At 38.2% G+C, this 72089-nt stretch overlaps 2 protein-coding genes across 4 annotated transcripts in view; both read right to left on the reverse strand.

Moving 5' to 3' along the window:
* Nucleotides 1-11333: 11333 nt before the first annotated feature.
* LOC128874136 (putative mediator of RNA polymerase II transcription subunit 26) lies at nucleotides 11334-19194 on the reverse strand. Its single transcript, XM_054118502.1, has 4 exons — nucleotides 19149-19194; nucleotides 19010-19083; nucleotides 15694-17442; nucleotides 11334-14194 (listed from the first exon to the last, which is right to left on the reverse strand). The coding sequence occupies exons 1-4, from the start codon at nucleotides 19192-19194 to the stop codon at nucleotides 11993-11995; spliced, it is 4071 nt and encodes a 1356-aa protein (XP_053974477.1). The 3' UTR covers nucleotides 11334-11992.
* A 37662-nt stretch (nucleotides 19195-56856) lies between these two features.
* LOC128874133 (multiple PDZ domain protein-like) overlaps nucleotides 56857-72089 on the reverse strand; it is a 107577-nt gene continuing 92344 nt past the window's right edge. For 2 of the 3 annotated variants that reach the window (XM_054118495.1, XM_054118496.1), the window contains 16 exons: nucleotides 69803-69970; nucleotides 68035-68132; nucleotides 67198-67405; nucleotides 66710-66800; nucleotides 66421-66617; nucleotides 65841-65935; nucleotides 65688-65754; nucleotides 64565-64615; nucleotides 64395-64496; nucleotides 64205-64276; nucleotides 63955-64078; nucleotides 63707-63864; nucleotides 63374-63529; nucleotides 63051-63185; nucleotides 62223-62396; nucleotides 56857-61998 (listed from right to left, as the gene is read on the reverse strand). In XM_054118495.1, the coding sequence (XP_053974470.1) occupies nucleotides 62226-62396; nucleotides 63051-63185; nucleotides 63374-63529; nucleotides 63707-63864; nucleotides 63955-64078; nucleotides 64205-64276; nucleotides 64395-64496; nucleotides 64565-64615; nucleotides 65688-65754; nucleotides 65841-65935; nucleotides 66421-66617; nucleotides 66710-66800; nucleotides 67198-67405; nucleotides 68035-68132; nucleotides 69803-69970 (1893 nt within the window). In that variant the 3' untranslated portion in view covers nucleotides 56857-61998; nucleotides 62223-62225. The remainder of the gene's footprint in view (nucleotides 61999-62222; nucleotides 62397-63050; nucleotides 63186-63373; nucleotides 63530-63706; nucleotides 63865-63954; nucleotides 64079-64204; nucleotides 64277-64394; nucleotides 64497-64564; nucleotides 64616-65687; nucleotides 65755-65840; nucleotides 65936-66420; nucleotides 66618-66709; nucleotides 66801-67197; nucleotides 67406-68034; nucleotides 68133-69802; nucleotides 69971-72089) is intronic. The other variant, XR_008456581.1, reaches the window with a different exon arrangement.

A 72089-nucleotide genomic window follows, 5' to 3' on the forward strand; every position in this document is an offset into this window, starting at 1 on the left:
TTCTTTCCCTGTGCCTTTATTTTATTCAATCAGATACCCGCAGAATATTCAAGAAGGGTTTATGAAGGTTTTCGCAGTCCAGACACGTGTCTAGTTTTGACGGTTTTCCGAACCCCTTCGAAATTCGCTTGCAAAGCGCAGTTTAACTTGGCATGGCTGGTTTGAAATGGTTAGTCCAAAGTCATGCAAAAATATTAACTTTTTTCGCTCCGAGGTTTCATGGGAGAACATCGATATCACTTAGATAACAGAGAAAGCCCTCTTTATTATTATTTTTGCTTCTTTCAAACATCCCTGGCTTCGATCAAACCATTTATTATAAATAGACTGCGTATGTTTATGCAAATTCATATCTTTTCTTATGTTATTAATACTTGAGATATAAACGAAAGTATGTCTTATTTTCCAAACAATGTAACATGTATTTTATTATTGATGCTTTATATATTTTTGCATGTATGCACATCCTCAATTTTTTACATTTTCACTTGCCATAAATGCACAAATGCAGTCTAATTATAATTAAATGATCCATTCAAGTAGCCAGTAAATATTTCATACTATTTTCACTTCATAATTAATATTATGTTCCCTTAGCAAAATTCTCCTTCAACCATTCTGAACAGAAAATTCCATACACGTGTACGGGTTTGTACAATTCAGTATCAATCGACTGCTTTAATTTCGAATTAATCGTCGCGTCTGCAGGGGGAAGAAACACTCCATGAAAAAGCTCCCTCAAGCTTCTTACATTTTTAGGGCTTAGATTTATCTGCCGACACACGAAGAAAAACGGGAATGACGAGGACGATTTAATCGACCATCGCAAGTTTAATTATTCCCTGATTTTTACAAAAAGATCCCTAAAAAAATTCCGAGTAAAAATCCACCATTCGAATCGCAATCGTTTCCATAAATTCAGAGAACAATCTATCGGACAATCTCTCCAGAAATTTATTTTCCTTGAGCACCAAACGTTGCAAGCTTTCTCCACATCTAGAGAAAGCATCTGCTGGAAATATTAATTCAATCCCCTTCGGAGTAAAATCGTGGAATGGCTTCCCCTAATAAATCAAGATTTTTGCCTTGGCTGCCTATTATTCATAACGGACGTGTAAAATTTTTTCCTGCATCCTTTACGGATGGTATTATCGGTTTTATTGCCGGCAGCGTTTCCTTCCCATAATCGTGATTGAAACTTAGAGTTACGGCCGTGAGTGCACAACGAATTTCGCTGTACCGCGAGGAGCTTTTTTCCGCGTCGAATCGCGGGTGGGCGTTTTTCGTTTACGCCGATTAAATTGTAGGCGGACTCGTACGTTTCCGATAAAAATAATTCATCTTCCCTCGGGTCTCGAGAGTGAAATTTTTGCAAATGCATTTTCTAGAATGGCTGAGGCGAGAAACGTTGAAACTTAAATTGTATCATCGTGGGCACAGTCTGGTGTGCAAACCATGAATTCCTTGTACGCGAACGAAGACATCGAACTTTGCACAAACACGATCAATCCGTTGTATTGTGACGTGTAATGGTAAAAGTACGAAGGTTGGGAAAGTGTTCGAATTCTAGTTAATAAAATACTGTGCATCACATTGCAGTAGATTAGATCTTGCAGTATCGCGTCACAATATATCATAATGTATTGCATCACAACGTAGCATATTAATTTCCTTTACATATCATCGCATCGCATGACGCTATACTAAATTATATCGCATTATGCCACATCACAATACATCACAATATAATACATCACAACGTAGAATATTAATTTGTCTAACACCGCATCACATCACAGCATATTACTTTTCCCAATATCACACCACACCACATTATGCTATTTTACATCACAATATATCACAATTTGTCACATCACAAAGTGGTACGAATACTACAAGTGTTCGAATACTTTCCCGACTCACTGTATATAAACTCGACTAACAACTTGAAAATATGTAGAGTAAACGTCAAACTCTGTCTTTTTGATAACTATACGTAAAAATGATAGTAGAATAACTAAATGAATTTCTTGTTGCTTTTCACTATTTCAACATTTTGATAGAACTCTTTAATGAAGCTTCTGTATATCTAAAATTGATAATCATTCAAAAAACAAATTTTTGTTTTTTCCATTTTCCATTAGATAAGATAATTAGAGTTACGGTACCACATTCTTTCTATTGTATTTTTGTGAGCCTCCTACTTTTCACAGGTCCCTAACTCACCCATAGGGTATCGTAATTTTCCACTTAATTCAGACTCGTAACCACAGTCATTTTCCAAGTACGTTATCGCGAGGTTGCATTGCCACGTCAACAATCGTGACGTTAATTTTAGAAACCGCTGTAATAATAGGATCCACTGTCACCATCCTCCGCGTCTCGACGTTCCTAGATTCCCACAATTAGTGTAACCATGCGAAACCCGGGTGACATTTCCGTGTTTCCGCAATAATGCTCCTAATAAGTAAAATGACCTAGTGGGTTCCTTCTACTTCGATGAAGCTAATGGAACTGATTGCGTAGAGTAACTTTTATTTTAGGTACGATATTCAATTGATCAATTGTTTCACTTTTCTTCCGATAGTTTCTCATACTCAGGTACAAACTTATGGGTTCATAAATAATTTTTTTAAATATAGCTAGACTTGTACAGATTTAAGATTCATGGCTTCAATTGAACCACTCACTTACTTCTCTCATTCATCATCCACTGCTCACATAAAATTCTGAGAAAGATGATAGAAAATTCAGTTAGTTTAGAATTAGTGACATAATCAATGCTTCCATGTTAGTTGATTTTAGTCGGCAGGAACCACAGTTTCGAAATAGCCATTGCCATGAGATTCAAATAAATGGTTCCCAGGGTAAGAAATGATTGGTTACCGTGGTCTTGGGCGGAAATTCCGAGGTTTTGGGCGGGGTTTCCACATAACTCATTGCTTTGTCCCGAAGTTCCCTTCCACTAGTGGTTGGCAGAAGATGCTTTTCACCGAGTTCGTTCTACTGTCGCCGTGAAATCCGATCGCAATTTTGGAAGGGAGCTTGGTCATCTTCTCGAGCAGATAATGTTGACTAAGCAGGCCACTCCAGTGGGATTCTTCTGACGTTTCATGGCGACGTTCAGCTATGACTCTGGGCACAGTCTGTCGTGAGTCATACTCGTTCAACAAAGTCCAGGTTGATTTAGAAAAAAAATAGAAATGAGTCAATATTGTTGATAAATATTCTTTTTAAGGGGCAAATTGAATATTGAAAAGGAATGATTAAATAACAAAAGACTGTTACAAGTACAGAAGATGTAACAAATAAAAGTTGTACTTTTTGGAGGACATGTGTATGTAAATTAATGGGAAGAATGTTTAAAAGAAAATCTAATTTTTGCTTCTTCCTTTCTCGAGAGATTTTCATTTTTCATTACGAAATAATAAATTAAGTTACTTCACACTAGCTCCAATAAATGAATCGTCAGAGTGCTTATCTGTAATTTTAATCAGAACAAATGACAGATCATAATTTCAGTGCCAATTTTGTAATCAAGCTGTAGAATTGTAAGAGCGAAAATAATTTCAAGAGAGAATGTTTGAAGTCTGCGCATAAACAATATCGACGTGCACGTTTCATTTCGCTCGCAGGATGAAAGGAACAATATTTGTAACGCGGCTGCCTGTATAGACAGTTTAATTGCGAACACTCCGAGTCTAATGCGTTGAATATGCAAATAGACGTTGTTCTAGAATTCTTGTTCCAATAATGCAGCGAAACTGCTCCCTTTCGTTCGATATCGTGCACCGTGGAGATCACCCTGCCCTAAATAGTTGTTCATCTTCGAATTCCTGCGGATCACAGAGCAGACCTAATTGGCAATTGCTTTGGGGATTAGTAGAATTCTATTGGTCGATTTTGTTGGATACATGAAACGTATGAGCGAGGATAGTTTAAAGGGATGTAGCTTTGAGCCTCGATCTTCAAGGCAGTTCATTTTTTTAAATATTATGTGTGGGATCGTAGTGCTACCAATCAAATTAACTAGCCAACTTCTCAGTTCTGTATAGTACTGAATCAGTATTAATGTTGGGAGAGAAACAGATTAGTTTTCGAAGGAATATGAGACGTACTAGGTCAGACATTTCAATGAGCCTTCCTGAGGCCTGTGCGTAACAAGGAATAATATTTAATTGACAATATTCGATTTTGATGAAATTTGACATAAAAGAAGAGCAATGAAAAATATTATTCATTCCTTATCTTTCTGACTAAATATTTATTTTAGTTTTTATTTAACGACTTCATTTTTCATATTACACAGAAATAAAATACAAACACGAGCAGGGTGAAAGAACAAAGTTTAATACTTTATTACAACTTCGTTTAAATATTCATGCTCTAGGAGCTCATAAGAGATTTACATTAACATGTCTAAAAGTAATGGAAATAGGAAAAGATTTTGTTGAATATGAACGAATTCTAGTAAGGTCATTCCATGCATTTTTAACGTTTCAACCATTTTGTCTTAGTCCTCCTCAGAAAGAATATAACAAATTAACGTGGGTATAATATACCACATCTATAAAGAAATAAATATTTTTTTTTTCGCATTCCAAGTTTCATCAAAATCGAAGATGGTTAATTAAAGAAGAAATTGCTCAGCAATGTCCACACTTGGCGCACTGGCGGCACATTCCCCTTAAGCCAGGATTGATCTCTTTTTCTTCCTGCACCGCAGTCTCCTTTCCTCTCATACGAGAACCAGAGGACGTTAGCCCTGAGGGAGACGTAGTAAATAGAAAAGAGCGGAAACTCAACGTCAGGGTACTTCGGTCTCTGCGAGAAGTACAGCACGTAACTTCTAATTCCTGCAGGGAATCTTTCTGGTTGGGCATTAGGAGTTCGCGTTAAGTTTTCATAGGACAAAGTGGAGCTGATTTGAGACACGACGGAAGAAAACGGAAACGAAGTTTATCCTGGTTTCGTGGGAGCACCGTTGTACTGGACATAAAAAAATCTGATCAGGGCATATAATGCAGCTCAACGCAAGCATAAATTTAAGTACATATTATTACATTTGGTGAAATATGAAACTGTGAATATATTTATGAAAATTAATTAAAATTAATTAAAAATTAATTAAAATTAATTAAAAATTAATGGGAACGTGTGGTTCAATATTTTACATTTCTTGGTCTTATTCTTCAAAATTGTAATCAACAAAACTTCAGAATAGAAGAAAGAGAGGAGAGGAGATGAAATGTCGTTTTCGTGAAGAAGATTAATGAGAATGAAGGAAAATGTGAGATTGTATTAGAGATTAAATATTTAGTTGAAGGAACAAGCTCTTCCTTACTCTGTCCAAAAGATTAGAAGCAAGAAACATTGAAGTAGAGACATTCTTTGACTCTTCTTATCCACTGGCGATTTTTTTTTCGTTCTTTGTATATTTCCAATTAATATTTTATCGATCAGTCAAACCTCGCTTTATCTTTGTAGAATGAAGTTCAAGCAAAAGACTTGACACACTTTCAATCTTTTGTATTTACCATCACTTTTAAAATATTATTTTCACGCAGACATAGGTCGGAAATTTTAAAATGCAAATACATATTTAAATTTATGCCCCGAATATTAATCAATATAATTATTAGAATCGTAAATTCTCATTAATGGCAGAGCAAACAAGCCCAATTAATCATCACGAAATTAACCAAAGCTTAATGTCACCCAACAATGTAATTACTACCCATCAATCTACCATTTATACCAACTTTATCGAGTTTCACAAGCATGAAACTATTTCGTCATTCGATACCACATACTCGCATCCTCCCCCGCCACTTTTATTGCAGATCTTTATTACTTTCGCTTTTAATGCCCGTTTTATATTCAATCGTAGAGCGCATCCGTGCGCGTAATTTTCACCAATTTATGGGGAGGCGGCAGTCGAGGGAGAATCGTTTGGGTATAAATTAATTCGATTCAACGATGGACGCTCACGATCATTCCTACGCGTCTCCTAAATAAATTCGCGAAACCTGAATAAAGTATCGCACGTTAACGAGGCAGACTACCCGCAGACAGCAGGAAACCCGGCGAGCATATAGCTAGGAATAATTAATGTACTTTGGACATATGACGGCGCTGGGAGGCACGACGACGATCCGGGAAAGCGAAACTAACGAGCGAAATCAACGAAATTTACTGCGATTTCCGATTTTTCCTTGTGTTATCGCGCGCAACTCGCGAACTCGACGATACTATGCTTCGATTCGATCAGGGGCTGCTCACTCGATGCTTTTTGGTAGGACAGCAAATTTTGTCAGCCTGCGGGACTGTTCAGTACCAATGTAAAAATATGAAATTAACAGTTTCTAGAGTTTTGTAGTCGTCGCTTTTTCTTACAACCAATGTATCACGTGGAATTGCAGTGAAAATGGTTACAAGATTGGCTGAATTCATATTTCAGTCAGTAGGACTCAGTTATTATTATTATTATTTACAGTCCTATCACATAATTCTTGAGAATCTTATTTTTTATTTTCAAGTTCTGCAGCCTTTGACAAAATTCGACATGATAGAAGGCCTAAGTGAACTGCCTCTGGATTCGATACCTCTCCTACAGAACCAGAGATGGGCAGTCTATACGCGAATTTTGAATAAGAAATAAAGTAGAATAAATATTAGGGTTTGTATCGTAGAACGAGACACTTCATTTGTCGATGCGTCTATTACAACTAGACTGCAGATTTTATGCATTTATGATATAAACTAATGTAATAGACGCATGCTAAACGTTAACCTAAAGGTATGCGCACTTATGCAAAATAAAATAAAACGATATCATTATAATAATTGTAGAATATATTCAGCATACATTATGTATATTTTACGTATGTTTCCCATATTATTGCATCAAATCCGCAGTCTAATTACGACGAATACAGATTCAATTGTTGAGTCGAATAAACATCGCGAATTACTGTGGGGTGCTTTTACTCGTCGTCGATTATTGGGAATAAAGTTTTGCCCATCTTTGGGTCCTGAGATCTTTCCGACCGTGTTTTGTCTGCGCCTAAGATTTCTGTATGCAGGTTCGTATAATGGAGAGCAGAGATCGGCAAAATAAAAATTAAATCGTCTTACTTACTAATAGATTGAATTATTTAATCCAAATAAAAACTATACTACTTTATCTAATTGAAAATTGTACTGAGTTCGTTAAAACTAAAATATTCAACTTGGTTAAAATTTCAAATAACAAATAAAACATGATTAACAATTATTCATCCCTTAATCTTCGAAAAAACAGCAAAATTTGAACCGTGGCATGAAGTACTCCAAACAAAAAAATAATTTTGCGAATAAATTGCACCCGTTGGTTTTATTGATGTATTCGATTAAAGTTTTGCCCATCTCTGCCTGAGAGAAGAGCACCCCCGGGTGGAATTTAGATTTGGCCATCAGAATTTTCGCGAAAGGTTATTTCCTCTATCCGTCAGGATTCAGTGTCAACACGAGCATGACTAATAGCGTCCCTGTCGTCGAAACACAATTTATGACAGAGCGGACACTTTTCTCGCATCGAGGATGTAGCTCTCGGGGGCACTCTTGGCAGCTTCTTGCTGTACATACGAACGAACAAAAAAAAAAATTAAACAAACAACGTGATAATAACGCACTAAAGTGGACCAACGTCGAAGCCACACATGGAAATTCTAAAAAGGGTCGTAGAGTAGAAGGACTCGCTTGAAAGTGTTAGTGGTACATCGCGTTAATCTTTCGGCCTGACGATCTTCTCATAGCTCGTTTATGATTGGATATTGAGCTACCAGTGCCATGTTCCACGCACGAAGCAAGTTTTTGGTTCCTATAGTCATAACGTTTGCTTAGCGTGTACTTGGTGTTAGCTGAGTGTTGAGTTATTGCGGTGGGGCAGTGAGTTCGTTTTTATTTCTCAATTTTATTTATAATTTAGTACATTATTAAGATATATACCTTTTATTATTTTTCAACTTCTACATTCAATTTAATTTGGAAACATCCACATCCACTACAACCAGAATTGAATTTTTCTTAATATCCCAAAACCTTCTGTGTCGAATCTCTTCTACATTTCAAATTTATTTTACCACATCAGTTCAATCACCCAGAAAAATCAATCATCCCTCCAATTTATTTCTCCAGCATCTCCTACATCCCACCTTCTAAATTCGATTTAATTTAAAAACATCCACACCAGAATCTAATTTTATCAAATACCCCAAAGCCCTTATAAATATCCAAGTGGAGTACTTTGTCACAACTTTCCTCGAAATGAAAGGGAATTTACTCCTTGACCCAGTACCATATTTTGTTCGAATAATAAAATAGCTAAAATTGTTCCGTGTCCATCGACGCTTTTCGTGTCAGCTGCCCGAATGGCGAAGCCCACGGGTGACAACCATGCGAAACGTGGGCGTTCCAGTGAGAATGAAACGAACGTTCGAGCCGAAGGACTAACCATAGTTAAGCGTAGTTACCAGAACTTTTATCGGCTTTAGTTACGTTAACGTACAACGCTGTCTAAAAGGTTTATATAGGGGACAAGTATTTCCGTGAATTATATGTATACATACGTCGTATTTATATACACACACGGTATACCCGCAAAACTTCCTTTTCTAGTACGTTTTGGAATAAACAAAAAAAAAAAATAAACTAAATAAACTAAACGGTCTTGATTGTTACAACGCTACAATTTTTGTATTCTTGTTGTACATAAGTCGTGAGATTTGTAATAGCGTAACCGAGAATCATAGGATTAGGTGTTACAGGTGTATATATTTTTTTATATAATTTCAATTTCAGTTGGAAATGTTGCCAAAAACGTAACCATCAAGAGGAAAACGAAACAAAAGCTTTGTCAATGCTAACGCGATTAGGATTTCGCAGCTTTAACCTCTTTAACACTTGGTCACCAAGCTACCACTGTTTAAAAATAATACTAATAATAATAATAGTTTTACTTTTTATTTTTAATAGTTCCCTTCATTTTTCGCCTAGTTTCCTTGCAACGTTGCTGAAATAAGCACGGTGAATTCCCGATTGTTTACAGCGCGGGGAGAAACACCTGAAACAGTGAGCTTCGAAAATTCTAATAGTCTAACTTTTGCTATTGTATAAGTAATGAGCTTTTACGTCCGCGTTGCTCGCGACTGCATATATTTTTTATCGAAAACGGCTCTCGAGCAGATTGTATCGCGCGTCGATAAGTGTATGCACACAATTCACCCTTAGGCGAACATCGAATTTCGAGCTCTTCGTTGTCTAAACTAAAACTACCCCCGCGTAGTTTCGTGCAAGGACCAATACGTTCATAGACCAAGGTGTATAATTAGTGATCGTTGCTAATTAGTTCCGAACGATTCCTAGGAGGATCGAAGATAAGGAAACGGGTCACGTTCCGCACGACAACTCAGGTCTCTTCGTTCTAGGGAATTGTTTTCTCATTTTTATGGCTGACGTTTATGGTAATGCGCGGTAGAAACGTTGATTATGCTAGTTGAGTTTCCTTGTTCTCTCATATAGTTGGGAGAAGGAAAGAATCTTCTTGGGGGAGACTCCTATTATTTATTTTTGAGGGTGGGCAACTTCTTAAAGCTTTGTTGGGCGAGTGATGGGTTCGAACGTGCAACGAGTAGGGGAGAAATCTGATCAAATGAAATTGAATTAATTTCTGGGCATACGTATGTGGATGCTATGATAAAATCAATTTTTAATTCGATAGCATTCGATTCGAGTAGTGAAACCAAAGTAATCTATTTATTCGTTGACTCCGTCACAGTCTTGAACCTCTCACTACCCCCAATCCACGTTAACCCCAAATTAAAAATTTGTAAATTATCACTGAACAACCTCCTCTATTGATCAAAAGGAAGAAAATTCAAACAATATTTGTAATAAATTTATAGAACTTCCCCTCCTTTACCACAAGGTCGATTCTTTCCTTAACTCGACTATAACAAATTAATTCTTATCGATGTGCATACACAGAGTTTAGCTGCAACGTCCACTTCTTGCTCACTCCGATTCCAGTGGGCAATGTAAATACTTTCGGTATGCGTGTGCCTACTTCGTCTGATAGATTAACAATTGTTACTGTATATATACATATAAATATATATATATATATAAATATAGCGTATACTGTACAACTGTACCTTGAATGACTGACAACAAAAAAACACGTTAAACTAATTGTCAATTACATGGAATTTTACACGATGTACACGATGGGAAACGGTTTACGAGTACTTGTTAACGAGTATATTAAATGTGTAATGTATGGCCTGTGCATAATTCTAAATTAGGTACAATCAAAGTAATTCCGTAGGCCTATACACGTATATACATATACACGCGCGTGTATTTGTGCGAGAGAGCGAGAAAGTGAGAGAGTAAGTGAGAAAGAGAGACGATGGAAGTCATTCGACCCTAGAAACGTACGTAGTCTCGGGTAAAGTACTATTTTGCCAGTTTTAGAGTATATTAATTGCGTTTTACGACATTTGTAATTGAGAAACGGTGGGTCTACTTTATAAAAGGAAACGTTACTTTTCAAATTAGTATTTTACTCGCCTGCGGCTACACGCATGTAAACAATTATCGTAACGATATTAAATGGATTGTAAATCAACTTGGAATATTAATTACCGTGTTTTAATCTGCATTACCCGACATACTGCATTCCCTTGTCCGATATATCGAAGTAGTAATTAAAAGCGAGGAATTAGTTTAACTAGTCTATTTATTTAATGCATATACATTATATATATTTACAGTGTTCATATAAATTAACACGATGTACCGACCTTAGCGATTGTTTCGCTATTTACGTAAGGATGCATAAACATATTAGGAGGTCATGAAGGTTATGGAGACGATTTTTATTTAACTTAGCTTCTTTCAGGTAAACATACGTGCTACCTGATAATAGGAAAGACTATTTTTTCCTGTGTTCCGTGAACGATTATCCCAAGTAAGTATACAATTATATCTCGAAATAGGAATTTTACAAAGTTCACAGGAAAATTAACAAATCCACTTTGTTACATTAGGAAGAATGTAGATAAGAGTGATCCTTATGTCAATGCATCAATTACATCATTAAATAACACTCATCGTCGAGCACCCATTGGCTCGAATCGAATAAGATAAACGTTCTAAATATTTACATTTACAAAACATCTCGAAGGGTCCATTATTTTTCGATATAATTAAGAAAATAAGGGACGCTTCGTTTCGAATTTCAATCATGCGGCTAATTGTGCGTGTTTTAAATAAATTAATGGCATAATTTATTTCGTTACGTCTAGAATAGAATTGAGAATAATTTTATACATTCATTTTGCGAGAATATTTAAGCGAACATTGCACGTATCTTATTATTTTCCAAAGTGTGCTATAAGACGACCCGTTGCCATTAATTAAGCAACTTTATTTCATGAAATATACTCTGTATTCGTTTTATAAATATAAAATCCACAGCCACAAGGGATAGCTCTCTCGAAAATTAAATCAAATTCTCGAGCATAAGAGACCCCCTGCCAATTTTCCAGATTCCATTCCAACGCTTCGATATCTCCCGATTAAAAATTTGAAGAAGAAATTCATCAACACTAAAACAAACTATAGCTCACTTCAATTAACACTAGGTTTACGGAGATTTTTACCAGATTTTTTATTAATGAAGCGACGCATTACTAAGTGAAACCAATTTACTAAAACTAATTAAATGGTTTACACGAAAATTAATTTAGACATACGATAATCTCTTTATACTAAAATACTACTTTATAATAAAAGTCACCATAAATGGTTGACAAAAAGCCCAAACGGTTTCTGTAAAACCTTCTAAAATTTTGGATAGGTTGAAATGATCTGTAAACCTAGTGTTAACAATCCCAAACAGTCAAATTGCAGGTGGATCTATCAAACAGAACTTTAAATCGCCTGCGCTTTAGCTTTTCTTGGAAATTTCCTGAAAGAATGCCTCGATCGGTAAGGTAGGCTCCTCGGTGGGTAACTTGAAATGCGAGGCGACGACTCTGCTCTCGGGGGAGACCGCTTTGAACAATCCAGGCTTGTCGTAGAGCGCAGAAGCGGAGCTGGTCAGATCGGCCACGCTTTGCGACGCCTTAGCGAATAATTCCTCCTCGTCTGATTGGACGTCGAAGGCGGTCGTTGTCTCATGTTTGCCTTCGTTTGTCGTTTTCTCCGTCGTGGCAGCGACTTGTCGGTCAGCAGTACTAGTTTCCACCACCGCGGACTCTTCCACGCTTTTGGCAGTACTAGTGACAACCTGTTCCGCAGGTGGATTTTCATTTTCCACGTGGAAACCAGCTCCACTTTCGCTTTCATCCGCATTCTTCTCCTCTTCCGTAGGATTGAGCTTCGTTGGAACATTCGTAGAAACCGCTTCCTCCTTTTCGACTGGGATCTCGTTAGCTGCTACTCTGGTAGTCCCCATTGTGGTGGCGGCTGAGTAAAAACTGGTTTCCTCGGCGGCCATTTCCGTGGCCTCAGCCTCTTTTCTATCGTTGTACGGGGCCGTCGAGGTTTCCTTTTGCGCTGCTAGCCTGCTTTTCATCACTGGTCGACGTCTCACCGAGGATGAGAAGACATTTTCGGGTCTGGCAGTGCTTGGTTTCGACTGGTTATCGTTCTCGTATTGTTGAGACCTGCTGGGACTGCTAGTGGTCCCAGAAATCCTGCTTCTGTAAACGTTGCCGTTGACGGGCCTTCGCTTGGGGACGAAACGATGGGACCTCTCCGTGGTGGAGGATGTAGTATCTTCCCCTGTGTACTCCTGATCTTTAGAAGTCAGTGGAGCAGGCGACGTTGTCCTGTAGCTAGCTCTGGACATGTACTTGTACCTGCCAGTGGTCTCTCTAACACCATCAGCACCTTGTTGAGCCTGTTGGCTCTTGTAACTGGATCCTCTCTGCTTCGTGTGGGGGACTGGTGCTGCTGAAGCTTCTGTGGTGGATATTTGAGCTAGTCTGCTCTTGTAATCCAACCGACTCTTATAGTCCTTGATGCTGAAGCGGGGCCTGGTGGTGTTCCCGTACCTCATGGGTCGCATCTTGATGGACCTGATCGTCGACGTGCTCAGGACAGGGGCCTGAGTCGTCGAGGAGGTGGTAGTCGTCGTTGGAGCTGATGTAGAGAGACTGGTGCTTGGGCTAGAGCTAGAGCTAGAGCCTGTGCTAAAGCTCGTCGAAGACACAGCTGTTGTTCTATCGAAGTAGTTGCCTTCCGTCTTGCTGAAGAGGTCCTCTAGAGGAATATTAGTAACCACTCCGCTATTCTGTTGGAGATTGTAGCTGTCGTTATTCACGTCCTCGGTTTTGGATTTCGTTACTTCTGTATAGTAGTTCCCTGGGACCACCTGCGTAGTGTCCTCGCGCTGCTCATCCCCAGAGCCAAGCTTCTGCGACGTGTAGTCGTAGTTCTGACTGTTTGGTTGATTTGTTGCGAACTGGTTGTACTCGTTGTACCCTGGAACCGATTCTGTAGGTGTCCTGTACGTGTTTAGCGGAGTGTGGACGATTTCAGTGACGATCTCTGCCTCGAATGGCTCCCCAGGGTTGACCCTGTTCCTGTGGCCAGGTCGTTTCCTAATGTTGGCCTTCTTCTCGGTGACAGACTCGTCGTAGGTGGTTTGGGTTGGCTTGATACGCCTTCTTCGTGAGGTGTCCAACTGCTGGTTCACCTCCTCGGGTCGCTCGTATTTCAGGTAATCGTCACCACCGACCGAAATGGTGATTGGCTCGGGCGTGGTGGTCGTTGGACGCTTTCGTCGCAACGGAGATCCTGGTCGTCGCGTTCTGGCCTTCTGAGTGGTCACTGGTGGCTGAGTAGGTGTTTCCGGGGTTGGGGTCGTCTGGATGGGAACTTCCTCGTAGTGGAGCGTCACGGGCAACGATGTTTCTGGAAGTTCGACCGGCGCTTCCGTTGGCGTTGGCTCGTATGCCAACGTAGTTGTTGGCTTCCTTCGTCTATATTGATCGCGGTGTAACTTGTGCGGTCTGTGCGGTCGTGGCTCTGTCTGAGGTTCACGGTAATTCGATTGTTCCGGTTGATTTTTCACGTGGTAGTCCTCGTACTGCTGGTTCAGGTTAATGGGACTCTCCGAGTTTACGTAGTCGGGCTGGGATACCTGCGGAAACGTTTACACATTCCGTTAAATGGTTATTTTCCGTGGTTTGGATCCTTCATTCATAAGTTTATAAGTGTATATTTTTGTGTACGTTTATAAATCTATAAATTTGTAAGTGCATAATGTTAATACATGTTTATAAATCTATACATTTTATAAGTTTATATGTTTATATACGCTTATAAATTCATAAGTTTAAAAGTTTCGCATACCAATACGTTCATAAAGAGTGTAGTTTATAATAAAACGGTATACATAACGCGGAATTAAAATTTCTTCGCAATAAATATTGTTTACGATACGATCAGCTCAGTATCGTAGCTTTACCCTTCGTCAAGGGGACGTGTTGTTGGAATCTTTGCTCGCTTGCTACCTAAGTACCGCGGGCCATTTCTTATATCATTTCGCGAACGTAATCAGCCATACCAAGGGTGGGGGTTTCTCGATCTCTAGACTTCCGCGTGTCAGTATTACAATTACAGCCGAACCGTGAGCACGTGTCGATTTCCGCCGTAAAAGTAGTGTGATTATAGTGATACTAAACTCTACGAGTGTTGCAAAAGTGCTGTTCATCTCATGGGTACATTACAGACTAGTGTAAACCTTGAGGTGGGTGTACATGTTTTCATCATTTTATGGTATTGGCGACGAAAAGACGAAATTTTTTATAACTTCTTGACATCTGTATCACTTATTTATTTGATAATAAGAGTTATTTATTATTTGCATTTTAATCGCGAAATATAAATGGAAAATATCGATAGTTTTATCATTGTTAGAATGTTGTGCGTTTATCACGGTTGACTGTAAACGTGTAATCGTTTGCTTAAAACCTCCTGAGTTTCGAACAAACTCGTAGAAGAGCAAATTAACGTCGCAACGTCTGTTGTTTATACCGGTTCTGAAACTTCTGGCAGTACTTTCGCGCTTTTAGTAGTTTCGGATAATGATGTCGGATGAAAGGGCAATATAGACTGCGATACCTTCTGTTTCGTACCAATCATCGATAAATTAAATATATTTCAAGTCCATATAACGATTAGCAAAGCAAAAAAGTCAGATAAATATTTTTAGTTCCAAGAGAGTTCTTAAACGTACAAATTTTTTTAATACAAACACGATTCTATTATAATAGATGAAATTATTTACTCATTCTCATATCAATACTTGATTAGATTCGGAACAAAACTGATTAACTATTGTTTCCCCTTACAATGTTTCAGTTTTCCTCGACCACTATAATTTAAAAAAATGCAGCGACCGGATCTCGTCGGTAATAAAATCGACGAACTCTTTCTCTATCTTTACCCTACCTGTAATAATGTGTCTGAAAACATTCCTCTCCCTTATCTGCATCCCTCAGCCGAATATTCGTCACCGAAACAACAAACTAAACGCCCACTTAACCTGAAATCCGCCTCGCGGTCGACACTCGTTGCCATCGTTTCTCCCGATTCCCCACGCGTCCCTAAATCGTCCATTCTTTCATGCGAACAAACCTGCGACTGTTGAATCCTTGGCTGCTCGCCAACATCGTAGTACTCCGTAATCACCGGGGCAGCGTCCGTGGTAACCTTCGGGATTTCGTATTCGAACTGGAAGGGTGATTGTCCCTCGACTTTCGCCAGCTGCTGCGATTGATTCCTGGCCGCCTCGACCTCAAACCTGGCCTCGTCCTCCTCCTTCTGTTGTTGGATCAACTCCCTTAGCTCCTGCTGGCGTTTCTTCAGCTCCTCTTGCTGCTGCTTCTCGATCTCCAGCTGCTGTTGACGCTCCTGCTCGGCCAGTCGCTGCCTGTCCCTCTGCAGCAACTGTTGCTGGAGCAGGTATTGTTGCTCGTTGAAGTGTTTGAGCGATATGCTCTCCGGCGTCTCGTACTCGGGCTGAGAGGTCTCAGGACGTATATCGATCGGTAGGACAGAACTTTGGTACTGCGGTGGCTGCGCCTGGGGGCCTATGAAGAGGACCTTGGGCACTTGGGGATCCTGGTTCGAGCCTGTCACCTCCTCGTTGAACTTGGATGGCGGATTGACGCGAGGTAGCACCTCGTTGATATCGGAAGTGTATTTGCTCTTTGGTACCGGCCAGGATGACGGGGGAGGCGTGAGATCTTGATGCTCGGAGACGTAATAAGTATTCGCAACTCCAGAAGTGGGTACAACGGTGTCCTCCACTTGCTTAGGACCGTTACCTTGACCTGGTCGCTTGTAATCCCTCAAATCACCGTTCTGATAGTTAGATGCTTGGCCTTGCGGTGTGGTAGGCGCAGGTGTGGACGAGGCGTACACGTCAGGAGGTAAAAGAGTCTCGTAAGGCAAGGATGGTCTCAGATCGTATCCGTTGTAGACCGTTGGAGGGCTGACGTAGCTAATTTCGTGACTCTCGTGCACCAGGAACGCTGGATCCCTCTCGTAGGACGTCTTGTAGGGGTGAGAGGGATGATTTACATGACTGTAGTAGTTCCCTGGATGGTCGACAATCTGCTCGTTATGCGACTGCGATTGAGACTGGTATTTGTCGTAATTACGATGGTCGTGGTCGCTCAGGCGTTTGTCTTTGCCAAAGTCGGATGCCACCGCCGTGTTAGGAGGTTGGAAGTAGGGCTTGGCGTTGTTGTTGACTTTTAGAGATTCGAAGGGCTGGTTTAGCTTGCCTTGGTAGCGCGGGGGCTGCAGAAGCTGAGGCACGTAGGAGTCGGAGTAGTGTCTGTTCTTGGGATTCATCGGCGATGATGGGGTGTTTGTGGTGGAGGTGTAACCCTTGATGAAGTACGTGGCCGCTTTTATTGGATCTGGCGGTTGGTGCATGCCCTGAGGAACGTAGGGTTGCCGCAAGTACGCAGCGTTGTCTCGTAGCATAGGCTTTCTATGGTGGTCCAGGTCGAAACGGTAGGCGTCCTTGGGCGGAGGGATCAGAAAGGTGTATTCGCGAGTCTCTGAGGGCGCGTATTTGCCCACGTGGTTGTGAGTGGGGGGTTCGATGCGTCCTTTGGCGGCTGCGTGGCTGAAGACTGTGAAGCTACCAAGTATGCTAGGTGGACTGTAGTCGTGATGAGGGATCGGTTTATTCTTCCTTGATTTGTGCTTCTCCGAAGCCGCCATGTGCTCCTGGAGCTTGCCAATAACAGGATGGACGAGGGGATTCCTCTCGAGGTTGGTCGACGGCGAGACGTTGGTGCCGAGCGTTTCCTCGTAGCCATTCGTCAGCGGCCTCCATCCGTTTGCGATCATGGACGATCGCGTCGGTGGCTGCAAGAGAGGGTCGTCGAGAATTCGTACGATGGTTAAACGTTTGCTCCACTTCGGAAGCGGGCAGTTACGGTTATTACTTGTGAATTCAACTTTCTCCGACGAATAGCGAACTTCCCGTTTTGTTTTTCTTTTTTTTTCTTCATGGACGGGAATTTAGGATGAGTAGAAAGTTTTACTGGGTGAATCGAGCGCGGAATCGTTGCGTGTTTGGGTTACCGGAAACGATGGTTTAGGAGGAAGTGGAGGAGCGCGTGCAAGGTGATTTTCTATATGATATTCTGACGAGTAAAATTTATATAGAAAATTACCTATTAGTCATAAGTGTTGATACGTTCGTATTTACATGTAAATGAGAGGTTTAGTTTCATTTATCATTGAATTTTTATATGGTATGATATGAAGCTCTTTATTTTGTGATCATTATTGTCGAAGATAATGAATACGTATATGATAACGATCCATTAATATCTTAAAACAGCAATCTTTTAACAAACTCTTCAAATGTATCAAACCTAATGCATACGCGACATTAAAGTCTTCGTAAATCACTTTTTAATGAATTCACATTATCCACTACCAACTATAATTATTTAAAGTGCAATGAAAGAATAATATACATATTCCCACTACTTTTGAATGAATCAAAATTCATAATATTGATAAATGCACATTTCGGGATTAGAATTATGCATACACGATGTTAACCAGGAACTCGATGGAAGAGCATATTTACGTTGATCTTTACGCGAGTATTAAAACTAACGAAGCTCAACCGAGGAATAAATAAATAAATAAATGAATAAATAAATATGATTGGAGAGTAGGAGTGGCGCCATTGAATTTCCGCAGGTGGCACTGCGGAGGTGGTGAAAAATTCACAGGCTCAAGAAGTGACTGTTGGAATGGTTAGGGATGACTAAAGTAGATTCGTTCTGATTTCTACTCTGTATTCTTTTCGAGAGTCATGCAGTGTCTTCTGGAAATTACAGTCACGCTCTCGTGTTGCGTTTGGACGTTAATTTAATTTTTCTTCCCACGGAAAGAACCCAACGTTTATTTCGTATGAGCTCAAAGTAACTCAAAGAGAAAACTATATGGGAATTTGGAAACTACGGGATATGTAAGAATAACTGAAAAATAATTTAACCGGAACAATATTTAACCACTTTTACATGAATTTAAATTCCATGTTACGCGATGGAAATTTACATTTCATCAGCTTTTTCATAACAAATTGCGCAATCTGTAACAAGGGCTGAATACAAATATAGTTTTGTTTATAATTTAAACTTCAAGCTCGATGAATATTTACCTGGCTACGGTGTTTTGGCTGGTATAGGTAGAAAAATCGATAGCCTTTTAATGGAAAATTAATAAAACATAAAGGCTCTCTGGTATATTCAATTTTAAATTTTAGTAAAAATTTTTAAACAATCTCAAGTTGCATAATTTCTCCGCTTGCTGTTTAATTATTTCTAAGTCGTGTTTATTATTGTTTCATTATTACTAGAGACAAAATTAAATAATTAGCATACTTACACGGAAGAATCGGTAAATTACTTACGGGATTGTTATCAGAACGGTCTATCGATACGGTGATCGCACCCGTGGAGGTGAGAAGCCCCATCGCGAGGACACCTGATTTGCGTAACACGTGAATGTTAATTGGCTCGATCAGGAGCATCCACGCAAGATATACTTACAATTCAGTATAAGTGTCGGCTGCATTGCGACAGACCATGGGACCATTTACGCAAGTGTTCTGCAACAGGAAAAAAAATTGTTCGATCGTTAGAAGGAGGCATCGTTGAAATTACGAAAGGGAAAGAACGGTATTAGCAATTCCGTGAGTCACCCCCTAGCGAGATGCCACTCGATTGGCCAAGATACGAGGACAGGAAAAGTGTAACGCGTGATGCAGAGAAAGCTTCGTATCTATCACTCCATTCTATACCGTTTCCGGTGATATTTTGTCATTTGCGAATTGCAGTGAAACTTGGGAAACCACCGTGGAATTTCACATTTTTACGACTCCGTAATTCCATCACACTTTTACAGCGTACACTTTGAGCTCTCTGAATCGAAAGAAGGAAGAATGGAATAAGTAGCATTGTGTGATCGATTCCTGACGATTGGACGAAGGCATTTTCACTTATTCGAGTCTACTGAGAAATCTTCCGTCGAGCCGAAAATTGCCAGCAAAGGAAGTTGGGAATTTTGAGAAATAATGAAATGGCGATTCCTTTGTTGGAAATTTAATGATAAATTTAATAATAATATATTTATGCATGGTCTTATACAATGTTTTAAATATAAAATAATTTCTCATTTTCCACAATTGAATAAACAAAAATCTTGTACCCTTTTACAAAGACTTTAACGAGAATTAATTTTCTTACAAAAATATATATACATGTCGAATTGAGTAACCTCCTCCTTTTCGAAGTCGGTTAATAAAAGGACATATAAAGATCTTTATTATGAAAACAGAATCAACAAAAATTAAGTTACGTCCCTATAAAATCAGACTTTCTTCAACTATCAGAAAGAACTCGATAAAACTAAACATTTGTTTGGATTTCCCCCTTTAGTTTACTTGCAAATTCACTTTCCAATCAACGAGCCTTGCCACTAATTGACATCAATATTTGCGTATTTTCTACGAACTCAAATGATACAATATTCAAAAAAGCAAATTCGTGTCAGAGAATTCGCGTCTGCGCAGTGACCGCGGGATTTCCTGTGCTGCCCCTGCGCGGTCAAAATCGTCGGTGAATCAGAAAATCAATAGAGCAGGTGCATTTAAATTTCACGCAGATTCCAGTTGAATTAATTACAAGCATCAGCTTTGTTCCACAGAGGGGAGCATTTCTCATTCGACTTTTAGAATGGTTTCCGGTACAAACCCGCGCGAAATTTGAATTACAGACCGAATCGTGTTGGATCGTGTTCGTCGACGATTTCAGAAACAATACCCGTTATCAGAGGCGATAAAAACACCATGCGATTGGTACGATATTATTTTCTCTCGATTTTGGTTGGAAAGTCCAGCAATTATTGCTCTCGGCAATGTTATCAATAGTGCACCAAACAGAGCAAGGCAAAATTGACTTTTTATTGTAATTACTGACAAAGAAAGTTCCTTTACCGAGATTGCTTTACTGAGTGAATTATAAGGAACTGAATGCTTTCAAGAACGAATCGCTGGGTAACGAAATTCACTCTGGAACGAATTGAGCACTATTGGAAAACAAAATCAATCTATGCAGCCATTACGGACACGATTTGTAATAATAAATAGAGTCAGTATCTCGGTGAATTCAAGTGGCTTATACTTTTCAAAGTAGAACTGAACGAAATTTGAAAAATACTAGATTTTATAGGGAGATATAACTGTTAATTTCATTCCAATGGTAGCCGTTATAACATAATTAATTAGGTGTAGAAATTAATTCTGTTCCTTTAGATTCAATCATTTATAACTCTAGTTTGAAAAGATATATTATATTTACTTGTCTTTTTGGTAGATTAATTATAACAATGTATCTATAGACATAACCTAAGTCTCAATCTGATGGTCATTGGAATGCATCTGTACGAAATTTAACACTTTATTTACCGGGAGCCTATTTTTAGGCTTTCTAATTGCAGTATTTAGCTATTCGAATTTATTTACTGTGTTGATGGTTGTCTACGAACAATGTTCAGTGTTTGGAAACAGACTTGGCTTTCGATGTACCCAGTAACAGTATGGAGAAATTATTGTCAGCCTAGATTGGCATATGATACTGTAGAAAATTCCTTCTTGAATTAAAGTCTGTTTCTAAATAAGCCGGTAGATAAAGTGTTAATAGCCATCAAATTTTGCTTAACAATATGCTCCTAAAAGTATTATAATTATCAAGTACACTTGTAATATGCCAGAATAAGAATAATAATAAGCAAAAATTTATATCAATCTTCATATATAAACATATATGCATTGCAATGGAGACCAGATCGATAACCCAGAAGGTTGCCAATTGACCATATAATAACAAACTGATGATTAATTTCACATAATTAATTTCCACGCCTAATAATAATAATAAACAATCGTGTCCAAGAATCCTGACCACTGTACATCAAAATTCCATCCAATCTCCCACGGTCCTCCCCTGCCCAGTTCGTTTGCATAATGAAAACGCTACTGTAACAATAATAATTAGTATCGCCCCTGTCCGCGGATAACGGGGGAATTTAATTATCATTCGTCGTTGGCGTGACGCAAGTTGCTTGATACGCTCGAGCGAAAATTCCAGCGAGAGTTGTTCGTGATTTTTTCTCTAGACTCCTTCGTCACAGTTATCCACGAACTGCGAGCTCGACAACGTCCACGTGTCCAGCGTTCCGTTTCCTTCCAGTCCCCGGTGTACTTCCACGCCGTTGTTGTCCCTTGGCTATTTATTCAACGTCTCCCATTTCCACCATTTTTAACTCGTCCCGTCGTCGACGTTTATTAATCAGATGGGAGAACCGTGGCGCTAAGTGGCGATTAACTGGGCGGACTCGAATCATGGGGATTAGCGAGAGCATGTCGAACGAAAATTCAGCGCGTGTAATTGAAGGTAACGAGTGGTGTTTAAATCCATTTCCTTTCTTGGGCGACTGTCGAGGTCGAAACTTTCATGCGCCACGAACAGGGGCAATTACGTCGGGGAAAAAGGAGAGTGTTGTTATTGTTATTATGGCTGTTTTTAAGGTCTCAGTCGGGCGGGTTGTCGGTGGAAACCGTGAAGATTTATGGCCGGCGGATATGGAGTTATGGTTAAATTAGGCGCGAGGAGTTGTTGTGTGGTCGAAGAGGTGTTTGGTTTGTTAATTGGAGGTTCGTTTCGGGAGTTGGAATAGTTTCGTTGGATTCTTTTGAGGTAGAGAAAGGTGGATACTCTATTTTATGTAGATTTGTCTTCGAAGAGGACAATTATTTTTAATGTTGAAATTTTATATGAGGTATGCACGATTTTTAGGCGTATTATCTCTTGAAATAAAGGAAGGTAGATGATACCTTTTTAAATAGATTGTTCTTCAAGGAATACAATTATAAATTGTACGAAACACAAGCTTCACACTTATTTGGTTCACATACTTCTTACACATATTACTTCTTAAAATTTTTGTTAATTGTCACTGTCATAACAGCAATGTTTCGAGTCCTTTTCCAATATACTATTAATATGTAGCGTTGTCTTCAATTACGTGTAGTAACACAGGATTTTAAAAGAATTAGGGCTACATAGTTCTTCCTTATCCGCTTTACTCGCTGAACCTCTTTCCTCCAGATTACCATCTGTTTAGAAGTCCAGACAACTTTCTCAAAGAAAAGCGACTGGTTAACCAAGAAAGTGTGGAAAATACATTCAAAGAGTTAATGGAGTAAGGCACCAGGCGGTTCCTTTAAGTACTGACTAAACAAAAAAAAACAGCTACTCTAGCTGTTTTACTTTAAATAGAACTATGAGCCTCGAATGTATCAGATTTCAGAACTAACAACAATATTTGATACCCTATTTTTAATGTAGGAAATAACATTCACGGTTATTTCACTTTTGATGTATCATTACATCAATTTTATTTCAAGTCATAAATCCACATGTACATTAAAAGGTACTATTATTATTCTTTTCTAGAGCAGCTACTCTTTCCTCGAATCGTGTAGTAAATTTAATTAATTGATTCGTTTCCCTTCAATTACTCGAACTACTTAACAGTACTTTTCATTGGAAATAAAATTCTCCCGTATGTGTTATGCACACACGTACCATCTGGTCAAGACATTCTCGTTTAGAATTCACGTAATTTAACCGAATTACGCAGTGACCTTTGGTACACTCTCCAACGGATTCCATTTCCTCGTATTAATTCTCGTAGCTCGTTTTCCCTTATTTTTTGTCCGTCCGTGTTCCCTCGCTGCATTTCCCAGTGTTCGTCTTCGGTTCCACGCACTTTAATAATTTTAATTAACTTCAACGACTTATTTTCATCCACGGACACAATGCCCTTTCATTTCATTCGCCTTTCGACGTGAACTTAATATCTTGATCTCGTCGCGGCGTATATCGGGTGTCATTGTTCGCCTCGTGAGAGATTGACGCGCGAATTATTGGGAATTACGACGCTCGTCATCCGAGGGGATGGACGGTATTCTTGGCTTGGTTAAAAATTGATAATAATGAAATAAGGACGAACTCTATTATTATAGGTTATTATAAGTTACTCTTTAAATGAAGTTTCGGAAATTGTGGTATATTTATAGTTATACTTTGTGTTCGTATTTTATTTTCATAACTTTTATATAGGCATTGGCATTTATCATGTTTCATATCATATTTTAAATTCGATTCTTATATTTATGTTTTACATTCATATTTTATGTTCATATTTTACGTTCATATTTCATATTCATTTTTTATATTAATATTTTACATTCAATTTTATATTCGTGTTTTACGTTCATTCTTTTTGTTCGCCTTTTACATTCGTATTTATATTCACAAAAAAGGGACTTCAATGGCGAATAATAGTGAAACGGAGAGAAAAAAACAGGAAGGTAGACAGAGGGGAAGGAGGAGGTTATGGCACTCGAGGGTATCTCGATCTCTCGAGGTGGAATCACGCGAGTTCCCCTGTAATAAACTGATAACCACAGCCAAAGAAACAGGATACCCTTAATTATCTCTTCGTACACATTACCTCCACCAACTTTCTACGCTGTGCGTTCGCGGATTAACTAACCTTTCAAATGCTTTCGTGCCTCCTCCCGTTTATTAGAAAGGGAGATGGAGGTGTTCGATAAAAATTGCAAGTGCGGTTCATTCGTGTCGATAACGAGAAGTTTTCTTCTTGCTCACGTTTTTTTTTAAATTCTCAGAGGAAGACTATCGCGGCGATTCGGAAGTTTCGACGCGATAACGAATCGGAGGAGTGTAACGTTTAATATTTATAACGACTTCCTGCTGAAATTAACGGCGGAGAAAGGGTGCTCGGATAGAAAATGCAATTATCGAATTTATTCTAGTCTCTTACCGTTGCATGACGAGCAAAGTGTTCCTGGACACTACGTGCTGCAGCTATTGATTTCTTTCGACGTGGTTATTGTTGTTCGGTACATGTGCATGTGTATTGTTGTTTAGGGGAAGTGATCTGTTGTGTCTTCTTTGTATCGTGATATTCAAACTTTTATTTGTAGTTAAACTAAAGTATTAAAGAAGACATAGGAAAAGTCTACCTTTTCAGGATGAAATAAAATTCTCTGTTACATTCATTTAAACATTAAGAAACGTTCTGAAAACAATGAATATTTCATACAAACTGTCTGGCCATCAAGCATGCCTAACACAATAAATAATAAAAATAGTTCGAGTTATAGAGAAATCACAAACACACAAATTAGTTTCATTTTACGTAATTATTCCTCTTGAATTTTTATTAATAGATTGCTCGTATCAAATGTTCTTCTCCTCGCGCGAATGAAACAGAAAATTAGCAAAGGGTTTTTTCTATGATTGTTGTCTGCAATAGAATTTTGCCCATTGGCTGCCATCCCTCGACCCAAGAAACGTAATTCGCATGCGACTCGTTCCCGCGTTACTCGCGTGGGTGCTTTCACTTTTCCGCAACGGTCCGCCCCGGTTTATATTATTTCACCGACGGGATTCCGTTTTATATCGCACATTACAGTGAAAGTCTCTAATTTCAGGAGACAAATTCCGGCACACGTTGTTCCGTCCCCGTTTCGAGCAGTTGCAGTCGATTCTAGCGGGTCTCGTTCTGATAATGTCAACCGCCCATTGGGTTAACCCCTTGGCGACCATTTCCGTATCACCTACAGGTTAGAACCGGGATTTCTGGTTGAATTTTTTCGTATTCAAACTTGTTATATACTCTGGAGGAATGTTGATTAATAGCAAGGAGCTTGGCTGCATTTTCCATGAATTTAGTCAGGTATAATCTTGAAGGTTTTGCTCAAAAAGGGGTAATAATAATTTTAATAATAATCACAGCCAGTACCTTCACTAATTAAATAACTTATTCTTTTCAAAGGAGGATAAAGAGTTCCTAAATAGAGTTTCATTTGAATTGGAGTTATATGGAATTCACAAACACACTTTGAAATGTGTGTTGGTGATTTCAACGTCAAGAATGGAAATCATTCATAGGTAGATTTTCAAAAAATTTGATGATTAGTCAGGAGGATGAGAGGCTGGTCTATTTGTTTTCAAAAAGTGACGCGATTGCAATAATTAAAATGTTTCCGTACAGGCCATACCACACAATTTTAATTTGCAATTATTTTCGTTAACACTAACCTATTCAATGTTTACCTAATAATACCCTACAAGTGAAAGAAAGGTATTTCAACATTTAAATAAAGAAAAATTCGACAAATCCCAACCCTAATCTCGAAGACACCCCACTTTGAATTACATCGATGCAAAAAGATAAAGATTTGCATTCTGCACTGTTAACTAGTGCATTTTTCTAATTCCAACGTCTCTTGATGCTAGTCTCGTACCTCAACATCACGCTTGGTAACCGACACGCATTTAGTGTTAATGAGTGTGTCATTGGGCTGGGTGCCGTATATAGTTACGTTCGTTTGGTTGTCGAAGGAATTCCGTTCAAAGGGAGAGGCGAATCGTTCCTTTTACGACTCTGACCGATCGTGGAAACTTTCTATCTCTAACGAGACATCGATGTTTGTCATTGTTGCGACGAGGATCCCCAGGTTAACCCGCGTAATGTCCTGGGAAACACAGTTTTCAGCCAGGATTGCGTCACACGATACTCGCGTCATTATTAGATCTCTACTTTGTTCTCAGGGGTGTATTCATCGTTGGTCGTGTATTTTAAAAGTGAGCGAGTACTTTAAATCGTGTGCTGTAAAAGATTAATGAGTTCTAGCGTAGGAGTTCTGTGAAGCCTACACAGAACTGGGTTAAATACGTATTTTAGATAGTAAATAGTAAATAAATATTTTCTTTCGAATCGTGCATATATTTTTAAAAATAGAATATTTTATTTCGGATCATGCAAGTATTTTTTGAAATAAAATATTTTATTTGTCATAAGAAATTTTCAAGATAATATTTCAAATAATATTTTATTTGAAAAACACTGAAAATATTTGTACCATAGTTCGGAATATTTTATTTTACTAAATTATAGTGTAAACAAAATATATATATCGAATTGAGTAACTCCTCCTTTTTCGAAGTTGGATAAAAAACATATTTATTTTGCTAATCTGAAACAAACGAGGTACTTTTCCTCTGCATTATAAACATACATTCAATGCAGTTCTTCAATGAATACTTCTATTAAGAATCTTCAATAAGAATCTTCATAAAATGAATGATGGAAAGAGATATTCTTCAATCGCAGGAAATCATAATATTTGCAAGAAATAGTTTCTCCATATGTGTATCACACATACATAGTTTATTTTCAAATTAAAAACTATGGAAAGTATTCTATTTTATGCTTTATGTTATTAAAATGAAACATATTTTATTTTATGTGTTAGATTATCAAAATAAAATATTTTATTTGCTGAAATTTTATATCCCATTTGAAATACTATTTTATTTGAATTATGAAGAATCTATTATTTGAAATACTATTTAAAATATTTATTCTACAAATATTACCCACCACCTCTGAGCCTATATTCGTTATCAAATATAAAAAGTTGAACATTAATATCTAAAAACAATTTATACCAAGATTCTTCTAAATAGTAACAGATTTTTCTAGAAATATATAGTTTATTATATTCCTTGAATATTTTTTGTGTAAATACATGACGTTTTGTTTGGAATTGCAAAGCATTCCCTATTCTATCTAAAAATTTGTACAATACGTACAATACATTTAAAATAGATTATTTGTTATATCCCAATTTGAGATTTTACCTAGCTCAGTCCCAAAGTAATTGGCCTTAGGTCCCTATTACTCCAGACACGCCACTGTTTGCTCTGCATGTTCGTAAGTGCGTACGAACAAGAAAGCCTACGAACTCGGTACCTTTCCCAAGGTAACCGAGGAAACCGCGTAAGACGTATGTAAAGCATGGAGAAGGAATTTCCAGTGGAAGTATCGCGATGCATTTGTGGAGTACAGTGACTCCTTGGATTTATGGAATTTCCTTATAATCCACAATCTTTGCAAAAATTCAAATGCCTCTTAACAAGTCCTCCTCCTAAGTACTACAAAATCAAACATTTTTTTAATAATAGTTACAGCCAACGTCTCCACAAATTAAGTGGCCTATTTTTTCCATTGGAGTATAAGGAGTTCCTACAAAATATTTCATTTTGATTGGCCAATTACAGTAGGTGTTGTAGGGAAATTACAATCGTACAAATTTGAAATCTGTGTCTGTGATTTCAGAGTCAACAATAGAAACCATTTCCTTGTAGGAAGCCTTATAGGAAGCATTGTATTCAACTATGATCATCCATACTCCATACTCCAAGTATTAGTTGCTTCTTAAAATTGCATAACAATAATTACGAGCATCGAGTTGGCCCAAATACATTTTATTTCCTCCTATTACGATCACGTAAGAACTGTTACGATCAAAAGAATATTACAATTCGACCCGCAAAGATTTCGACGTTTTATTTGCCAGCAACAAGTTGTCGCGTTAAGTAACTCGATATTGCAAAGGTTTGTAGCTAGTAATTGACGATTAATGCGTAGGCCTATCTAGCCCGTTGCACGCAAGTGGAAAGCGAAAGGCCGAGGGAAACAGAGCGTGACTCTTTCGCGAGATCGTGAACGCGATTCGTTGAAAAACGGGCTCCGCACGTTATCGTGCATTGGCTTTTCGAAACAGCTTGCTTGGATACCTTTCGAACGGGACTGGACGCGAAACATTTTCTTGTCTCGTTTAATTTGCCACTTTTTGCACGGACGAGAGTTATTACGTCTACAAAAATCTACAACTCTAACTATCTTGCTCCACTTCCACCTTAAATACTGTTCGATTAATCGGTATCTGCTACCAATCGTAGCTAAGAAAATACAAAAAATGGTCTTTAGGAAAAATTTCTTTTTATCTTCACACGTGGCCCTTAAAATAGAGCAACTTTGTCCTAAAAAATTTTGTGTACGATCATAAATAACAGAGATGTTTAGATATTCCCCTCGAAGTGCCCTAAAAGCATACAAACACCATAAGGAAACAACTAGGGGTGTGCGGGATCCCGGTCGGGACGGGAATTCTTCCCAGAATCGGGATGGAATCCCGAGAATTTCGAAATCCCGAATACATCCGGGATTCCCGTGAATTTCGAGATCCCGTAAATGTTTGGGATTCCCGGGAATTTCGAAATCCCGTACATTCGGATTGCTGAAATTTTCAAAAATAACAACATTTTCGGAAATCCCAGATATTATTTTATATCCCGTACATTCTCGGGAATCTCGGATATTTTCGGGAATCCCGGATATTTTCGGGAATCCCGGACATTTTACGTGAATCCCGCACACCTCTAGAAACAACTATACCTCGCGAACAAGACCACATAGGACATAAGTTTATATGAACTTTCTTCGCCCTTTTTGTGTCCCAAATCCAACATCAAAATAGGTTTCCCATTTTGGGTTGCACGTGGATGGGTATATTGTAGATCCGATATACAGCAAGCTTGGGACCGATATCGTATCAATACGTAACCGATACAGACCGATATAGAACGGATACAAGCATAACGGGTACCTTTCCCATCCGCGATTATTTCGGTTTTTCATCAATGTTTCAGCACGAACCTTCGTGCGTCAGTTTGTAACAAGTTATATCAAGTTATAACGAGTTTCAATCCCCGCGATAGGGTGTCCGACAATTTGGAAATTCTTGGCGGTGGTGATAAGCAACGACCGTTATAATACAGGCAATTAACAGCTATTAGTCATGCTCAACGTTCAGTGAAATGGGAGACGACGAAATTAATGCGACGCGGTGCATGTACAGTGGTAGGCATTGTACCGATCGAATAACTGACATGTATGTATTTAGGGGAGCTGTGAATCGACTCTAATTAACACGTCGCAGCGTGTATCGATAACAAATTACCAAGTATATAGTAAAGATACAAATTAGGGGTGAGAAATACTTTAGAGGGTGATTCTACAAGTAAAAGTATGACGAAAATCAAGAATTATGAAATTGCGTTCGAGGCTTCGTGGAGTAGTTATTAAGTATTAAAAGTGTGCACCAAGTGGTGCCCCAAAAATTAATTTCATTTAATTCTTGCTTTACTAAAGAAGATAGAGAAGTAATCTTTTAGAGTATCTAGAGTATCTTTTAGAAGTAATTAAAAGGTTTCAGAAATTGTTTATAAATATAGAATATTTATCAGAAAAACGAATAAAGTGCAAGAGATAATCGGTGTGAATCATGGTCCGAATTTTTTCAAAATTTATAGAGACCTTGAGATTAAGGCATTGAATTTAAATATAAAATTCCATTGAAGTCTATTCACCCATTTTAAAGCAATCATGTTATCAACAATAAAAATGCATCATATCTTCAACAAATATAACATTTTATCAGTCACAACCTGAGCAGTTGGTTCTAAAACCCATTTCTCCAAAGAAAAAGATTTTAAATAGAGTGTTCATTAGCTAAGCAATCTATTTTTTGTCAGAATCTAAAATTCTATCCCTCGATTCCCACGAAAGCGTTGAATGGATAATATGCAAGAATAAATCGATTGTAACGTACAAATGCCTCTAAAAAAGTGGCTGATCATATTTGATGTGCTTTAATGGCTGAGTAACCCGATCAGATATTATTGGAAACGTGACGCGAGCGGGGGAAATTGTACGAAAGGGAAAATGAGCGTGCCAAATTAAGTCTGTTGCATTCAGCGAGCGTAACAAGATAATGGAAACGATCGAAAATGAACAGTCGCAATTAATCTCGAGTCAACGAACGTATGATTTAACTTTCTGCAGTCCCCGATACGTGACGAATTTTGTACATTCGTTTTACACACCGCGAGTCATTGAAGTGGAAAGCAGTATGTTAACGAAACGAAATTAGAGAATCGAGAATTTTATGCTGATTGGATCCATTGCGGTTTAACCGATGCGTGGAGATTCGCGGCTTTGGTTTCTTCCATTTCGTGAAATTACTTTATGGAAAATGTATTCATGACGAACGAGCTTCTGAATTTAATTTGTAATCAAATTTGTTTCATACGATTTTCCTGTCAAAATGGCGCCAAACGAGACATTGCTTTCGATCGTCAGTGAAGAATAAAAATTAATTAAAGGAATTAACACACTTATTTCAAATTTAAAAAGATAATTTGCCTCTGAGGTATAGATACCAATTTTATTCAATAAAAATAAGCATGACATCATACAATTTTCATAGGTAATGCACCTTTTACCACCTCTTTGATGCACGTTATGCAAGTCTGGTTTTGAGTAAATAAATCAACAAACTGCATCCTCGCTTATCCCAAATTTAAAAACATAATTTGCTTCCGACGTACAGACACAAATTGTATTCACTCAAACTAAGATGACGCCATGCAATTTTCACAGATTATGTTCATTTCACCATCTCTTTGATGCACCTTATGTAAATCTGGTTTAGAGTAACTAAATCAGGCAAATTGCATCCGCAGTGTCATCAGGGTGATTACTCATTCGATTCAACTTTCTTCATTGAGTAAATTACGTGGCTCTCCGTCTGTATCCGCAAACCTAACCCAGTCTGTGCGGTGATCCACCGTTTCGACGATGCGAATGACTTTCTTCCATTCATGGCACGCGGTGCGCGAAACAAAGGATTATCGCCGATTGCGTGGGATCGTACCGATTACGTGGGAGCGTCTTATCATCCTTTTTAGTCTTCCCTGTTACGTGTTTCGCGCGTTACCGTTTCGACACACACGTGTTTCTTTTCGCGTATCATTGAATAGCGTTTCTTCTTCCACACTTCCTCGTTACGAATTCCATTGCCTAACAGGCTTGCTTCGTTGCCTCCAGTTTGCTAATTCGTTTGTTCTGATCAAAGAGATAGCCATTGTTCGCGAATCGTCACTCTTTGGATTATGTCATCATTTGCATTGTGCGTCTTCTTTAAGTAGACACGTGCAATTATTTCTCAGGCGAAAATGTCTTGAAAGATTGAAATTGTTAAAGTGGTTTGTCTTTGTATTTTAACATGTAGAATTTTGATAATTGCTCGATTAGGCTTCAGTCAGTTAAAAGTGGAGGAAATTTGTTAATTCGTTGCCCTCAGGGGCTATAGTTATGTTTGATTGTGGCTGCAGTACGGGTGTAGCAATCTCGAGGTACCCGAACTATAAAGGGGCCAGCAAACGACAAAAGAATCTAATGCGTACGCAATCGCGATGTAATGTAAAGCAAGAATTAAACAAAAGTAAAGAAGGAACAAATGTAAGACTGTTTAACTTGAAGGAAGAAAGTGTAGCAATCGCATGGAATATTTTACGAGGCTATTACTTCTGGAGACTTCAATGCTCGTCATCTTTTCGGGCGGTGTGCGCCACTATAACTCTGTTACAAGTCATTCGTTTTATAATATTCTCATAAAGTAGATCAATGTAGTCACGAAGATACATTCAACTATCTTAAAGTATTTATTTACTAATAACTCTACTTCTATAATAAATACAGTTACTCTAAAAAAAGAGTAGAGCACCATATTACAAAATGAGAAAGAGGCCAACAAATTAGTAACTAACTCTCAAAATTTGGTTAGCATTCTGTGGCACAGCCCATCGAAAGCACCTGCGAGTTTAATAAAACCGAAGCATAGATTCACGCGGAATTCGTAAAAAGGGAAACGTTGCACGAAAACGTTTTCGAAAACAGCCGTGGCCGTTGGAGCATGATTTTCTTCATGGTCGACTATTCCCCAGTGGGAATTAACACGAAGTTAGCACCACCCTTGCAGCTGCTAATGCTCGATAAAAACATATTGCACAGTCCATTGATCGCAAACGACGCGTGCATGATGGCGTGTACCTAGCGCTATCGCGAATTGTCATCGAGCGAAACGGAGGATCGAATCGCGTTTCTCTCGTCTGGTCGATTGCAGAGGCGAGAATTAATGGTCGATGGGTATCGGGCTACACCTATGGGACGAACGTAAACGAAAGTTTTATACGTATATCACGAGGATAAATCCAAATGAAGACATTCAGAGGTATAATGAAAAGTTAGATTGTTCTAAGCTATTGGATTATAATAGAGAAGTTGAAAACTATAATGTATGATACATAAAATGAATAATTGAGGCTACTTGTACTTTCCTGGGTATAGTATACGATACATAAAATGAATGACGATCGCTACTTCTATAATAATCGTTAATATATATATCTTCTTCTGGAAGGATGAAGGCATTGAAGTCTCCAAAAACTATTATATATTCTTGTCCAGATCAAACACTTTCTGCATTCTCGATACTCTAATACACGGTTAAATAATTACAAAAAGCAGATTACTCATTTTCTTAACACATTTACCTATACTTCAGAATTTATTTTTACATTCACATGCCAACTTAGGATTTCCATGATTTTTCTGATTATATTTAAATAACATATTGTTTCCTGACCTCCTGTTTAGTAACTCCTACGATATTCAAATGTTGAAAAAAAAAAAATATATATATATAACACCAAAATGGCCTTACTAAAATTAACAACTTACTAAAACAGTGACTCAGAGACATCAATCACGAATAATGTCAATTATATAATGTCATAATGATATTTATATGAATAAACGAATAATTATTTTGTATAATTGAAATTATTGGAACGACTCCATAAGTGAACTTAGACGGTTTGACGAAACAGGATGCGATCGTTTCGCTCGCACTTTCGTGAGTGAAAGATATCGTTTGAGATCCCCTTGGCGTGCATAGAGAAATTTAACGAGCGTGATCGAAGGCGATTAATTGCGTCGAGCTGAGTAGCATGACACGTCGAGGTGAAACGTGAACTGCCTATCATCGCCGAAGGAACGAGCGCGGGAATACAAAGGAGCGGTCTATGAATACCGAGCATGAAATTCTATTTACACTTTCTTGAATATGAACGATACGGAACAACAGCCTTGCCCAGTGGGTCAACATTAAAATCGAAACTGTTTTAGGTGAAAATTATTAGGTGAAAAATATCAAGTAGAATTACTCCAAAATGAATGCTAATTCGGACTTTTACTTTTAAAGAATATTTATTTGAAGCTTTATGATTGAGAACAACATTTTTTCATTATATGTTTGGGTGTTACAGATGGCCCATTATTAAAGGGTCCATTTTAGGGAAGTTTTGTTAGTGTTACAGTAATTTGAATTTTTAAAATGGATCTATAAAAATTTTCTTAGGGCACGATTATATTCTAGAATCCTATAATTTTCTATCGAATCTGTAAAAAAATAAATAGGAACAGATTCATTAGAATGGTGGCTAGGTTCCACCTTCGATTCACAAAAAGCTACTTTATTTTTCTCTCTCCTGCCCGAAAATACCCTTGAAAAGATATATCGCGTTATAATGCACAATTTGTAATTGATAGTTTTGCAAAAAAAAAAGTACACCACCCATTTAGCGATGGGAGTAGGAATAATTCCATACGGGAGGCCGTGAAGTTTCGTTTAATTGGAGTATCCATTGGACGGCTGAAAGCCAGCACTCAAAAGTTTCGCGAGACGAATAAATATGTATCTGCACGCGTGTGTACGTATTCGTTAATTAGTGCATAATTACAAGAACCCTTTTGGTACTTTTAATTAACGGGTTTCTCGACATGCAGCATGATTCACGCAGGGTCGATGCGATATTTATTTCGCAATTGCGTGGCATAGCGATTCGTTGGAATCGTTGGAATCCATGAAAATCTTGGAAACTGTTAAACATAATTCATCGAGCATTTGAAGACCTATTAACGCTGGCGCGAAAAATGGTAACTCATAAATTCAATATCATGCAAGAGTATAAATTGCAAAGAATGCCGTATTAATTGCTAAAGGATTATTAAAATTTTTTGAATTCCTTTCAACTGAAGAAAATGTAAGGGAAGCACTACAATTGCATCATGAATAATTTTGTTATCAGTTGCTACGAGGTTCAGAGTGAATACGAATGTTTGTATTATTTATTACTACGAGCAAATTAAAGGAATTTTTATCTCAACTTTTCTGTTACACTCTAATTGGCCTTCAGAATTGAATAGCCAGAAAGCTTGAAATTAAAAATTGTATAACAATGTAAAAACCACGAAATATGCATGGGGAGATTGAATGTCCAACAGAAAAAAATGAAACGATTTAATTTAACAAAGTTATATCGTATAAAAGAGTTCATGAAATCCCTAATGAGCTAACACAACAGTTGAATAATAATAATTATTATTATTCACTTCTGTGTATTCTACAGACAGGCGAAGAACTGACGTGAAAAAGTGAATAAATAAATGATACAAAGAATAATTAACGTCCCTCCGACCTTTGAATAGGTAAATTTATTTTTAAATTTTCGAATCGCGTCTTGGATTGGCTTCTCTCGGTATTCCCAGCTCAGGGATCGGTCGTTTAATTGAAAACCCCATAATCCCTGGATACTGAAAGTTTTCGATGACGCTCGCGTCGCGATGCACACGGGGAATAAATCCGGAAGACGTTTCCAAGACTGTCGTGCACAGGTGATACACAGGACCACGGCGATCGCTTTGAAACGCGTTTAATGGAAATACTAAACGAAAAGGGCGAGCAGAAGTTTCATATACGAGTGTCTCGGGGTAAATCGTATTTAAAGTTTCAAACTGGATCTGCATAGAATAAAATATTCACTTCAGGGGGGGTTTATCAATTGTAGGACGATGATTTCTATTTTTAAGGATGCTGGACATAATTAGATAGTGTGTTCGAAGGACTTCTGTGGCACTTAAATTATTAATAATTAAATACATTGAAATATCACTGAGTTTGAGTAGGTATACGATAAGCAAGCATAATATGATAATTATATGGTAAACAACCACTAGTATGAAAGCTGTACAACATATTCTCATTAATATTACATAATATAATAGACACATATATGATAATATTTCCATGATAAATAATCAGTATTATAATAATTGCCACCAGTACTCGATATAATATTCGTATAATAAAACTAACCATACGTGGTCAATGCATCGATATCGTTTAATAAATATTCTAACAGGTATCGAACTGACCCCAGTAATTACCATATGATCGCTTTGGCAATAATTAGACACGAGGTAGATTAAATGCCTTCGCAATCGACAATCATATACGAGTAATTAGTAACTTTAAGAGCAAATTGCGCATGATTATTCATTAGTCATTAACCTGTATCCGATCATTCACCGTGGATTACACTTTACCCAACATTTGTAACAGCCGAGGTGCGCGTTACAATTTCTGAGGTTTCGATCGTATCGACCGCTGTCGAGTTATTCTAATCGATTTGAAGCGGTGTGCCTATTTTCACTTGCGCCAGGATCTAGGTCGATATGTAATTCGCTCTTTACAGCCGCGTGAGCACGATGGCGCGTGAATCTTAATATGCATACCTTAATGCGCCGGACCCAACGACTGGTCTATCGCCTTTAGGTCGCGTTTTGAATGAAAAGCAATGCGCGCCGCTAACGAAGGGAAAGTTATGACGATTTTAGGTTGCCCGTGAGACCATTCCTCTTTCCATGTGCCATTTTTCGGCTAGCCTTCGCGCACGTACCGACTTTCAGTGAATTCCATTCGAGCATCAAAAATTTGACAATTTATTGCGGCTATCGGGACTTTAGGATTTTATTTTTTCAATGAAACAAAAGTAAATCAGAATATGTTCGATTTTTGTTATTTTAAATTGAATGTAGGCATGGTCACAGTTACAGTTAATATGTTTGTTATTAAAGAAAAAACGAAATTTTAAATGCGTGTGTATGAAATAGATAAATGGATCAGAATTATTATATACATTGGATAATTCAATGATAAAATAAAAATCGAGAAAGTAATAGTGACACGATGAATATGTGATAGATAAATGCTATATGATATTGTGTGATAGATAATCAGTAACATGTATGTGTTATAAATGTCATAATGAATTGTACTGGTGTGATAGCTACGCGATAAACAATATAAATAATATTAAAGTGTACATACTTTAACTTCGTTAAATTAATGTGTGTATTTTACAATAATGTAGTTGGCGATACATAATACATTGCTACAATTCCTAATTAAGACACGTGGATGCCCTACAGAAATTCTCCGAAGGTTCCTGAAATTTCATATGTAATTTAACTCTCAAGATTTTTCACGTAATTCGAGTCCTCCTGGAAGCGAGTGAAACTTTCAAGCCGTTCCCTTAATTAACTGAAAATCGAACGAAAAGGAACCTCCATTGGATTCCTCCAATTTCATTTCGATGGCCTGCTCGCGGTTTTATTTTTCATATTCATCCTTACAATTTTATACTTTTTAAATTCATTGGAAAAAGCTTCAGATGGAGTACCATATAGTTATTGCCAAACTCTGAAAGTGTGATAAATTCTAAATAAAAATGTGACCGTTAGTATTACAATAGTCGAGTGTTTAGCTATTGGAATATTATCCAATCATTTACCTAGTTGAATATTAATTCTATATTTGACAATAACAATATTATATTACATCATTCAACTACATGTTAACTCAAACATTCCTCGGATATAAGTCCACGAATAATTAACAAATACCGAAGGAGCCTCAGTCCTGTTCCCAGCGGGCTCTTCGACCCGACGCGCACCGGAAGTAACTCCAAGCGTCGGCGGCGCAGCGTTACGCCACCGGAAGCGTTTCGTTTGGAGGACGCTCGTTCCTAATTAACGATTAATCACATTACCCATTCGTACACACGTGAAACGTGTTCGATGCACGCGAAACAAAATAAAAAAGAACAAGACTTTCCCCGTTTTAAGGAGAAGAAGCAATTTCTCGGGACGACGCCCCGCGCCCGCACGCCGCTTTCGCGGTTGCAGTTTCTAAGCACGGTTCGCGAGGCTGAATTTTCACGAGGCGAGGATGGCAAAAAAAAAAAAGAAATAAAGGAAAACCACACAAGCAAGCGCACGTAACGGCGTTAACGAGCACGCGACGAACGGGGTTTCAGACCTGGTCTGTCTGAGAACTGCGCCGACGTTTTCAAAGCCTTTCGGAGAAGCTTTATTTACGAACACGGCAGCCGCGCAACTTTTTAATTATTTCGAGAGCACGAAACAAACGTATTTTCGTAACGCGTCTAAGTAGAATGAATGGAGGGGCTCTCCTCCTCCCCTCTGGCTTCAGCAAATTCGCTGCGAACGGGGGAGGCAGGGATCATTAAATGAAACGAAACTGCCGCCTTTTGGGCGGAGAACGCCGGGAACTTAATGAAGAATCGTACAATGCTTTCGTCTGCGGTGTTGGGGTTGCACTCACACTTGTTAAGCGGTGCTAGGTAAGCGTCGTTCGTCGATGCTTTGACGTTTCGGAACGCGTAAACGGGAGGGTTTGCGAGGGTAAAGCCACGAAACCACCGAGTGTGCGTAAGATTTCAGTGTAACCCCACGAGTTCACCAATTACGAAGAAACCTTGGAAATTGAAAGCTCCGAGTCTACTGATTGGAAACAAAATTTAGAAATTTATAAAGACCTGATTCCACCGATTGGGAACAAAGCTTGGAAATTTAAAGCTCAGAGTCTACTGATTGAGATCATTATTTGGAAATTTAAAGCTCTGAATCTACCAACTGGAAATTTAAAACACCGAATCGACCATCTGAAAACTTACAATCCCGAGTCTACTGGTTGAAATCAAGGTTTGGAAATTGAAAGCTCCGAGTCTACTGATTGGAAACAAAATTTGGAAATTTATAAAGCCCTCATTCCACTGATTGGGAACAAGGCTTGGAAATTTAAAACTCCGAGTCTACTGATTGAGATCATGATTTGGAAGTTTAAAGTCCTGAATCTACCAACTGGAAATTTAAAACACCAAATCGACAATCTGGAAACTTAAAGCCTCGAGTCTACTGGTTGTGATCAAGGCTTGGAAACTTAAAGCCCCGAGTCTACTTATTGGGAACACAGCTTGGAAGTTTAAAGCCCCGAATCCACCAACTGGAAATTTAAAGCCCCTAGACTACTTATTAGGAACAAGGCTTGGAAACTTAAAGCCACAAATCCACAGATTCCATACAATTGGGTAGAACCTAAAGCCACAATTCCACCACCAGTTCGGTTCCACCAATCACTCGAAATCTTGTTCTTTCGCAAAAAACTTGTTATCCAGCTTTTCCAAAGGAAATTTAAGTTCAGAATCAACATATCGCACGGTTGTTAGATACGCTGTCCCAACGTGTAAACAAGCAACAGAACTGAAATTACACCTTCGTCACAGTTTGCTGCACGCGCAGTGGAAACATCCCAGTTAGTGTTTCGACATGAACGTTCGTTAGAACCTAACGTTTGTCGGATACGTAGCTTTAATCGGTTCGTTAAGCCGCAGTCCTACTTAAGTAACACGGTGGAGAGTACAATTAACGCGTTCACTGTCTCCATAAACAGGAATGAGCGTTGCGAGTCCTGGGAAGCGATAAGTCTTCGGTGTCGTAGCGCCTTGACCTTGATTTTACTATGGCCATTCTCGAGTTATTACGGGCCGAGTGCAATATTAAATCGTGGCGCCTAAGAAAGTGCAGTTTTACGTAGCACCTAACGCCTTTGGAAGGTGAGAACATGCATGGCTTCCGATATGTACTCTCCAGAATGCTATTAAAGGCTAGCCTACACAAAACAGGTAAACAAAACTAATGTTTTAGCAGCCTGGGATTTTTTAAGCAATGGGAATTTTAAGAAATTCTTTTGTTAGAGCCCTGTAACACAAAGACCTATAGTCCAACATTTTGTGACCAAGCACCAAGATTCCATAGGAAATTGAGACGAAAGCAATTTCAGATTAGATGGACATAGAAATCGACCATCGAGTGTGCGCGAGATTTGGAAGTGTAACGCCACGAGTTCACCAATTAGGAACAAACCTTGGAAGTATAAAACTCCGAGTCTACTGATTGGAAACAAAATTTGGAAATTTATAAAGCCCTGGATCAACCTCGCCATGTCAATGTGACTCGGTCCTAAATTTTAAGGCTACAAGTACCAACAACAAAACAGACCATCATCCTTATTATTATCCAACAAACACACGTACAAAGTATCATAGAAAACAACAGCGACCTATCCAGGAACTATGCTTGTCAAACTCCTGCTGAACGAAGATCTCTAACCTGAAACTTTGCGACACTAATAGAGGCATTACTCACCAAGACCCAGACAAGAATCACTGGCAAAGGAAACACAGTAGTAATTGCGAATTGGTTGGTGATCGAAACGAGTCCGGCTATGTCAATATTCCCCATCGTTCCGTCATAGCTCGATTCCGATCCCCCCCAGCGTTCGTAGGCGATGATTTCAATTGCTTAATTAGACCCAGGCACGGCATCGGTCGAGTGGGCATTCATCGAAAACTCGCGGCTCGTTCTTCGGTACAATCGAATTTCACCTAGCAGCTCGTCAGCAAGTAGGTCGACGCACGTTCGAATTTTCGCCTCTCTCGCCGTCCGATAAGCGAATCGTGTCTGTTTCTGTCAGAATTCATCGTGAGTTATCGGTTCCCGTCGTCCGAGACGCGAATTTTCGCGAAATATCGCCGTTATCGTTCGCTTGTCACGCCTCATTGCGCTTCTTTCTATCTGCGTAGAGCGATCCTGCCGTGCGCTCGTTGATAACAGGACGCCACGTCGTCTGAGAAGCGTGCAGCAGGTTTCTTTGCATGTTTAACAGCAAGGTTTCTCGGCGAGTACTTCGGAATGGGATAGAGAAGTTGCACTTGTTAGTTAGAAAGGTATTTGACTTTAGTACAGGAGGAAATGTTTGTAGACGTAGTCTTATATTCTTTGTTTAGTGATTTCCTTTAAAGCAAGGTTTTCCAAGCACACTGTCTATTTCATACTCTAATTTCTGATACACATCTGTTCTGATGAATGTAACATTCCTGAAAGTAAAGCCCCGATTCCACCGATTGGAGATAGAGTATGTGGTCATACTGACATGAATCATCCACTACTGCAAACAGAAAGCCTCATATTAACCCACTAACCGCGAGTATATCGATGGATATAATATTCCCGAGTCTAAAGCCCCGTTTACACCGATTGGAAATAGAGTATGCAAACCTACAGACATGAATTCTCCATTATAGCGAATATAAAGCCTCATATTAATCTACTACCCGCGAGTATATCGATGGATATAATATTCCCGAATCTAAAGCCCCGATTCCACCGATTGGGAATAAAATCTGACGAATCTACAGTCATGAATCCTCCATTATAGCGAACATAAAGCCTCATATTAACCTACTACCTGCGAATATATCGATGGATGTAATATTTCCGAGTCTAAAGCCCCGATTCCACCGATGAAAAGTAAAATTTGACAAGTCTATAGCAATGGATCCTCCGAATTGGGAGTATAAATTCCTATATCCAGCAACTCTGTACATGGTGAACGAATCCAAAGCCACAAATCTACTATCCTTAACCTCTGCTTACCTCTAGCCTCCACTCGCCCATCAAATACGCCAAGAGTAATATCCGTCCTCTTTGCTCGTAAAAGCGTCATTTTACTCGGATCCCTGACAGAAAAACTTGTCATAAACAGCAGGAAATGGTATAGTAAAGCGCAAACTCGTAGCCGATACGAGCCCACCTATCGATTCCGGCCGTTCGTGTATTCCGAATGAATGACCCGCATCGATGCGTTAATAATAACGCGCGGTACGAATGGGTCCGATGTATTCGCATGAATTCAAAACCTGGGTGGTTTCGATTCGTTTGCGAGGGATGGATTTAATGCCACGGAGCGACGAAACGGCCGCTGGCTCGTGGGAGAAATGGTTATAGGAATCAGCAATCTTCTGAGAAGAAATACAAAATATTTTTCGATCTCTCTGAGCATAAAGCGAACGGAGGAACTTCGTTAGGTGCCATTAGATTTCAGTTCCGAGGCTTAAATCCTTTTTAAGTACGTCGTCGTAAGCGAGCGACGTATTACTTATCTCTGAATGTAGGATGCGAGGGAAGTGGAGCGGAAATGGATTGGATTCGTGTTATTTCATCGTTGGGGGATGAAAAGGGTTTCAGGAACATGACGCTGGATGTTAGGTCTGCGGTGTAGGTACTTGGAGATGGGTAGTCAAATGATAGAGATGTATTTGACGAATTTCATGGTGTGGGGAAGGACGGAGAAGTGTAAATGAAGCTGCCGGGTGGGTTTGGCTGAAGAGGTGTAAATGATGAAGAAGAAGGAGGTTATACGTGTGTAGATCCAGGTTAGGTGCGTATTGGGTACTTGCAGGTATGAAGGTAAAAATTAGAATTTAGTCATAAGGACAAAGGGCCTTGATTTCTTAGCAGAAGAGAGATTGGTTTCGTTTGTGACAGTGCTCAGGTAAATATAAGCATCACGTCTCGAGGAACACGGCAGGCGTTCAGTTGACAAGTAATTAATGTTAAGTTTGGCTCAAAGGCCTTCGTGTAAACAAAACCACGTGGCCGCGATGAGGCTGGAGCGTCAGGGAACTATATCTCTGAGTGCAGATATAATGGAACTTCTCCAAGTTACTAGTTATGTATAATGGAAAGGTCCTTTGGAAGTGTCTGGAATTTACAACGATCTTCTAATGAAAATTATATTTTCACAATGAATTTTCTGTTATAATAGTCCAAAGTCGACGTTGGAACGAATAGCTACGTTACGAATACACGAAGATTGCTAAGTTTGGGATTTTTTAATTCGTAAACAATTTTTAAAATAGCAAATAGATTACTTAAACCACCACTATTTTTACATTTGCTTCAACATATTTTAATTGGAACAAAATCCCTAACATGGACTTCATAAGCCAACAATTCCATGTGGAATTAAAACACAAAATCTGTAACTCGAACCTCTCCCATTTTTGCAAAAACTCTACCATACAAAAATCTGAGTTAAATTACGATAACTTTTACACGAACAGATCCATTCTAATAGTCCATGGACACTATCTCTACCCCCGATCGAATCTATCAAGACCAGGAAACGCGAATTTATCGCCCCTCTTTGGAAGTCGCAACAAACTCTTGGACTGATAATCGAAAGCACAGAATGCGACCAGTCGGTGATAAAGCGGGGAACCGACACTTCTGGAATATTTACAGGGCCGCGGTGAATCGTTGGCCATTTATTTCGAGCCACGGACGTCTCCGGATGGCGGAAGAGAAATAGTAAAGATGGAGGACGGGAAGTTCGGCGAACAAATTCACGGCCCGAGGCGCACGACGAACCTGCTCGATAATATTACAGTTTATACGGCTAAGAACACGCGCCAACCGGAAGCTCTGTTCTCCTCCTTCCTCTATGGTCATCTAGGTTGGCATGGGAGTGTTACACATTTCGCTTCGCCTTGTCGATCACGCATGCGCGCTGTCCACTCGAATACGCGAGCGAAATATTTATGCAACGTTTTACATCCTGCAGGCATATTTTACTATACCCATTTTTCCCTGTTGTGATCAGAATATTCCAATTATAAACGCAGTTCTTGGTAGTTGTCAATTTGAATGAGATTGGAAAATAGAAATGAAAAATGAATAATAATAATAATATTAGGAGGTATTGTTTTAAAATAGAAAATTGTAGGTAATATCAGGTTAAAACAAATAGGACTGTGTTCTCATTTTTCAAGTACAATTTTGAAATAATATTTTTCTTTTGAAATTGTTCATAAAATATGTCTACTAAAACATCTTCTTTAAGTATCATCGTATTCCCATAAATGTATTTATACGATATATTCAAGGCTAGGAATAATCACTTCACTCTAATTGCACCTTGACTTTCACTCACTTACAAATCTTCCATTTTTATGCTCAAATGAATCATACACCCGCCTTCATATTTCATGGAACAAAGTTTTTGAAATACATTTAAATAAAATATAATAACCTAATTGAATATGAAACATATTCTGACTGAACACGAGCAACTGCATTTGGGACGGTGATCGTTGCACTCGCGAAAAAAAGCGAGGTCCTAGACAGGTGGAGCTTGTTATAACATTCCACTCTTCCCCGCAACGATATTTTCGTTCCAGAAAAAAAGTAGAGTTTTAAAGTGCATCGTTGCACTCATGAAAAGTGAAGTCGTGGGTAAATATACCCTGCTACAACATTCAACAACGTTCTAGACAATTTTTATTTCTCCATTCAACGAGATCCGCGGTACGATCCATCGCAATTTTGCAACACACTCTACACTGGTTATAAATAGCTTTTGGAAGGTATTACATTGCAGTTTTGTTACCCAAATTAACGCAATGTATATTAAAATGTGTATATATTTAATTTCGCAAAAATTATGGAAACCCTTGGCAGGCTAACGATAAATATTTTCAACGAGCTTAAGAGTTAGTTTCTCAGGGACTGTAGTTTCGTTATTTGGATCAATCCAATCCAATGTGTGTTAAATTTAAAATATACGTATTAAGTTGTCCGAAAAGTTTCTTTCGCTTTATTAATAAGTAATACATGCACAATATTTTTATGTTTTATGTTGCATTACTGAATTGTGCACGATTCATTTTGCTCCGTTACTGTTACAACACGAATATCTATGAAATTAGATTGTCTATTTATATAAACACGACCACATAAAATAATTGAGTGCGACTCGCGAAAGAAACTTTCTGGGCAACCTAATATAAATTTAATTTTGAAAAAATTATAGAAAGCCTTGACAAGGAAATGAAGATTATTTTCAAACTCCAAACTTTACGTTTTCTCGTAATAGAAAAAACTCTCCCTCAAAATTTGACCTTAGAATAATAATACAATGTGGATATAAAAAGTTAAAGACATGTACACTTTTTCCACATTGTTTATTCCATCATTTATTCATTATTTAAAATTTTTGTCCAGACGAGAATCGTTCCACTTCTTTAAAAGGGCCTTTCGTTAGTCCAAGGCATTTCACCTAATTCTGTAATCTCTGTGCAACGATTCATCCATAATTTTGCAAAGACTTTGAAGTGGAGCTCTTCGTCTCACTTATGTCAATTGTTTCCTAAGGTACGGGATTCACCCATACGGGGGGCTACTTGTCCGAAAGTATCCCCGTTCAGAACGTCGCATCCTCTTTGAGTTCAGTTATTGCACTTTCGAGCTACTCCCGGGGAATATCGCTGCCCTAATGGCAATTCGAAAGACATTTATGGCACGCCGCGCGCAATTTGTAATGTCCAACGAACGTGTCCACTCTTTCGGTGAGCAATTTTGGTCTATTACACTTCGATGTTCATGCTTTCAACGCGAGGGGGTACTGAAAAATTCAATTCCAGTCAAGTTTGCGATGCATTTTTAACAAGAACATGCGGGAGACTGATTTTATGCGTAAACTGAGCTGAATGGAGATTTTATTCATTAAAATATAAGATGAGAGTCCATTCTTATCATGAGGTACATATTATTTTTGGGGGTTTATCCGGATTGAAGGAAAAATTATGTCATTTGGTTTGGTTAGACATGTTTGAAGCAAGACGTCCCCCTCGATAACTTCAAAATTTCCTTGGATAATACTTCGTTATATAAGTATTATTCAAAAACACAACGTTCATATAAATTTAAAATATATTGTTCAAGAAAAGTGTGTTTAATTAAATAATGTCACATAATTCAGTCAAACATGTTTAACATACAATGTGCTACTCAATAACTTCAAAACTTGTTCCTAAAATAATACATAGTAATATAAGTATAATTTAATAAGATGTTTACGCAACAAATAGGCCATATTGATACTCATATTGATAGAGATGTAAAAGTTTAAATTCAGCCACGTCATTGCGTGCAGTCTAAGAAAGGTGCACGGCTGGCAAAGCGTTTAATCGAGTAGTAAACGTGATAAATGCATATTTATCCAGTTTCTGCGGATACTGGTTCGCTGGAAAGTGTTTCAACATTTACGAGTCCAGGATAAATTGATGAACGCGATTGCAGTCTCGACATCGGTCTACACGAGTATTACCAGCAGCGTGGATTCGAGGAATCTGGCACACTTTTGACAAAAACTGGACTGTTATGCTCAATCCGTCACTGGTGAATGACTTTTAATGAATGGAAATGACTTCGAATGGAACTTTAAATTGTTAGACGAATCTCGATTTGTAATAATCTTTAAGCAAGAAGCGTTATTTTCTGAGCTTAATTGATCACTCTTGAATGATGATATACTATTCAGAATAAGTATGCCATGGAATAAACAGACGTTTGGATTCGATTGAGCTTGACAAAATGATGGTATATATGCTCAAAATAATTTGAGCGACAAGTGCTCAAATTACATACGCACAAAATAATTCGTGTACCATATGCTCAAAGTATATTGCTCAAAACAACCCAAGTACCAAATACTTAAATCACACATGCTCAAAATAATTTGAGTGGCAAATGTTTAAACTACACATGCTCAAAATAATTTGAGTATGACTCGCTCAAATTAGTACGTATTTATAATAACTTCTCTAAAACAATTAAACGCTATTCAAAACCATGTTTGAAATATGATAAACTGCTCAAAATAGATCCTGGCTCGTGCACTAGAATTTCCCTGGTCTTCCCTTTGTAATTTCGAATGCAACTGCAGGACACTATTCAAAATTCATAGATATATCGGATCTATGCGACATTCGCCAGTGAGAATTAAATCGCACCGACTTGGTTTATTCAGCACCCACAGAGACCACGATCCAATTACCTCTGCTAATCGTTTGCGAATCCCTGATTTCGACGACACGTTGCGCCGAATCGCATTTCAAGTGACACGATACTCGCGCAAACCAACGTCCACTACAAATCTTTGATGATTCAAATATGGTTTATTTCAATCGATGTCTTCCAAATCATCTTTGGTATGGTTTAGATAAGTGGAACTACTATTCCTCAATAGCCCTCAATTCCCCCAGAAATCTTCCTGTTATTTCTCGATAAAAGCAGAAGGTACTCACAGAGTTCGAAGGTCTCGAAGTCCACTTCCCAAAGTCCACGGAACCGTCGTGTTCAGGATCTGCATCGACGGTATTCGCCGACGAAGCACCGTTGAAAATTCGTGGAAACTCCCCTTGGTTGGACGGAACAAACGATATTGTATAGCACGACAGGAGAGAACTCGATCGTCGAAATTCGCGTTTCTAGAGATTGGGGCACGTCGAGATTCGTTTGCTAGACCGCGAGTACTTGGCGCTTACTGGCCGATCGAAGCCGTCGAGGGGCCAGCTTCTCTCGAGGTTTCCACCGGCGGTGTCGAGCCGGCTGTTCCCCTCTTCGAGACAATTCTGAGGAAGAAAGTAGGCTTCGGCTGACCCTTCTTATTCCGTGAATCGACTTCACTATTACTTGCTACGAAAACAGTGCGCTCGGTGTTCGAATCGGATCGGGCTTTCCACCTGGCGTGGAAAGTTATAACACATTGCGTTAGCGCGTAGCGTTCATTGGGAGAGACCGGCGATCCGTTTCGAGAACGATCGAGTTCCACGTCGGTTCGTCATCGACGCGTTAATGGGGCGTTTCGACAGTGGAATGGTTTGGGATTGCAGCATCTTGGGGTTGGAGCATTTTGGGGATTGACATAGATTCTCATCAGGGTACGTTGAGAGTGGAACGTTTCAGTATTGAAAAATTTTAGGTTGGAACATTTTGGCGATGGAATACTTGGGCTTTGAAGCATTTTAGCCTTGAAGCTGTTGAGCTTTGAAGTATGCTGTATGCTGTTTGCTTTGGAGCATTTGCTTTTGATACTTTTTGAACTAAAGCATTTATGTTTTGAATCACTTCTGCTTTGAATCCTTCTATCTTTGAAGCATTTTACCCTTGGAGCTCCTGGGCTTTGAAGCATTTTAGTCTTGAAGCTCTTAGGCTTTAAAGCATTTTAGCCTTGAAGCTCCAGAGCTTTGAAGTATTTTAGCCTTGAAGCTCTAGGACTTTGAAGCATTTAGCCTTGAACCTGTTCAGCTTTGAAGCATTTTGCTTTGGTGCATTTGACTTTGGTACTTTACGAACTAAAACATTCGTGTTTTGAATCACTTCTGCTTTGAATCCTTCTATCTTTGAAGCATTTTAGCCTTGAAGCTCTAGTTTGAAGTAGTTTAGTTTTGAAGCATTTTGGCTTTGAAGTATTTTGGCTTTGAAGCGTTTGACCTCGATACCTTTCGAATGGGAGGATTCGTGCTATGACGCACGTTGTTCCGACTCGACCGTTTCATGATCAAAACTATTAGGTAGTTCCTCAGACCTATAGTCGCGGTGAAAACATTGCTCGGATACTAAGGGTGCCGTGAACAGAGAAAGTTTTGGAAATCTCTAGCATGATAATTACATGTCGATTAATTACGATTAGAAACTTCCACGATATTTGCTTCTGAGCGATGAATATTTTAACCGTCTTAAACGAGAGGCGACCCACGTGGTGTCAAGCGTTAGCCACGTGCGGAATCTGTTAGCTATGCGAAGCATTCGGTAGGTGCAACGGCCCGTGATATACCGTGCGACACGTTTTACCTCTTCCCTGGAAAATACGACACAGTGGAAAAGCGTTGAACTGACTCGAAAAACACGAAGGTCAGTAGGCGATAACAAAAGTGAGAGAAGATTGAGAATCTTTTTGTCCATGGGCCAAAAGCATCCCTAGGACTACTCTGATGAGCTTCCTCATTTGTTAACATTATTTGATGTCAAATAAATAAAACATATCACTTTGGTCATTTCTTTGACAAAACAGATACTCGTAATAATTAATAGAAATATTTATATTCATTAGGTATATTAAATTATTCTAAAATGTGGTGAATATTTTATTTAAAACTTGGTAGAATTTAACAGTTATCTTAAATAATTCTAAATATTTAATTTAAAACAGTGATTTGCGAACTATATTATTTATATCCTACTTAACCAATTACATACATGATTACTTAACTTCTAGTTCTACTTAGTTGAAGATTACCAGATCCGCCTTACGCAAATTTCTTGAGCAATCAATTGCATGAACTATTGGAAGAAGTTCCATTACATGTTGTATGTCGAATATGATTTATGCATGGCGGTGCACCGTTCCCTTTCAGTCAAGCAGCCAGACAGTTCTCGAGCCAACTATTTTCGAACGGATAGATAAGGCCTGCAGGATCTATTGCCCGAACTGCTTGATCTACAAAATTAAATCCACCGAATTTTTATTTTCATTCCCTTATTTACTCATCATCTGCATAATAACGTATTCGATAAAATAACTGCGGAGTATTTCAAAGATTTTGAAACTCTATAGTAGTATCAAAACTTGTATCGTAACTCAGAGACAAAGTTGACTAGATCACATTTATATGAATTTTTTGTTATTGTTTTTGTGTATAGTCTCAGTATACATCCTGTAAATGGTAATTAATTATTTAAGGGAGGCTTCAGAATTTTGTTTCTCAATGAAACATAAATGAAATATATTCAATTTGGGGAAGACCTCGAATAGGGTCTTCCAAAATATGATTTAAAATAATCTATATTATTTAATACATAACAAAACATTAAAATATTATCATTTTAAATAACTAGTATTTATATGACACCAGAATATACAAAGTGTCCAGGAAGAATTCTAGAAACCAAACTTCTCGAACCTCTTTGCAACTGATAGGATGACCCACAACAATAAATAATTGCGTCCAAGGGGCGTGTTGCCATTTGACCAGTGAAAAACGTCTCTCACGGAAGTTTCGACGAGCGAACGGCAAACAAAACCGCGAGCGTTGAAGCTTCTGGATGCGACATATAATTTTACAATGGCGGTCCCGTTTCGTGAACGAGCAAAACAACGCTCGCCCAGTAGGATATATAAACGTGGTGGCAAGCCTAGCGCGGACAACTTTTGCGAAACGCGCGTGAACTACTTCTACCGTCGCGCCACTCGCCGTATGTATTCGCATTCCGAACTTTCTTAAGCAATTATGTCATAACCTGTGCCCTCCTTCTTCCTATCAACCATATGCCGCGCGCCTGCGAGTCTGCAACCCGACCTTCCTCACGCGCAATGGCCGAGCATCTTCTCTTGGGGAACTCCCCGTCCACACAAGTGATGCTTGTCCATCGACGAACATCTGGAGAGGCAATATACACACGCGCAAAGTTTGTGGAGTGAGATATTAATTTTGGGTGGCGACTGGGAGAAGGGTTTGCGAGCATTTGGGTTTGAAGCAGTTTTGCTTTGAAGCCTTCTGGCTTTGAAGTATTTTGCTTTGGAGAATTTAGTCTCGATACTTTTCGAATTAGAGCATTCGTACTTTGAAACACTTTTGCTTTAAAGCATTTAAGCTTTAAAATATTTGAGTCTTGAAGTATTTGAACTTTGAAGCATTTTAGCTTTGAAACATTTTTGTTTTGGCTTAGGCCTCTTTTAGAGTTCCTTATGCCTATCTATGGGCCTCCTTACGAACATCTGAGGATGTACCTTAAGTGCTTTGGAGCCTTCTGGCTTTGAAGTATTTCAAATATTTGAGTCTTGAAGTATTTGAGCTTTGAAGCATTAGAACTTTAAAAGAGGCCTATGCCAAAAAAGCAAAAATGTTTCAGAGTTTCTTATGCCTATCCATGAGCCTCGTTACGAATATCTGAGTATGTACCTTTAAGTGAACTTTGTCAACCAACTCCACTAGGCCAAAGTTCCCCCGCAAAGTTCGCTGAACTTCGAGCAAATAATTCGGCGCAACGATTCAGGGAAATGCAAGGCCATCCGACCTAAAGTTTTTAATTAAAATCTCTAATGATCGAACGGTGCTCCTCCCCCTCCCCGCCGCCCCTCTGACGGAGTTTTGCCACCGAGTTTATTCAATGCGTGGAAGTTTCAGATTCGGAACTGGTTCTCATTTTTGTCGACGACGATTCGATTCCATTCGCGTCTTTCTTCCTGTATTTCCAGACTAGAAACGAGTCTGAGCACCCATCGACCGGTACTGACATAATTGCTAGTCGTGCAATTAAACTGCCCCGAAGTATTACACGAGACGACGTCATGAAAATATGTATATGAAAATTACATTTGTATAACAACCATAGTGTAAATGTATAAGTTGAATGTCCAATTTTTTAAATATTCCAAATTTTAAATATAAAATAAAATCAAATATACAATTAATATGTATAGAATAAAATTTTATTATACATTTCTTACAATACAAATATACAATAATTATACAAGATAATACCATACTAGAATACTTCTTCAATCGAACAAGCTATTCAGCCGCGCATAATGGTTCAGGATGAATGAAAATTATACCGACGAGGCCTTTTTGCAAACTGGAGGCTCGCGTTTCCTCCAGAGCACGGATGCTCGTGAAATAGTCGCCATTTTTTTCGTTACTCAATCCGTCTTCATGCACGGATAACAATCAACCTACTTATCGAGACGAGCGTCCGCGATCCATATGAGTCTTAATAATCCTCCTCGTTCTTTTTGGATTTAGGCAATTAATTAAACTTTAATACCTGCAAACGGAGACAGGGAATTGGAGATTTATTAAACGTAACGATCGGTGCTTGAATGAGCTATTTGGGTGAGAATTCCGCTCGGTACTTTCCCTTTTCTTTTCTTTCAATGGGCGGCGGTGGTCATTATTGGAATGATGGATTCCAATGAGTAGTATGTCTAGAACACAACTATGGGAAGGAGGAAATGTAATGTATGGAAAACAACTCAACTATGGATGTGTTGGTTTGGTTTCATTTCTTACTAATTAAGATACATCATGGAAACTATGTATAAACAGATCGTCAATTCACATTATATACACACTTTTCGTCGACCTTATATGTGGAGTTAAGTTCAACTGCAACTGCAACCGCAACATTAACTACAGCTCCAGAAACAGATTCAGTTTCAACTGAAACTTCACATCACCTCCACCTGCACCTGTAAATACAAATGTAAGTGCATGCTGTAATTCAATTTCTCTGTAATTTCTCAACAATTTTCCTTTCATTTTGCAATAGTTTTCCTTATCAAATCCCATTACTTTCCCTTCATTTACTGGCACATTTTCTTTTCATTTTTCTTAATTTTCTGCGACATTTCCTTTTCACTTCTCCTATATCCTGGTACATTTCCCGTTTAATTCCCTTCATTTGCTTACACATTTCCCTTTAATTTCTCTTCACTTCCTTACACATTTCCCTTTAACTCCCCCCCATTTCCTGGTATATTTCCCTTTAATTTCCCTCCATTACCTTACACATTTCCCTTTAATATTCCTCCATTTCCTGGTATATTTCCCTATAATTTCCCCTCATTCCTGTGATATTTCTCTATAATTTCGCCGCATATCTGTGATATTTACTGGTTTAACAATGTTGCAAATTGCTCCTCTCGGGGCAACAACAATGTTGCAAATTCAAAAATGGGGCAAATTGCTCCTCTTGGGGCCACAACAATGTTGCAAGTTCAAAAAATGGCGCGAATTGCTCCTCTTGGGGCCACAACAATGTTGCAAGTTCAACAAAGTTGCAACGCTCAGAAGTGCAACAAAGTGGCAAAATCCGAAAAATCGACTCAAGTTTGCAACATTGTTGTAGTTCTGTGCGGAGCAATTTGCAACATTGTTGTAGTCTCGAGATGAGCAATTTGCAACATTGTTGAACTTGTAACATTGTTGTAGTCCCGAGATGAGCAATTTGCAACATTGTTGAACTGGCAGCATTGTTGTAGTCCCGAGAGGGCAATTTGCAACATTGTTGTAGCCCCAAGAGGGGCAATTTGCAACATTGTTAAACCAGTAAAGATCACAAATATGAAGTGAAATTATAGGGAAATATCACAGGAATGAGGGGAAATTATAGGGAAATGTACCAGGAAGTAAAGGGAAATATACCAGGAAATGGAGGAATATTGAAGGGATATGTGTAAGGTAATGGAGGGAAATTAAAGGGAAATATACCAAAAAATAAGGGGAAGTTAAAGGGAAATGTGTAAGAATATGAAGGGAAATTAATGGGAAATATACCAGGAAATGGAGGGAAATTAAAGAGAAATGTGTAAGAAACTGAAGGGAATTGATGGGAAAATGTACTAGGTAATGCAGGAATATTAAAGGGAAATGTGTAAGGTAATGGAAGGAAATTAAAGGGAAATATACCAGGAAATGGAGGGAAATGTGTAAGCAAATGAAGGGAGACATGATCTTTGGTACGTATCAAATTCTGGCTCGAATTTTACTCCTGGTACCAGGAGAACATGATATGCGAAGAGGTGGCAACTTTTATAAAGTTGTTTCACTACATTGCATTAAATATTTTTTTTTGTATTTACATTTTGGAGTGTGCAATTTGAATCCCTTTTTTGAGACCTCGGCATTGTTGTTAATTAGTTGCTCTTGTTTGTTGTTTGTTGTTTGATGTTTGTCGATGGTATCAAGTTTCGACGTTATCTGCTCCGTTACAATGTATAATACGCTATCCTAATCTATTTGTTAAAATATAGATCATTCTGGAATCGAAGATCAGACTCTTGATGAGATCTCTCAAGCTATCGTACATGTAATCAGATATTCTGCGTTGATCACATTTACGTTTATTTTATACAACGGAGGTTATAGAAATGTGTTTAATTACTTACAAAACCACGTGTCTCTGGATAGCTCTCATACGTGTGCAATTGTGCACATAAACGAAGAAAACTCGATGAGACGAATTCCCCGCAAATTGTTCTACGAGTCTTCCGCGTTGCCGAGAATATTTTTTTAATGTAATTCTCGACGAGGGTATCGTTGATATTTGCATCTCGATAAAACATTCACTAACTCGTGAATTTATTCGAACAGCAGCGTGCTCATTCGTCCGGATTGTATAGCAGAACTCGTTGCTAGCAATTTATTATGCAATAACACTGCAACGGGTATCCAGAGACAAGTGTCGGTCCAAGTACTTTTTAAACTGTAAATAATGTAGCACTTGTGATTTAATCTTTCCTCTGATGACTTGGCGAAGGAAAAAAGTATTACTTTTGAAATAAGAGTGGGAAGGATTTTATTTTGGAAAGGAATTATACAGATCCTTCGATTCTAGTTAAATTCTAATTGACGGTTTCTAATTCTAATTATTTCAGTTTTCCTAGTTTCTCTAAGTTTTCTAATTTTAGTTCTTTCAGGGGTCTAGTTTACTTTGATTCTACGTTTTCTAATTCTAATTTTTCAATTCCCAATCTTTCAACCTACATGTTTAAGATGTATTTAATTAACAAGTCATTTGTTACGCGAAACTAAACATCTTCCTTAAATTTCCCAAAAACACAGCTCGTCCTGGTTTGGAATTAGAGAAGATCATACATACACACAGTGGTTAGACGTAATTCCAAGGTAGGACCATAAATCTCATCGTCAGAGAGCTCGTACGTAGACGTGCCAGGAAGCACAAGCACATGAAGCATCAAGGTTGAATTTTCTACATGGTATATGATCATCGACCGCGAATTCTCAGTTTTCCTCCTTTCCCTCTTTCTCATTCGATCGCAAGTGTAACCATCGTAAGTCAAGTTCACCTCGTGAGATCCATCCATTAGCTTAGGGTAACCACAGTGCACTCAACAAAAATGCTTAACGCCTCGTGAAACGGTCAAGCGATCCGTGACGGTCTATTTCGACATAGAGAGGTTTCGACACTAATTGTAAGAGCCATCCTATTTAGACGCGAATATATTGCGTGTCTACGGAAATGGACTTGTAAGATAAAGGAAATAAATCTCGAGACGAAATCCGCGATAGAAAACAGGTTTCGCAAAGATACTGCGTTTCCAATACGTGGAAGATGAGTCAGATTGCGATCTAACTGATAAAGTTTAATTAAAATGCGAGAATTGAGCAGAATGTGTTATTATTTAACTATGTTATAATTTTTGTTATTACGAATATGATATAATTTAATTTTAATATTTATAATAATTGTAATTATTCTATGCGATTATATTCTATAATTGTTTATTACTTATTATTCTGTGTATTATATTATATTATTACATGGAAGATTTATAATAAATGTACTTCTTCAACTATTTTTATATCAATCATTTTTAACCCCAGAAGAACTTTAAGTTCTATTTAAACTTCCTCTTATTTTCCATTAATCTTCCATTCACTTCCTATTCATATTTGTTTCATTCCCGAATTTATTTTCCTATTTATATTCTACTCATTTTCTATGTTTCATTTTCTCTCCTCTTTAATTATCTAATTTCGTTCCATTTTTAATCAGTTATTTCTAACAAATATCGTATTTTTAATTAATTAGAACGAATAGAATCGAACAGAGAATGAAGTCTATGAAACATGGGAGACAAATGGAGTGGAGTTTCAGTGTAGAGCAAATTCTGGAAGTGACATTAACTAACGAACAGAAAGAGAAACACGTTTTGCGAACTCGAGGTGATTACATACATAAGAAGAAGCGAAGAAAGTTATCGCGGGGGAAGCCCAGCGGTATCGAGCGCCAAGCTTCGTAGTTGGATCGCACAGATGACGCCAAAAATTTTCGAAACCATTTGATATGCACAAAGTTCGTTGCACAAATACGGGACGCTTCGTATGCGTGACGTCTATAGCGTGCTCGTATTTTTATGGTTAATTAATCGTGCAGTTTGCGAAGCCCCGTGCCGGTAACCTACTTTGGAGGCCAATAAACGATTTCTTTGGTCCACTTAGAAGTCTTCGCGCGCGAGAAAGAAGAGCACCAAGCGAAATGGGCCTCTTGGACAGGGAACATTCGTCTGTCTTTTTGTCTAATGACATCGAACGAATTGGTAATAAGACGTCGCTATTCATCTACGTTAATAGTAGAAACATCGCTGCGGCTTGTACAGAGTGTAACAGATTGTAGTTGAAGGCTACGACTTTCAGGGGTGAACGAAGGGCGTTAAGGATGTCAAATATTAAATTAATTCTCTGTTAATACTTACTTTTAAGTTCTTGTACAATTTTCTTTTCATTTCCTTTCACGTAATCTTTAAGTCACTCTTTAAGCTTCTTTCGAACTCCTTGTCGACGTCGTGTTATTTTCTATTAGTTTGTTATTCACTTACTATTTGCGTTTGTTTTGTTTCCCATTCATGTTCTGTTCACTTCCTACACATATGTATTTCTTTCATTTTCTATTCACCAACTTTGTTGGTTTCAATGGTTGGTTGCAAGTCGACGATTTGCAGATTTGTCCAATTGGGAAGTGAATGTAAAAGTGAAGGGATATAAATGTGAAGTAAATAGAAAACGTACGTAAAACGAAAGACATGCAAATGTAAAATAAATGGGAAATATATGGGATATGAAAGTGAAATAAAAGGGAATGCCCAAAATTGAAATTTTTTAAGATGAACGGCAGAGAAAAGACCAGGGCAAATGTACTTAAGTATAACGCACACACTTTGTAGATTAATTAAACGCTACTTCATACCTAACATTTAAGGGGGTATTATCATCTAGAAACTTCAAAAATTCGATTTTCTTTTTTTTTTTTGGCATTTTCCTATTATTTGGGGTTTTGAGAAAGTGCCTCTAAAATATTAATTTGAAATTCGTAGAGCTGTCATAGTTACAGAGGCTTAAATGCTGTTCACCAGTATTAGTGTTAAATGTATAGCAAACTTTAAACGCGTTTTCCTCGAAACGACATTTTTCAAGTCGGGCGCACGTTTTTCTCAAAAACTATTGGACCGACTGACTTATGGTTTTACACACATTTCGAGGGCACCATCACCTATGGTCTGAACTAGAATTATACCGATACCTTGAATATTTTAGCCCTGCTCTCATATTTTAGTTGACAATTTTCCGGGAAAATTAAACCTTAATTCCAGTTGTAATTCAAGTTTTTCTGTCTCAGACGACTAAAACCTCCACAGCCTGTCCGCCCGATTCAACGAGCGACTCATGCCACAACCTGCATAACAGCGCATATAACTTGTATAGATTTCAATCAAGTATTTCATAAAAATTTGTGTTGTTAGTTGAAACGTGTCTTATTATGCATACAAAACCCTGGTACTGTAGGTTTGATAGTTTTCGCAAAATTAATTCCTAAAAATTACTGGAAAAACAAAACTTCTAGACGATAATACATAGCCTTAAATATTAAACTACAGACACTACTGTAACTGAAAAACCACTTACCAGCTTCAGGATAGGTCTAAAGGAAGAGGTTTCGATACACATGGGATCGTTTTATATTGCCACTTTGCAATGAATGCTTTTAATAGATCTCGATCTGTTCATCCGCGCTCTATAATCAAATGTTCTCTTCGTACCTTCGACAGTGCCGCGCTACAATGACAGTGACCGTGAATAATAATAATTATAATAATTAATGACAATGGCAATAATAATGACAAATGCTAACAATACTCATAATAAGAATAATTTAAGTCGTTGACTGTAAAAGTGGCTCGATTGTATTGCTCCCCGAATTTCGAAGGCGCGTGTTTTGAGGAGTAACGCTTCCTCCCCTGCTATTAATTTGCAAAACGCTCTAAATCCCTCTAAACGTTACTCAACGACGAATAAAATTCCACACCTCGTCCCCTCTCTTCTATCTCAGACCCCAATTCTCCCCATCACGCCGCCATTTTACAATCAAACGTTTCCCCGTTGCGCAACGATGCTATTCATCGTTTCATAACACGCGGTGCACCAAAATTAGCGTGGTTATTATTTTAATGTTTTTTGAAATCTATGTTACGCTACCTGGATGCCTTGCAAATATATAAACAAAAAATTCCTGCAAAATTTGAGCGTTTTATTTTAACATTAATATATCTATTGGACCCTCGAAAGTTTCAAATGGAAAATTAATGCAATTCTTTCACTTCTTTCAATTCTTCTTTATAATTATAGAAACAACCTCTAAACATTTTTTATTTTTATCTCAATTATTTTCTTGCATACCAGGCAAGTGAATATGAAGTTGTTTCCTCCATTTAAATTATGTTTGTAATATTATCTTCAATGTTTTTAATATAAATTGTTATCGAAAGAAGAATTTTGATACAGTTTTTTTGATACATCTGCAAAGTATTTATAGACTAAATAACATAAATTTCAAAAATCATTAAAATAAGGACCACCCCAATGTAAACAGAACCAACTGCTTTACGGAGGCGGGTGCAATAATTATCATTTGCGTATTATTACCTTTGATTTCGATCCGGCGTGTTAATTAACAAAGCGTTTTGTAAATATTTGTATATACTATATATATAATATATATGCATTTATATAAATACTTGTGACTTCAAATGTTCATTGGTTTTTGTTTTTTTTTTTTGTTTTAGATCGCTGACTAGCTTGCTATTTCGTTGGCTCGCTTTCGTGTGGGCTCGACTTGAATTCGATGTCGTGTATCGAAATCAAAAGCAACGAACAACGAACGACTAGCTGTTACGGTGCAATTTGCTGATAGCTAGATCCACAGGGTGATATATTATGATCCACGAGCTGATATATCGTTTCGGAAACCAGGTTGAGCGGAAGAAATTGATTGGAGTTGGAAAAATTGATTGGAGTTGGAAAAATCGAGGAGGCGATGCATTGGGAATGGTGTAAAATGATTGAAAGCCTCAAGGACACTTCAAGGTCACCTCTACTGGCAGTCATCTTCAAGAACTTTTACTTCGATAAATAGAATTAGAATTATATATTTGCTTTAATATTCTCAATGTATGTAGTTAATAAATTTATTTACCTACTTTGTACGATAAAATACTCGAATAATTAGTACACTAGTTATTAAACTTGTGATTATTTATCAAATGATAAATATTATATATTTAGTTGTTTCGTTGTTTATTTCCAAAGATTCAATAAAAAATAAATGTTACTCAATATATTAGTGACATTGAAATGACCTTAACACCTGTACTTCTTTTCCCACCATTCACAAGTAATTATTCGTAGTATAAATGACCTCGAACCTCTTCTAGCCTCCAAGTATTCAATTTCCTCAACCTAACTCCACAAGTATACCAGCTTGTAAATTAAAACGAGTCACCCTGTATGCTTTCTTTCGCGAGATTAACACTAAACGTTCCCGTGCTTCACGAGACAAGCGAAGTTCGATTCAGGCACGAGTGCGTGTAACAATTAAGTCGAACAAGACAATATACTTTAATACTTGCCAAATTCTTCGGATTAAACAATGATTTTCTGGTTGTTCATTTCTTGGAAATTCGTGAATATTATTTAAGGATAGTGTTTGAAAATGGGGCCACAGATTATCAATAAGCGTAGCAATGGTGGGGAATATCATATTGCTCGAGCTGAAGAAATACAGTGGGTGTAGAATGTATTCGTACACCGATCAATTTTCCAAAAACCTTTTGTATGAAATTGTACTTTCTTAACTTCTTTTTTTATAATCAATGATATTTTACATATTCTCGGAAGTCTCTAAGATAAATATAGTCCAAACAACATTTACTAGTTAATATAATTTGTGAAATTAATAAAAGAAAAGGCGAAAAGTAGGTAAAAGTATAGAAGCAATAAGTATTTGTACGATTTTTACGACGAACCATTTACAGTAGAGTTTGTAACGTAAACACATTAGTTTATTGCTCCGTAAGAATTAGAAAACATCAAATTTCCAGCAAAGTACTTTTAAAAAAGGTTCTAATAGAGGAATGGAAAAAGATCCCACTTCGAATAAGTAATAATTTAGTTAATTTAATGTTTAGAAAAGTTGCAATAATTATAGAATCAAAAGGAAATCCCACGACGGAAATATTATATACTTATAAATTAATGTAAATTTCTTTTTTTTTTTAATCAAGTGTTAAAAATTAAACAGTTGTGCGAATACTTATTGCTTCAACATTTCTATCGATTAATTGTTTTTTTCTTGTTAATTTCGCAACTTACATAAATAGCTATCTTTTTTGTAAAATATCTATTCCAGAGATTTCCGAGAATATGTAGAATGACATTGTTTATAAAAAATAAATTAATAAATTACAATTTTACATAGTTTTTTTTTGGAAATTGATCGATGTACGAATACTTTCTACACTCACTGTATATAACAGTGATGGGAATTAATTCCTGATCACAGAACTGGAGGAATGAATTTAATTAAACTGGGGCATTTTGCAAATTTTAAACAAACTGCTATTAGTTATTTTCGACTGTTTGTTTTAACAAATAAATATTTATCGCTACCACCAAAAAATCATCATTTCACCCGAATCAATTCGAACATCCCAAAAGGACACCAACGAGAAGTATGGTCACTCGTGCCATGCATCGAGTCGTGAATATCTCGCCACGATTAAATTCGACCAAAAAATGATCGATTCATCCACCATCTTTCGCTCAAATGAACGTGCATTCGAGTCTTCACGCAACTGTACGTATACTACTCTTCTCTCTGTCGTTCTCACGCGCTCCTCTCTCTCTCTCTCTCTCTCTCTCTCTCTCTCTCTCTCTCTCTCTCTCTCTCTCTCTCTCTCTCTCTCTCTCTCCCCCTCTCTCTCCCGTTGAAAATCTACGCTAAGGACTAGGATAATAGGATAAATTGAACTACACGCAATCAACAAGCCGCTCTAGTGTTTTCAACAAGTCTTCCGCGAACGATTGCTTTCGTCGAAGCTGAATCACTTGAATCTTCTTTGTGTGGTCTCTGTTGATCCTTCGAGAGATTCGATCTGATTTACACTAGCACTCAAGAAACTTCCCTCAAAATCTTTCACATTAAATTGAAATCTAAAGCATAACGGAATATAGCTTATGCTTCATTGCCTCATAAATTTTTCTAATCAAACCAAATGTACAACTAATTTTTAAATTTACGATTTAACTTTTTAACATATAGGTATTTGTTTACACTGTATATTAAATTTCAATAGCATCAAGTATTACAAATTATAATAGTCTCCATTGGGGTAGAAACAATTTAATATTTTATTTATGTGGAGCGTGAGCGTTCCTTAAGTGCTACTAGAAATCAACCATAATTTTTCTCTTCGACTTCTCCACGAAAGTCTCTCCGAAGGATCTCGAAGACTCTCATAATTTCATCGCGAAAGTCACAGATGGTAAGACGCGCGCTTCGGATCACGCGACCCCTAATTCTCTCTAATACGCCTAACTTAAACGTAAGTAATACGAAACGTACAAGCAAGATCTCTGGTTTTGTATGAAGACACGATGAACTGGCCTCGAAAGGAAAGGAGACTCGAGAAAATGGCTACAGGTCACGTAACTACTCTGTTCCCTGAAGAGCACCACGAGGGGATCGCCTCACCATCGACAACTCAAAACCACTATTTTTGTTTTTACATTCTTTTTGGAAGTGTGAAATAAGAAGGGCTTACTTTTCGGCTTACTATTTTGTAAGATATAAATTGTTTTGTAAAAGATTTGGAAATAGAGGTGAATCAACTCTACCATTTTTGGAGGGAGAATTGACATAGAAATACAATCATTTTTATGATTTGAAGATGCTTGCTCTGGAGAGTACTTCTCGAAGCATAAGGGTGCCTAGAAGACACATCTCATAGCTTCACAACCCAAAGCGTCTAGACGCCCCTGTGCATGGACTATACAGCTACAAAAATTTACAAACCTCCTAAAACACCTAACAAATTCACAATTAAAATTTCAAAACAATTCAACATGTACTTCACCCCCAAAATAATTTTTGAAATACCTATCTGAAGTAGAGGGATCCTCCAAGTCATCCTCAGTGTTTCGGGGGGTTCTCTGTCACCCTTCTCCAGGCTCTCCTCCTTTTTACCAGCACGTAAACCGTTCACCGTAGTCCCGTCTGTTACAATATTACTCTCTATAACTGCATAAATACTCTGTCGTCGCTAAATAGTATGCGGTATAACGTGGCTTTCGTATCAACTACTATGCCGGATGTTGATCATGGCAGACGGAATCTTTACAAGTTCGACGCGGTTTGTCGTCGATGAATCGCATTGAACAGGCTTCAATTCGCCGGGTCGCTATAAAATTGTATTGTTCGTCGCGTGTTAACCTCTGCTCGGCCGCGAAACGCTCCGATTTGTCATCTCGTAGGTCGCGTTTCATGGTTTCTCGGCGTGAAAAATGTCGGTCACGTAGTAAGAACGTAGATCGCATCGATGAAACGATATCACTAATACGATCGACTTGCTCTCCGGTTTCTTAGTTCTTTTTTCCCTCTCTTTTGTTTCATAGAATTATGATACTTATAGTAAACGGTACCTATATTTATAATTACTTTGGTATAGTCAGTTACGTAACACTAGAGTCCGCGGTGTCTGTGGGGGATTCGTATCCAAAGATTCGTCTTCAGAGTTCCGCCTGCAGAACCCTGAAACAAAAACAACAACGTACGTCACTTTCACAGCAATAAACACGAGTTAAACGATCTTCTGCAATTAATAAATAGAGGTTGATTCATTAAGAAACTTTCTCACAAATTGAATGAGGTGTAGTTAGGGGACAGGTATTTTTGTTCGACTGGCAGAAGAGATAACTTGCTCGCATCCGGTGTGGGGCCGTCGAGAGTTCTTAACAGATCCTGGAGATAATTACCTGTCATTGCTTGGCGGACGTGTACCTAGCAAGTTTCAATTGCACCGGGTTGGAGACTTTCACGTGGACCGCGATGTCCTCGACTGGTGCTTCGCGAACGTCTGTGCCACCCACTGCCACCACTCTGTCTCCTTTGCAGATTTTCCCACTTTCCAAAGCGCTACCACCAGGTATCTATAAAGATGTAAGAAGTATATGGTTAGAAAAATTAATGGCAAGCAATAAATGAAATCTAGGTAACACATTATGTATGTATGTGGACTGAATCTCCTTTGATGACCTCTGTGTACTATAGAAGGAGAACCCTACATGAATCCCATATGGATCTTATTACTGCGATTTGTCACCATATTTCTGACAAACAGTTTGAACATATATATACACTGTGTACTAAGAATCTCCTGGAAATTGAAGACAAACACAGGGAAGCATATACATCCCGCGTATTAAGATCTTCAGTATATTGAAGATAAACACGGGGAAGTACATACACTCTGTGTATTAAGATCTCCAGGTTATTGAAGACAAACAGTAGGAAGTATCGAACACAATGTGTAGTGAAAATCTTCAACATACAGAAGACAAACTACTCTTCTCTTGTTCTTACATCTACTTCTGCAATTAAGGTAGATCCTTGTTTATTCTTTCATTGAAAATGAAGACAAAGTTTATCTTTTTATAACCTTACTTTCTTTTAAAAATTACTTTTTGTTATTCCAGGTGAACGAGTATTAGATTGAGGAGTTCAGAAAATGATTACTCAGAGAGATATTATAATTTCGAGAGTGATGCAGTATGTGTATGAATATAAAGAACTATGACACCTACCAGATCTGATACATATGCCCCCTTGCCACTCTTGTATCCCGTCAAACAGAGGCCAGCTCCTTTGCCGGATTTCTTTTGCAATTCAACGTCAATTTCTTCTTCCGCTTTCTCGTGTCGATGCACCACCATCGTGATCTACAAATAGAGATTCGGTTAGTAAAATTAGCGTGAGAAATATTCAAGGCAAACCACGTAACTTGTTCATTCCTATTATTTTATTATTATTATTGCTTGGCCTTTCGTATTGATCTATTAAAAACAAATAATACGGTTTGACAAGTTATGTGGTTCATCTTGTATAGAATGGAAGAAATATTACTCACAGTTCCTGCTACTTTCAGGACAGTCGCGTGTGCCTTCTCATGCTCGATTTCTTTGAAACTATTGGTACACATATCAAGTATTTGGTCGCCAGCCTGTAGTCGGCCATCTTTGCCAGCTGCTCCATCAGGAAACACCTCGATGATAAAGACTCCTTTCTGTAATCGAAGAAACATCGTGTTAGCTTATTATTAATAAATATTACACTTTTCAAACAGACAGATTGAAACGTTCAAATATATTATTAAAATTATCATTGTGTTATATAAATCATTTTTTATAGTAGTAGTGTAAACTTGACGAAATTGTTCTAAAAAGGACGAAATTGTTCTTACGCATGGCGTGTCAGAGCCCCCAGCTATAGTGAAGCCTATGCCCTTGTCTTTGTCCTTCTGGAATTCTATCGTTGTGTCCCTTCCTGGCTGTATCTTACAATCTTTTGGATCTTGTGGTGGCTCGGGTTCCTTTGGCTTCTCTGGTTCTTTCGGTGCAGCTAAAATATCAAGATCAATCCAATTTAACAACTATTCTACAAATAATCTATAAGAAATTAGTGGAAGATCGTGTAAATTGTTATCTCTACCTTTCTCTGGTTCTGGAATAATGCCTTTCGCTCTATCTTCCTCTTCCTTCGCAACTTTGCTCTGATTAGGATTGCACACTGTTAGGGTCACAACCCCTTCAGCCTTTTTCAAGAGACTGGTAGCCTACAAATAGAAACAGATAATAGTGTAACCCACTTAAATTTCAAAATAAATAAGGTGGATTATTCTAAATAACATTAACGTAGAAGATTTCAAAATTATGATCAGTATTAGAACACCTAGAAGTACCTCATCGTAGGTCGAACCCAACAAGCAGTCCCTGTTGACAGCCAGGATCATGTCACCCACATTCAAGCCAGCCTGCAAAGATGCAATTGACGATTGTAAATTGAAGAAAATGCAGTTGTGCGCTGACAAAGCCATTGTTTTGGGTGTAATTAGCAAGTGGTGGGAATCGTTTTGTTCCAGAAGTAATTACCTGCTCCGCGGCGCTGCCTTCTTGTATATCGGAGATGAATATACCTTGGCCGACCTCTGCGTGTTTTCCTTCGATGATCATTATACCTAGTCCGTACTGACCCTACACGTGGAAAACCCGCATGTAGTAATCGTAACACTTCAAAGTACGTTCTACTCGGTAACACTTGCCTTTTTCACGGGCATGCTGCGTACTCCTTTATAGTGTTTGAACAGTTCCGACTGTGACAGAAGAAAGATCAAAACTTTGTCTGGGTTAACGTCGAAGAGAATTTATAAACTTATCATAGTTGATACACCGAGCAAGAAATACTGAGTTGACTGATATATACTCATTATATGCAATAAATAATTTGTTGTTAGTAAAACGAAGGGTGCTTAATTCTTTTAAATGAAACCTCAAACATTTTCATTTATAAGGGGGCAGTAAGGAGTTACACAAATTCATTGACATATTATATAAGGTCATTTATCATAATATTAAGCCATAAATTGGAGGTCATATGCTTTCTAACCAGGCAATCTTCCTGCGCCTAAAAGTTAGCAACCACCTAGTCTATTGATAGCTTCGCGTGTCTTACTATAAGGGGACTTCAGCGCCTGTAACAAGGCAACCAAGTGTTAGTATATGAGGCAGGTTACCTCGTAACAAGGGGATCTCAGCGCCTATCAGCAGGCAACCGACTAGTTAATTTGTAGTGCAGGTTGCTGCATAATAGGGGCACCTCAGCGCCTATCAGCGGGCAACCGACTAGTTAATTTGTAGTGCAGGTTGCTGCGTAATAGGGGCACCTCAGCGCCTATCAGCAGGCAACCAACTAGTTACTCTGTGACAAAGGTTGCAGCATAACAGGGGCACTCCAGCGCCTGTTAGTGAGCAACCACATGTCCTATCTGTATCTTTGGCTGCTATATTATAGGGGCACGACGACGCCTGTTTTCAGGTAACACCTTGGCAGTCTGTAGTGTTAATTGCTATACATCAGGGGTACTTTTCGCACCTGTTACTTGACAACTTCTAGTCGATTTGCAGCACCGCTTACTCTGTATCAGGGGCACCGATCTCGCGTCTAATTGACAACCGTTCCGATAAACTGCCTAGATGAAATCTGCTTTCAATTAATAAAAACTCTAATTTTAGGCTTTATATTATAACAATAAATGGCCTTGGGTTGATTCTCAAATATTCCCTTCGGTACCTTGCATGGATCTTGTCTAGAATTTATGTTCTACTTCAGTTCTGCGATAAAAATATATCGTTAAAAAATACTAGACGACTAAATTCGAGACTCACGTCGTCCAAAGCCGGAGGGAACTGAACGATCGGTTTGACTGCGAGATTATCGATACCTGTACTCCTCCTGTGAACACAGTACTACATCTACATCGATTTTCCTCGATATAAGGGCTCGTGGTAAGAGAGAAATAAGAAAGACCATCATCTTACCGTACTACGACAACTTTGAAACATGTGCCAGCCATGCCTTTGATGAGAGCGGATGCATTCAAGTGACATCTTCCTTGCAGTACACAGCCATTCACCTGGGGATGCACAAATTAATATTTCAAGAAGTCGATTCTATATCGGAACGTATGAAGTAATGGACAAAATTTAATTTGTGAAAGGGAACATTAAATAAACAAAAACAAGGCCTATAATATTATATGAAATAATTTTGGAATTGATTTTTATGAAAAATATTGTTTCATTATTTTTTATGTATTTTATTTTTCATGTAAAGGAATAAAAAATATAAAATTATTAATTGTACTATTCATTCAATTCATGTATGTGATTAAACTATTACTGTCCAACAAAAAACATCGTTTAATTATCCTAACTGGCACATTAAGGTGAAACACAGTCCTCATGAATAATTCACGTGGGTCAGAGTCCTAAAATCAATACCCAGGACGTAGGTTCGCACCTAATTAGGCCCTTCATTGCGCGAAAGGGAATGTCACCGTCGGATATCGACCTAGCATGGAACAATTACGAAAATACTAGAAGGGAATAGAAAACGCACCTCGAGTATCTCGTCGCCAACCGCCAGCTGGCCTCCTTTATGAGCTGAACCTTTCGGATTAAGGCCACAAATGTACACCGCCATTCGATTTCTATCCTTGTGCCCAGAAAGTGAAATTCCCAAACCGCACCTGTCCTTCTCCACCTTCACTAACATCACTTTGTTTCCCAACGAGTGGTACTTCTTTTGGACTTTCACTGCAAGGAAAGTGAGGCTTTATACATTTTAAATTCAAGAAATCAATACAAGCATAATAAATTTAATAAATATAAAAATTAACATTACGTACTGTTCGTGTAACCGAATTCATCCTCTTGTTCTGGGTCGGCTTCGATCTCCTGCTTCGTGCGCTTCACGTTTCCAGCGCTTTTCCTCGAAATCTGAAAAACGTGTGCTTCGATATTCCACTCTCTATATCTGTGCAAATAGTCTTGAAATAGCTGCAGATTTTTTATTTAATTCAGAAAGCCAAATTCCCTTCCTGAACATAATGTGAGCATAATTTATTTATGCTACGTTTCGACCTTAACCAAGTCCTCTTCAGGCTTAATTAACATCTACGTCCTTTAATAGTTGATGTCTGAAGAGAGCCTGAGAGACAAGGCCGAAAGGTAGAATATAATTAATAAATGTTACATTCAGGGAAAGGATTTTTGTCACCTAATTAAACTAGCTACTGTAACCAAAAAAGAAAAATTTAGAAACAAAGGACCTAGTACAATTTACTAACAAAAATGTAGGGTGATTGATTACGTTTAATTCGTTTGATCAAATTACCTCCATGCCAGCTTTAGTGTAGACGTTTCCCTCGAGGTCTCTGGTGTCCTCCTCCTCCGAGCTCTCGTCCGAGGAATACTTCTTTTTTGGGGTCTTGTCTTCCTCCTTCGCACCATTGTCTTCCTTCTCCTCGCTCACTTCTCGCAGAATGCCGGGATTAGAAGGCGGTGACGGTGCCTTTTTCCGAATCGACTTCTTCATGGAGGATCTGGAGCGAGGAATAGGGGATCTAGAGCAAACTCCGCTCTCCCGTGGGGTCGTTTGAGCTTTCAATGGATTCCCTCGTGTCTCGGATCAAACAATGGACGACATGCGTCGTTTGTTTTTTTTTTTTCTTGAGAAAAGCAAGAAACGTGTCGAACCGAAACTTTTTGTGTGGTTAAAGAAACGTACGAAGATTCTACGTGAATTTTTTCATAATATATACTTTAACAATGAATGAGTTATTAATAATATCCTGGATACCAATGTGGACTACCTCGAGTAGAATAGACTTGATATTTGATTATTTTCTTTTGAGAAAAGTAAGCAACATATTAACTTGAAATTTTGTGTACTATTTGAGTTACTTATAGAGATACTACATGAATGTTTTCATGTTATTTAGTTTAATAATAAGTTGGAAATAATTTAATGAATATTATCGTATCTCGTCCATAAAAACAATATTGCAATTGTTAAGATTCTGAGCTCTAAACTAATGAAAGAATTCAGTTTATCAGACAAAAAGATCTCGACTAAGAAGTAATTTTGTCAGAAACTCTGATCACGGAATCTGGAAGAATTCCAGAGGAGATCTCTCCAGTTCCTCGGTTTACGTATACGTCGACGAATTACCTTCGCGCACTGGTCCCCGCGCCATCTGAAGATCTTGTACTTTGTCTTCTGAAATCCGACCTCGAGCTACTCTGCCTGTCTTCGTCCTCGAATCCTCCCTGCGGGAATAGAGAAAGGCAAACGTGAGATACGTGGCTTATTCGTTCCCAAATCTCGGATGAACCGCCTCTATTTTATAAGAAATTCATGTGGTAAGCATGTTCTAGATAAGCATAGAAAAGAGCATAAATTTTAAGTTGTGTAAAATATAAATGTAGGAGTTTCCCGGGAAACTATATTGAATTGAGGAATATATTATTATTTGTCACAATTTGACACGACGGTCACAACGGGTCACAATTGTCACAATTGTCACAATGGTCACGATAGTCACACAATGATAACTATTATTACAATAGACACAATGGTAACAGAAGTAATAATGCATTACAATTCGTCACGATCTACTATCACTATCACTATCAATCACAGTGCATCACAGTTATTGCAATCCCCAAGATACATAACTATTATCTTCTCAGGAACCCGCTCGGCACCCGCCTAAATATTAACTTTTAAATAGACTATTTCTCTGCCTGCATGCATATAAATTAAAAATTTATAATTTTGCAATATTAAACTATAACCCATTTAATGTTTCACCTCTCCACTTTAGAGATTTCTTTGTATCCCACGAATGCTTACACCTTCCTACACATGAACGACAATCAATTCTTTCTCAATATTAATTAAATAAATTTATCTAACATTCGTAGATTTCAAAAATGCCTCCGAAACGAACAGTAAAAACAAGTGATATCCTCGTTTCAGCAAAATAAACCGTAAAAGAAATTTTCAACGCGCAATAGGTACATTACGAAATTCTCCGTAGAAGAAAGCGACACTGGTGAGCCAACAAACAATCCTCGAGTAGGCCTTGAACAAATTTCGCTTCATTTCTCGTTTCTGTCCCACCGGAGCACCGAAGATTAGATTCATCTTTCGAGAATAGAAATAGAATTCGCTATCCACCGTGCGAGCACCCAAGTTACGATACATCGACCTGCACGCGTCTGTGTCGATTCCGCGGAACGATCGAACACGCGTGATTATCTATAATTGGTAATCCGGGAATGTGTTTTTAATTCCGAAATTTAAAATCGAACGCGACGTATCGCGCGGGACACTCGAACGAAATAGACTGGCAACGGGATCTCCTGGCGTTTTCATAACTTCAAGTCGTAACATTCGATTCCGATGACCGAATTAATTTGCATCGAACACGATGGTGTGACGTACATTTCCATCCGTTAACGATCAAGGTCTCTGCCTTGCGACGGGACGTCGCGAGAATGGATCCAATGACTAATTACGATTCGATCGACACTCAATCAGAGATGGGTGACGTTGTGATGGTTAAATAACAAGGAGAAGATGAGTATTGGATTTGTTGTTGAGTAAAAAATGAATTTAGAATTATTAATTGATGGACTATGCATAATTGGCAGGGTCGTCACAAAAGTTACAGCTATCACGATGCATCACAATTTACCACAATTATCGCAATGCATTATAATTTGCCACAATCACTGTTATCACAGCATTTACAATAATCACAACTGCTACCAGCGCCCCAAATGGTCACAGTCGTTCCCAACAAATATTTCCATCAGATTGAATAGAAGAAGAATTATCTATTCAACACCCAAATTTACTTATTAATTCACAAGCTAAGTTTAAACATGAATCGAGGTTTGAATGGTCTATGTTTCCACGAAAGGAGACTCACCTGTGTCACTTCCGGCGTGGTGGACCCGGCTGGAGAGACAGGGGATGGTTTTTGACGAAAGGACGTCGTGGGTGTCCCAGGAGCTGCACCAGATGCAGGCAGTCGATTCCTGGTGCTCTGCCTTCTTCCTGGCCTGCCACCTTCGTCGCTTTGCTCTTCGTTCTCGTTCTGAAAATCCAAAAAACATTCTCAGTCATTAAGATATCTTATCAGAATGTAGGAATGATAAGAACCCTGGAAAACTCACTGTATGACTAGTGTTAGTGATGGGACCAAGGCATGTGTAGATAAATTAGTGTCACAGGTTGATTATCTGGGATTAATAACGGTTCGAAGCTTGTGGAGATACGCGCGTATCGCGTCGATACGTATCAATTACGTCAGGTTCGATACCTGTACATAATTCTTATCAGAGATAATACTATTTGGGTGATGACAAAGGTTTTTGAATTTGCTATGAATCTTGTTTGTAGTTTCCACATCTTTCAGGTGTTTATGTATGTACATAACATCATACATTCTCATAAAAATCGTGAAATTATTAAACACATGGAGAAATTAACTAGTTGGGAAGGAACTAACTACTGAAAGTGGTTAATATATAAGTTGAGGTTAAACTAATATTACTACACTTAAACATACATAAAACGTATATCATTTTAATAAATTCAATATGTAAACTTCATGTTAGATTTCGTCTAAGAATAAATTTCTTTTTCAGGATCAACTCCTCGTGTAAAAAGGAATCAAAAAGTCCTTTACCATTTCCCGATCGGAAGCTCCATTACCTGTATACAAGCAATTGAAATTCACCCATGTAATGCGTGGCGCGCATCATTCGCATCCCAGTCAGCTGATCGCGCGCTTGCGCAGTCACGACTCATGCAACGAATTTCAACTGGTCATATCTCGATAACGAAGCCTTGGATTGCAAAATGGAAAAGGACTTTTTCATTCGTATCAATACGAAGAATTGATCTCGAAGAAAATATCCACGTTATTATAAGGCAGGACTAGGTTATTTAGCTACAAATTTGTTCTATCAAGGCCTTTATACTACACAATATTAATGTTTAATAAATGCTCACGAATCGATACGTATCAACGCCAACGAGCATGACATCAAATATGTTAGCGCATTAGGTCCCATCACCAACTGGTACGAAGGTAAACGAAAAAAAAATGAACTCTGTTACTATTTCGGTGGAGACGTAGGAGCCAGAGTAAACCTTACGAACTGAATTACCGCTCGTGTGAAATATTCGGCGCGCCTTGAATTGCTGCCAGAACAACTGTAATTTAACAGCGTGACGCGCTCGACTCAAGTCGATCTCATGAACAGTGAGTTTTCCCTGCGGGCGCTTCTACGTTGTTTGGGAGCGTGATTAATGAGTGTTATTAGATCTCCGGTTCGCACGAGACTCGCCGCGCATTCCACTGACTGGGCTCAAGGATCTGAGACGCAACTTCTAACCCCTCGAATGGTCGATCTCGCCATGCGTGATTAGGGATTAGAGATACCTGGGGCGGACGTGAGGTTACTTTCGGTCTGCGTGATTCTACGACGAATCAATCGCCTTCTCGTCTTTGGTGTCGAAAAGGGATTTTTATGCGATTGGTAGATAGTTAAAGGTTCATCCACATTTTTTTATTGACACATTTCTTTATCGTTTCCACTGTCAATAACGATGAAAAACTTGGAAGATTATTTTTGTAGCGTGGAAACGAAACGTTGTGGGCAGGCAAGACAAGCATTATTGTTTTGAATTTATTTTATATATCCTATATTGGATTGTAGAATAGATTATTCTTTAGAATAATAATATTATTAGATTGCGGATGTTTGTAAGAACAGAAATTTTATATATCCTATATTGGATTGTAGAATAGATTATTCTTTAGAATAATAATATTATTAGATTGCGGATGTTTGTAAGAACAGAAATTTAAATTAGAATATGTTTTTGAATTCTAAATGTTGTAACGTGCGTTTTATTTCTACATTTGATATATTTATACATTTGCTCACATCCGTGTATATTTAAATTTGTCACAAATGCACGAATATCCGCAGTCTAACTATTATTATTATTATTATTATTGTAACAATGCTTGCCCTGAATACCTATAATGTTTACTTAATTTTTACGATATCTTTACCACTTACATTTTGCAAGATAACGACAGGGTTTTTTAAAATTGAAAAACAGGAGATAAGTGGCCCAATCATCAACATATTCTGATCATTAATTTCGCCATCATCATAACATGAAAAGAATTCATGGGG

Source organism: Hylaeus volcanicus, chromosome 3 (genome assembly GCF_026283585.1).
Source record: "Hylaeus volcanicus isolate JK05 chromosome 3, UHH_iyHylVolc1.0_haploid, whole genome shotgun sequence".
NCBI lineage: Eukaryota > Metazoa > Arthropoda > Insecta > Hymenoptera > Colletidae > Hylaeus > Hylaeus volcanicus.

What these genes read in the sequence shown, in the direction of transcription:
- LOC128874136 (XM_054118502.1), bottom strand. Translation starts at nt 19,194, where the DNA reads ATGGTCCCATGGTCTGTCGCAATGCAGCCGACACTTATACTGAATT. An exon ending in GCCGACACTTATACTGAATT is followed by an intron (nt 19,084 to 19,148) that starts GTAAGTATATCT and finishes TACGCAAATCAG; the next exon opens with GTGTCCTCGCGATGGGGCTT. An exon ending in CAAGGATTCAACAGTCGCAG is followed by an intron (nt 14,195 to 15,693) that starts GTTTGTTCGCAT and finishes ACGTTTCCGCAG; the next exon opens with GTATCCCAGCCCGACTACGT.